The sequence below is a fragment of the Erinaceus europaeus genome, chromosome 2 (genome assembly GCF_950295315.1).
Source record: "Erinaceus europaeus chromosome 2, mEriEur2.1, whole genome shotgun sequence".
Taxonomy (NCBI): Eukaryota; Metazoa; Chordata; class Mammalia; order Eulipotyphla; family Erinaceidae; genus Erinaceus; species Erinaceus europaeus.
In genome coordinates, this window is record NC_080163.1 from 169737565 (window position 1) to 169809653 (window position 72089).

General features: G+C 44.5%; 1 protein-coding gene, 2 non-coding genes and 1 pseudogene across 3 annotated transcripts; all 4 read right to left on the reverse strand.

Moving 5' to 3' along the window:
* Positions 1–27436: 27436 nt before the first annotated feature.
* Positions 27437–27544, reverse strand: LOC132537250 (U6 spliceosomal RNA). Its single transcript, XR_009548711.1, has one exon. It is a non-coding gene; the product is annotated as a U6 spliceosomal RNA (small nuclear RNA).
* A 5763-nt stretch (positions 27545–33307) lies between these two features.
* On the reverse strand, positions 33308–46486 carry LOC132532844 (rho GTPase-activating protein 20-like). Its single transcript, XM_060172217.1, has 2 exons — positions 46315–46486; positions 33308–33461 (listed from the first exon to the last, which is right to left on the reverse strand). The coding sequence occupies exons 1-2, from the start codon at positions 46410–46412 to the stop codon at positions 33308–33310; spliced, it is 252 nt and encodes an 83-aa protein (XP_060028200.1). The 5' UTR covers positions 46413–46486.
* LOC132537190 (U6 spliceosomal RNA) lies at positions 44526–44632 on the reverse strand. Its single transcript, XR_009548653.1, has one exon. It is a non-coding gene; the product is annotated as a U6 spliceosomal RNA (small nuclear RNA).
* A 6520-nt stretch (positions 46487–53006) lies between the features above and the next one.
* On the reverse strand, positions 53007–57647 carry LOC132532846 (apomucin-like; annotated as a pseudogene).
* Positions 57648–72089: the final 14442 nt, after the last annotated feature.

A 72089-nucleotide genomic window follows, 5' to 3' on the forward strand; every position in this document is an offset into this window, starting at 1 on the left:
GGGGTCTCTATCCCCCTCTTCTCAATTTCTTTCCATCTCTAGAAAAAAAAATTAACAAAATAAGCACTAAGTTGCAGAGTGTACCCTGAAGTTCTTAGTGCCTGGCTTCTGGTAATTTAAGTATAGGAATAGGAGAATGTGCTTCCAGAGTTTAGAACTAGCCTGTCCAAATATTACTGACTTCTAGAGAAAGCATTCTGTAACAACACTTTGGAGGATTGAGTTAATGGGATGACAGAAAGGCAGGAAGATAACTGAAGGGAAGGTTAGAATATCCCCAGTAGTCACAAGCAAGGTCCCATAAGTGTAAATCAATCTGAGAAGGTCCAGAAAGAGTTTTGAAGAATAGACTCTGTGGGGTTGTAGGCCTCAAAAATATTGTCATTCTATCTCTTCGAGTAAAACACAATTAAGAAACCCGTGATTTTACTATTTAGCTTTCATGGATGCAGGTCTACTGACCAGTTTAGAGAAACAAATACATGAACAGTACACTGGGTATTTCAAAAGGAGGCACTGGTGATCTGTTTATATATCCTCTGTGCAGCTCCACTGTCAGGCCAGTATCTGAAGAGAGAAAATCATGCAGGCAAAGTGCTGCAAGGAGGTGGCAGGTGCCAGTACTGCTAGTGACAGAGAACCATTAGTTCTAGGAGGTTTGATTTCAGTTTGTTTAAGGACCCCTCATGGCTACCTCTACAGAATATTATTTAATTTAGTATTTGTTTCTTTTATTGTTTTTTTTTTGTTGTTGTTGTTGCTGTTTTGGACAAAGCACTGATCAGCCCTGGCTTGCCCTGGTATTGGGAACTAAACCTGGGGCCTCATGTATCTTGAGACTGAAAGTTTGGAGCTTTAATTCTACTTCCATCTCTCCAGCCCAACACACTTTCTATTCTTTTGAAATTACCTTCTGAATATTTCTTGAATGAATCCTGTTATAGCTGGCTTTTATACCGCAGCATCTGTTAGGATGCTTAAAATATCTAGGTTCAACATTCATAGTGATCTGATAACAGTGCTAAACCCATCCACATTGAGGTGTAAAGATACAACTTACTATCCACAGGCACTACTATATGTATCATTTCATTAAAAAAAAATACACATACAATGCTTTCAACCAAACTTCCCTGGGCAGACAACTCCACCAATGTGTCCCTGCTCCACTAGGGAAAGAGAGAGACAGGCTGGGAGTATGAATCCACCTGTCAATGCCCATGTCCAGCAGAGAAGCAACTGCAGAAGCCAGACCTTCCACCTTCAGCACCCCATAAATATCCTGGGCCCATACTCCCAGAGGGATAAACAATAAAGAAACTACTGAACTAGGGGGTAGGATGGAGATATCTGGTGTTGGGAATTGTGTGTGGAATTGTACCCCTCTTATCCAATGGACTTGACCATCATAATTAAATAATTTTTTAAAAAGTAGAAAAATACACATAACATTGAGATTCACAGCTAAAACATCCTTCTTATCTTACACACCTTCCAATGGCCATAGGCGTCCTGAATTATAGTTCATTTAACAACCTCTGTTGTCCAGTTTTAAGCACTTACTTAAGGAGAAAGACACCCTTTGGCAAATCACCATTCATCTCTCACACAGCAGTGCTGTCCAGAAGACAAGACCTCACACATCCAAGTTCAGTGTCACAAAGGCAAGCCTGGGGCTCTTCTTGCTGAGTTACTGCCAAGGCACAAGGACAACCCCACCCTAACCCCCTTTCAGCTGACCCCTTCACACAGTCCTCAGGATGTCAGTTGTCTCTTCTCACAGCATCCAGTTTCATGCCAGCTGCCTCTGCATCTGCTGCCTGTGACTTCTGAAGGATATTTTTTGCCCAATTGCCCAACTCTACCTCAGTCCTCAACCATGCAGCTCAGTGTTCCTGTCGCCAAAAAGGAACCCGCTGCCAGCAGCTTCTCTCCTCAAAGACTAAGTTTTCTGCTTTTCACAACACCTCAGTCAGTGCCCATCTGCCACGCAGCTGAGCAGCTTCTTCCCCTGGCAGACTGAGGTCCTGCCTTCCTGGGGTCACCTCTGGGAAAAAACCAATCCCCGCTGGATTCCTGCAGTTTCACTGACCTTGCCAGTCACAGAAAGGAATACTTAGGAGACAGCATTTCAAGTGCATGAATGAGCACCACCACATCTGTAAACTGGACACAGCCAGGTGGGCTCTCCAGGGCAGGGAGAAGCCTGTCTGCCTGACTTGTCTGCTGCATCTTCTCTGGGCTTGCTTCTCCCCAGCGCTGAGCTGGCGTGGCTGAGGCTGCACTTCTGTCCCGAGGCCCTGCTGAACACGGTCACTTCCCTGCTGCTAGACAACTATGTCCCCAGACAGCCTTCCACTAGATCCTAAAATGTTCAGGCATAATACCCATGGGAGGAGAGGCAGAGCCCAGCAATTCCCAGGAGGACTGATGGCCACATACTCTGAAGCTCCAGTCGCCATTCCTTGCACAAGGAACATCTCTGAGCCAGTATCGAACCAGGACAGAACTGTCTGTGGGATCAAAAGTTGTTGGTCTGTTGGTCTCTGTGTCCAGAAGCAAGAGTGAACCACTACAGATGACCTACTATGAGATTCCAGCCTGTGGCTTTGAGAAACAGGATTATGACTGGTATTTTAGTTCAAAAACTAGGGTGCAGCCCTCCCAATATGTCCAGGAATTGGAAAAAAAGGGTTCAATCTCTGTGAAGGGCTTTGCCTTTATAAAGCTGGAGGCCTATAGAGGAACTGGTCTGACACCAGGACAACAAGACATGAATCCCACTCAGCTAGCTCTAGAGCCAGGTCTGCAACCTCTCAGGGGACAGTGTCATCAGACATCATTATCAGAGCTGATTATGACTCAGGAAACTCACAGGCCTTCACTCCATTTCTCTCCCTCTCCCTATTATACACACACACACACACACGCCATGCATAAAAATATTAACTTTTCAGAGTCGAGTGATAGCACAGAGGGTTAAGCGCACATGGAGCAAAAGACAAGGACAGGTGTAAGGATCCTGGTCGAGCCTCTGGCTCCCCACCTTCAGGGGAGTTGATTCACAAGTAGTGAAACAGATCTGCAGGTGTCTATCTTTCTCCCCCTCTCTGTCTTCCCCCTCTCCATTTCTCTCTGTCCTATCCAACAAGGACATCAATCACTACAACAATAAAATAACCAGGGCAACAAAAGTTAATAAAAAAATACTTTAAATAATGGACTATTTGACCAGATATTTTTTACCCATTCTCCTCATTATTACCTTTGTGATAACCAAGAGTACATCTTCATTAAAGGAAAAGGTTCCTGTTAAAGAAAAGAGAGGGAGTCGGGCTGTAGCACAGCAGGTTAAGTGCAGGTGGCGCAAAGCACAAGGACCGGCATAAGGATCCCGGTTCGAACCCCGGCTCCCCACCTGCAGGGGAGTTGCTTCACAGGTAGTGAAGCAGGTCTGCAGGTGTCTATCTTTCTCTCCTCCTCTCTGTCTTCCCCTCCTCTCTCCATTTCTCTCTGTCCTATCCAACAACGACAACAACAATAATAATTACAACAATAAAACAACAAGGGCAACAAAAGGGAATAAATAAATAAAATAAATATTAAAAAAAGAAAAGAGAAGAAAGAAATAATGAAAGGCAAGGGGTATAAACTAGTCCTTTCAATTACTTTGACACTCAGATTCCTAATGCACACACACACACAAAAAAAATCAAGGGTGTCTAGAATTTAAATAATACTACCATGTTAAAAAAAAGATAATGTACACTAGATACCTTTATTTCCTAGAAAAACTGAAATAACCCTTTTTAGTGAATCTAATACATTGTCTGTGTAATGACTTGTAATATTACTTGTTTCTAAATGTATAGAGATTGTCCATGTAGTACACACAAAAGTGTGTTATATAGAGGGATATAAGTAGATCTGTAAGTTTTAGTACATCTGTTTTCTTTCATTTATATGATTACTATCTTAGTATATATTGAGGAAAACTGAGAGCCTAAGGGGAAGGAAGAAGAGAGTGGCCAGGAAAAGGAAAGAAAATCCTGGAAGACTGACCTAAAAGTAAGACTCAAACTGTTTACAGCGATGCTGGATCTGTGTTGATGGATGGATTGGAGATGTTTAAGATTTCTCAGGCAAGTGTCTCAGGCAATCCAGGAAGTGATGCAGTCAGTGTCTGGATTAGGCATGGAGTCTATTATGAGAGTGGGAGGTGGTAGGATTGGGATCCCCATTAGAAAGAAACTATTTCATCCCACAGTGTCTCACCATCCATACCTGCCTCAGAGCCAGGTTATGTTGAAAGAAGACAGGGATGTTTTTGGCCAGTATTTTTTTTATTTCTTTTTTTTTTCCTCCAGGGTTATTGCTGGGCTCGGTGCCTGCGTCATGAATCCACCACTCCTGGAGGCCATTTTTCCCCCTTGTTGCCCTTGTTGTTGTAGCCTCCTTGTGGTTATTATTATTGCCCTTGTTTACGCTATTCATTGTTGGATAGGACAGAGAGAAATGGAGAGAGGAGGGGAAGACAGAGTGGGGGAGAGAAAGATAGAAACCTGCAGACCTGCTTCACTGCCTGTGAAGCGTCTCCCCTGCAGGTGGGGAGCCGGGGGCTTGAACTGGGATCCTTACGCTGGTCCTTGTGCTTTGCGCCACATGCGCTTAACCCACTGTGCCACCGCCCGACCCCCTATTTCTATTTATTTATTTAAAAAAGGAGATGTTAATGAAACCATAGGATAGGAGGGGTAAACCTCTAAACAATTCCCACCACCAGATCTCTATATCCAATCCCCTACCCTTAAGGAAGACAGGAATGTGTTTTACCAGGTTTTTTAAAATTTCTTAGGAGCATTTTCTCCATACCATTCTAATACTCTCCCATCAATAATTATATATTGAAAAAAGTGTATCGGCTTGCTATGTACTATGACCAGACTAGGATGACGAATTAAATAAATTTTTCATTATGACTTTTTTTTTTTTTTACCACCAGGGTTATTGCTGGGGCTCTTGCCTGCACGATGACTCCATTGCTCTCCACAGTGACTTTTTCCTTTTCTAATTTGTCACACCAGAGATATAGAGATGGGGACAGAAGGATAAAGGCAGACATCAGCAGCACTGCTCCCCCACTTGGGAGGTGTTCTCCTCTCCCTCCCCCCCACCCAGGATTAGGGTCCAGGGACTTAAAACAAGGTCCTGCCCCCGGCTCCTCTGTGTGCACTACCAGGTGCACCACTGCCAGGCCTTGGTGACTCTTGCAACAAATACTGTCCATTCAAAAGGCAGAAGCCTGACAAAAGTACGTGACAAGACTCAGTGCCCTCTCTGCTTTCTGTCTTTGCTCATAGAGGCGTCCTTGGAGGTAGGACTGTATGTCAAGGGACAGGGCGTTCTTTCTACAGGCATTCTCCCTGCGAAAGATGAATAACACAATATATCTGGATTCCACCTACGAAATCTTAAATCCTGTTAAAAGTAGAGAAGTCAAATCTCATACATCAGCCCATGCACAAATATTTCCATGGTGAGGTACATCATTCTCCTGGACTTAAGACTGGTTGGGCTTTCTTCCTTCTCTCCTTCTATAATGCTCTCAACTAGAAAGTGGGGTTGGTGGCTGCCTGCCTCTCCACCTCCTCTCAGCACACAGAGTGGCCACTTGAGCTCATCATTACACACACTGCTATGTCACAGGTCTATTTGCTGGGGGAGGGTGGGTTATCCCAGGCCCTTGTACAATCTGTCATCAGACACCATCCATCACAGATTCTTGGTGGCAGTGGACCAGAACAGTGACATCATCACCACCATCAATGATATGGAAACTTAGCTGCAAGCACTCCACCATATACCACACGCCCATGGCCCCAACATGGCCAAATCTACTCCTCCTCAGGACCTTGAGCTCACCCCTGAATCTGTGATGGCCTCTGGGGACAGGGACGACCCAAACTGCTACCGGACAGTAGCTACTACCCAGGAGACCCCCTTCTTCCCTGAGAACATAGTGGTGGAGGACATAAGCTGTTTCATTCTGGTTCTAGAGAAGTTGAAGGCCACCAGTACATCCTTAACCTTCTATCATGCCCTGTAGACTGTCTACCTTCAAACTTGGGGGGACATTCATATAAGATGTCCTAGAGTTTAGGATTGCTATCTAAGCCAATACGTGAAAGACTGTTTCCAGTAAGCTATCTGACTATTTCTCACACATAACTGTAAAAAACCAAGGCAGAGGGCAGCCAGTGCTCTTGGACATTTACTGTCTTTTTTTTTAATATTTACTTATTCCCTTTTGTTGCCCTTCTTTTATTGTTGTAGTTACTATCGTTGTTGTTGATGATGTCCTTGTTGTTGGATAGGACAGAAAGAAATGGAGAGAGAAGAAGACAGAGGGGGGAGAGAAAGATAGACACCTGCAGACCTGTTTCACCAATTGTGAAGTGACTCCCCTGTCACTTCACGATGGGAAGCCGGGGGCTTGAACCAGGATTCTTATGCCAGTCCTTGTACTTCCTGCCACGTGTGCTTAACCTGCTGCACTACAGACCAACTCCGGACTCCCAGATATTTACTGTCCTAACCTTTTATAGGTTCCTGGGCATGAAAACATGTGCTCTCATCAGGGTGAGCCACCACCCAGCACCCCTGTGGAGTTCCTCTGTGGTTGGCTGTCAGGAGCCGACCACCCCCTGGAGCTCAATCTTGAAACTTGAGGCCAGAAAATGCTGCCTCCTGCTGGATCCTTTCCCTCTTTCTCATTTGCAGAATCTCCTTTGCAGGCAACTATGTAAAGAAAAATGCATTCTCCAGTCTTGGCCCCAAATGTATGAGACAAAGTTATTACTCAATGGTTATATGAATGACATATTAAGATGTAAAAGAGCACTTACTGGTGTTTCTCTAGGCTGTAGAGTAAAAAGCTGTGCATTTAATCACTTCATTATGGGGCTGGCGGTAGTGCACCCAGATAAGCACACACAGTACATGGTCAAGGTCCTTCCAGGTCCTGCTCATCCCTGTAGCAAGGAGGCATCACAAGTAGAGAAGCATGTCTGTAGGTCTCTCTCTCTCTCTCTCTCTACATATATATATATATATATATATTCCTCCCTCATTTATCTTCTGAATTTCTTTCTGTCCTATCCAAAAAAATAGGGAATTAGTAAAAAAAAAAAAAAAAAAGATAAAAATGGCAACCAGCTGCAGTGGATTCCTGTGCCTGCAATAAGCCCCAGCGGTTATAACCCTGGACACAAGGAAGAGAACTGACCCCAAATGTCCTAAGGAAACTCAAACTATTATTGTGGTAGTTAATGCTGGACACATAAAATGTGTGGTGTAGGGAGTCAGGTGAGAGCACAGTGGGTTCAGCTCATGTGGCACAAAGCGCAAAGACTGGCTAAGGATCCCAGTTCAAGCCCCAGCTCCTCACTGCTGGAGACACTTCACAGGCGGTGAAACAGGTCTGCAGGTGTCTATCTTTCTTCTCCCCTCTTTGTCTTCCTCTCCTCTATACATTCTCTCTGTCCTATCTAACAACAACATCATTAACAACAATAATAATAACTACAACAACAATAATAAACAAGGGCAAAAAAAGAGAAAACAAATAAATATAAAAAAAAAAACAAAAAAGTGTTGTGTAAATTTAGATCCACATGCATCTCTAAAGTATGGAATGGGATAATTCCAAAGTTCTGAAAAGCATAATCCATAGAAAAAAATCATTTTACAAAATATTGTGGACTGCCTTCATCTGACAGATAATATCAATCTACAAGTATGTTGAATTTCTGATTCTTATTCAACATTATGCACTGTTGTAAGTTGATCATTCACAATTAAATTATGTGAATGGATCTATTAGAAGAATCTCCTTTCTAAGTAAGTACTTGAAGAAAAAAACTGAGTGAGTTTTGTTCATTTTGCTTCCCTGTGTAGGTGATGAGTGCCCTCAAGAGGCTGAATTCTAAAACAACAGCTAAAGCCAATCTGCCTGAATCTTTTAGAGGTGAAGTGCCAATGAGTCTCTGACAGACAAGGGAAGTGAATGACATCACGGCCACCTGACTATACTTTACCAGTGTGCCAGCAGCATGAGGGAAATCTTGTATATGTGACCCATTGCCTCCTTAATCTTTTAATTATTCCTTATGTCAAAGACAAACATCTGTCTCACTTTCCCTGGACTGAGTGAGGAAAAGCATTGTTCAACCATCACATCATTAGTAAGAATGTCATATTTTCCTTCAAACAGTTTATATTAAGGGAAGGTAAGAAAGAAAGAAAAGTCTGAGGAACCACTCAGCCTGGTCAAGCACTCAGATGATGCAGCAGGACAGTGAGAACAGGCTTCTCCCCACCTCTCTCTCCGCACAAGCAGACACAGACACAAGCACACTGTCTGGTGCTCAACACCCTGTTTTTTCTGAACAGTGATTCTCTCACTGATGTTAATCTGGATGTTTCTTGTCTGTGATCAGATGGAGTGCATCCTACAGAGCTGTTTAAGACAAGAAGTAATAGAAGGCTGGGATGCACCTAGCTCAGAGCACTAGTTACAACATGCTGGGTTCCAGACACAGGTCCACCCTAAAGAGGAAGAGCTTCACAAGCAGTTGAAGCAGGGCTGCAGATATCTCTCCTCTCTCCCTCCATCTCCTTCACTCTACTTTTTCTATTTCTGTCCAGTGAACTATGAATAAAATAATAAAAAAAGAAAGTGAAAGACTTTCATGTGTGAGGATCTGGGATCCTTTCCAGGTTCAATCCCATTGCCAAAGGCAAGAGCTGAGCAGTGCTCTTATCTTTCTCATTAAGATAAATAAATTAATTAATAAAAGAGAAAACATACCAAGAAGCTAAGGCATCTATTCTAGGCTACATCAAGTCCTCCAGTGGTTCCTTGAATGTGGGTCTTTTACACTAGAGTTGAATGACATCAAAGAATGTCCACAACTCATTTGCCAATGGATTCATTCTTTCAAAAATGGTTTTATGAGGATAACATTGCCTTTGTGTGTGTGTGTGTAAACACACACACACATGCTCCTGGAAATAGTGTGTATCTGACAGCATCCATGTGAATATCCTACAGTGATATTTACTCTGCTTAGAATTAAATAATTAGATGACCACTGCATGAAATAGGGGCTAGGCTTGTAGCATCTCTATTATTTCCAATAAAAGCCTGGAAGTCTATAGTCATCTCAAAAGGAAAAGATTAAAAGACTCAAAGCTGTAGGTGTAACTGGCTTTAGAGGGGCACTCTGTCAGCTTTCAGTTATGATGCTGACCTTTGAGCACTGACATCACAGGCCTGGGTCCCTGGCAACAGTGGAATCTTCAGTCTTGGAGACTGAGCTGAACAGTGCACAAAGTGCTGTGCCCAGCTCTCTCTTTCGTGTCAAGGAGTGAAGAGTTGAGGATGTCTGCGTCTACCAGAAACTCTTCGAGGCTTTCAGCGTGTCTGCGGTGGCTGCCCTGCTTAAGGTAGAGTCTGTTCACATGCCCTGTGTGACCAGCAGAGGAGGAGGAGGGTGGTCCCAGGAGGTGCTCTGTGTGATTCCCACTGACAGAATCTCAGCTTCAGGCTGGTCTCATCAATAGTTACTTGTGCTCATGAGATTCCCTTCTGCTGATGCCAGAGAGCAGGCTTGACCCCTTAGCATCAGAGTCTTGTGGGCTTACTCAGGGCACAGCCAAGGAATAGCTTAGTACTTCCTTGAGTTGAGAAACATTTGAATGTTTGGTTTATTCTCGGCTGATCATGGGATTCCTGCCCCCCTCAACCCCAAAGTGATGACTGACTTAAAGAAGATTAGAGTCAGTTTTTCCAGAATCCTGTTATCTAAGTGTGTATGTTAACCTGAGACCACAATGGAATGACTTCTTCACACTCTTGGATCTATGCAATCTGACCCCTATAGGTCACACACAGATCTGTTAAAAAATTATTTTTATGAGAGAGGAAGAGAGAGAAAATAAAAAGAAGAGAAAAGAAGAAAATAGGAATGAAAGGGGTAGAAGAATGGGTAGGGAAAGAAGCAGCGTCACAAAGGCTAAAACTGCAGATGATACTGTAGTTGATTATGCTCCGACAATGCTGTAGACACTGTGCTGCCTTCAGGCCTTGGCCCTGTGTCCCTGAGTTGGTTCTTTGAAACATTTCTCATCTTCTCTCCTTTGACCTCTTAGTGTCCCCTTACATTTTTTTATCCTTATATTGGGGGTCAGTGTTAATTCACTACAGTGTGATTTATTAACACAGGGTGTCTGCACAATACTCTCACCCCCACTCAGGATCTTTCCCAGCACCAAGCCACCAGGGCCCCAGTACCCTCACTCCCCCTCACTCCCTTTAGTGTCTCCTTTCTACCAGGTCCTGAGACTCTGCTACTTCCTTGTCCCCTGACACTGTCCTTTAAGCTTCCCTCCATTACCACCAGCCCTGAGTGACCTCAACTATCACAGGAGCTCTGTCTAGCTCAAGACTCCTGAATTGGGCTACTGAGCCCTTCTGGGGGACAGAGACTCCTCTGTAATGCTCTGTGAGGGCTGACATCAGAATGAGCCCGTGTCCTGCCTGAGACAAACTGCCCTGCGGGTCTGCTGTGTTGCAGCTCTTCTATGGAGGAGGGCAGTCTGGAAGAGAACATCCTAGTGTTGCCTTATGGCCATATCCAGTTCATGGGCACTGGCAAATTCCAGAAGGGTCGGAGGTGGCAGAAAAGGCAGCTGATCCTATATTCCAACGTGCTGCTCATCTCCAACACAAAGTATGTACCTCCCTCCCAGGAGTTGGTATAATGCACCAAAGACAAAGACTGGGGTGGAGGAATGGGGGGTGTACACATCCTGGAAAAGGATGGCAGAGGACCTAGTGGGGGTTGTATTGTTCTGTGAAAAACACTCAGGATAAACTGAGAAATGTTATGCATGTACAAACTATTGTAGTTACTGTCAACTGTAAAACATTAATTTCCCAATAAAAAATTAAAGAAAGAAACACACCCACCATCTCCTCAGGAGAAACCCAGCTACTCCCAGATCGCTGGGATGCAAGCTAACAGTGCTGTGCTCTATTCCCTCTCCAGGTACAAGAGTCACTTCCGAATCAAGTACTTGGCACCCCTGATGGACATGTGGGTGGAACCCAGCATGAGGAAAGCCGCGAGAGCCCGTACATCACTGGTGTTGGGCTGGGCTGACCGCAGCTTCGTGGTCTCTTTTCAGTAAGACTGCAGCCAGGCCCTGCCTGTCTCCTCATGACTCTTAGGGGGAGCACAGCTCCATCTGGGGGTCTATTAGCCACAGATGCTCTGACCCCCACAAGGACAGCTGTGTGTTCTCCATTGGCTCCCACTGGCTCTGATACAGGCAAACACATGTAGCTGCTAAGTCCCTTGCAGGTGGGGGCCAGGGGCTTGAAGCCGGGTCCTTGTGCATGGTAGCATGTGCAGTTAACCACCAGCACCACCAAAGGGCCCTAAACACAATTTCTCCTCCATTTAGAAGATTTCCTTGCCAACCCAGGAAACTGTCAAAGAGCAGGGCCACTCCACCCAGTGACCAGGACAGGCCACCTGGATCACACAGTCCCACCAATACCAATCAATGATGCTGTTTATACTGCCCAGAACTCATAATATGTTTGTGTGAATGTGCATTTTAACTGTTTTTCTCCCCTTCTCTTGGATTTCAGATCAGTTGAGAAGATGGAGCAATGGTATAACGAGCTTTCTGAGTATGTCCTTATTTCATGTATTTCAAATCTTCAAGTTCTCAGAATGCAGAGTCCAAGCAGTCAATGCCCATCCCTACTGTCCCCCTTCTCTACATGCTGTGATGGGAGCTTACATCAGCCTGCACCATGTATTAAATGGCCCTGACATAAGGGCAGGTTTCTCCATGGGCTGGTTCTCAAAGCAAATGAACCTGCCAGAGCTACAGCCCAGGGAGGTTCTGGCCTGGACTCCAGGCAGGCCTGGAGGATGGGATCTTCAGCCCTGGTCTCAGAGACCTGACACCACAGACATGTTTTCTGGCATCTGTCTCATTCTCCAGAAATACATTTGCATACTGTTATTCTCATTAAGTCTTGCACGTATCTTAAAAAACTTGACATCTTGAAAAAGCATTGAAAAATGCTGAAATGATTAGCCAAAACACAAGTTCATTTGATAATAGTCTAACAGCTCGTTTCTCCTTCTCTCTTTTGGGTCACTGTGGAATCTATTAGCAAAATTTATACCGCCATTCTGGACTACCTGGATATCAACCAAAAGGAGGCAGAACGCACCTGTGTGAGTGTTTCTAAGACTAGAACTTACATTCCAAGTTCCTGCTTTACACAGAAAGTTGTCTAGATATGAGGGAAGAATTCAGCACATACCACCCGAAGGATGTATTTTCCTATTTACACACACTTCTCTATAGACACAATAAAGGGAGCAGACTGGATGCAACCCTCTCTTGCATATACAAAGTGGTTTGCATTGCTCCCTGTGGATTATTTCCTCCTGGAATGCGTGACTCTACTAATTAAAGAAAAAATAACAACCTCACATTTCTTTATGCTACTGGACCAAAAGCAAGCTAGGAAGTACCAGGCAGTGGTGTGCCCAGTAGAGTGCACATTACCGTGCAAGAGGACCTGGGTTCAAGTCCCTGAGACCTACTTGTGGCAGGGGAGCTTCATGAGTGGTGAGGCAGTACTTCAGGTTTCTCTCTCCTTCTCTGCCCCTTTCTCCCCCGTTTCCCCGCTATCAAAGAAAACGAAAAAGAAGAGAATGACAGCCAGGAGCTCTGCGTATCATTTGGTTTCTGGAACTGCAGTACAATAGCTAAGACATTTACTATGGAGAACTAAGACATTCTCTTAACCACATTTTCAGTAGTGACTGAATAATGGTTAATAAGCTTATCCAAGTATACGGGTAGAGTTCCATGCTCACCCCACTCCAAATCCCTGTGTCTCCCATAAGAGATAACTTCATAGTTCTCACAAACCTTGAGATACATTGGAGCTTCCATTTAGGGGCAGGGCCTGGAGCTGATTATGCTTAATGAATTGAGGAGGTGAGGGCTAAAGAACTGAGTCATGTGAATTTGAACAAAGTAATTCTGAGTATCTTCTCAAATTTGTAAATGTACTTTTCATTCAGTTAGAGTCTTTCCATCATGTGACCTCGGATATCTTTTCTTTCCCATCTTAAATCTTTCCCCATTTTCAGATATGGGACACCATATTCTTCCCTTGGAGTTTTTTGTTTCTTTGTTTTACTATGGATAGATACAGAAAGAAACTGAGAGGGGAGGGGAGATAGAGAAGGAAAGAGACAGAGTCACCTACAGCACTGCTTAACTACTCATGAAGCTGTCCCCCTACAGGTGGGGCCAGGGCTAGAACATGAGACCTTGTCCATGGTAATGTGTGCACTTAACTAGGTGTACTGCCTTGCCTGGCCCTGAGGAGGATTCTTTCTTTCTTTCTTTCTTTTTTTTCCAGAGCACTACTCCGCTTTGGCTTCTGGCTTCGGGTGGTCCTGGGGGTTGTACCTGGGATTTTGGAGCCTCGGGCATGACAGTCACTTTGCATAACCATTATGCTAGGAGATCCCACTATGCTATTCTCATAAGATCCCACTTATTAGACCCATGGATGATGTCTGCATGCCCCTTGGACACTGTGTGCTCTATTTACAATTCTTTACTGCATTAGAATGGGATCATTTTTAATTACCTATCACAAACCAATTCCTCCTAAATTTCTCATCTTCATTAACAGCTTAGTATGTCAATAATAAGGCTTTCTGGCAGGGTAGTGGCACCGAATCCTGGATTCTTGCACTTGGTAAGGTGTGTGCCTAACCAGCTGCAATACCACCTAGCCCTCTCTTATTTTTCTTCTTCTGCATCATTTGAACATCTGCATCATGTCAGGGTTGGCCTTCACTCTGTAGCATTGATGCCATTTTCCTGCTTCTTCATACATCAGGCAATGCTTCTCCTCTAGTGGGGGGGTATATATTTTTAAATGCATTTGATCAGATAGCTGACATTTTAAATAACAAAGTACTTACTCAACCAGGAGTTACCTATGTATGTATCCTGAGTCTAGAGAGAAAGAAGGAAAAAAGCAAATACCCTTGTCAACACACTTCTAAACATGCACTGAAAATCCAAGAATCACTAAAATCTACAGTGGCGATTCTAAACCAGGTCACCCCAAAGGGGTCAAGTAGCTTTGATACTGGACACAGGGTGCTCCCCCCCTCTCTGTGGGGGAACAGAGCTGCTGGGAAATGTGTTCTTCCACTGCTCACTCCAAAGGCTTATTGTGACCCTGACTTCTTTCTCTTCTAGGAGTCTGAGGAACCTGATCAGGGGTCTGTGAGTTCCAAGAAGGAAGAAACCACAGAGCCACCTGCAAGTGAGTGTCAGGGCAATCTAAGAAGAGACTGACTGGAGTGAGACATTAACTGCAAAGGCTCAGGGAAAATGGTTTCCAGCTTAGCTTCAATACCTTCTGACAGGGAAAAGTGCAGGCAATAGGCCTCCGTGCATTCAACAGACACTGACCAACTCACGGCTCTGTAACAGACTCTGATGATAGTCCTTCTCTACTTCTCTGTGGCAGACAGGGTTGCTCTGTAGAGCTCTTTCTCATGAGGAATTCATTGCATTCCAGGCACAGGAATGTATAAGAGCATCTTCCTCTTTACTTTGTCAACTCTTTTCTTGGGCACATGCTAGGGCAGGGTCTCCTGTCAGATTCATGGACACAGAGACACAGAGACACAGCCTTCTTTGCACAGAAGGTCCAGGAGAAGGCCCATGTGTCATCTTCTACAGTGAGGTGAGTCTCTTCATGGTCAGCCTGGACCTAGATTCAGATTTCTCTACATGTAGGTGGCAAACATCTGCATGAACATGAAGTGGGCCAAATGCCAGCCACTGAGGGGCTTCCACTAGAAGGAGATGATTCCCGCAGCCTTGCATGTGGAGACCTGCTGGGTGCCTGTATATGCTAGGTGCCAGGTCATATCTCCTTCTGAAACAAGCTCATGACATTGAAAATCAATCCAAAGGAGGGGGTGGGGGCAGTATTGGCAGGGACCCAATAGCCCCACAGAAAACCATGCACATCTCCAAGGAAGACAAGGCTCCATTGCCATGCTCTGGCTACATCCCATGGTCATGATAGGCTCATCATGATCACTTCAGCCTGAACCTATGCTTGGATTTCTCTCCATACAGATGGTGAATATCACCAAAAAAATGGAATGGCTCCACTGTCGGTGACTCAGGACCAGTCTCAGGAACAGGAAATCTCTGGCTTGGCTTCCAGCCACCAGGAGTCCTTCCTTTTGGAGCAACTATTTGAGGACACCCCAGGTTAGTTCCTCCTCAAGCCCAGACCCCAGGACAGGGCCAGCAGAGGAGAGGGAAATTGAACACTTTGCTGCAAGTGCCACCTCTGTGACCATTTCTACCTCCTGAAAACAAGCTCACGACACTGAAAACCAGCCTCACTGGGGAAATGGGATCAGAATATACACCAGAACTAATAGTGACCCAGCATGATAAGTTCTACTTCCAAGTTTCTAGAAACCTCTTAAGTTCTCCAATAAAAAGCCATGGCCAGTTATACACCTTCAAATTCAATCAAAAGTAGGGAGTCCAGGTCTCCTTTCTCAAATCCTTAAAGATTTTCCTGCTGATATGCAGGAAACATCTCCTACACTTATAACTGGGTTTGTTTTCTCCAACTATCCCTCTACAAAGATTGCAGTTAGAAATGGAAGTTCGACCCATTGGCTCTCCATGTCCTTCATCCTCTCACTGCCTGTGCTCTGCTCCCTAGGGCCCCTCCTTTGTCCACTGCTAATCCCACTGCTATGTTCACAGGTCTCCAGACTGGGGGTGACTCTCCCTTTACCTTGGGCATCTCTGTAGACAGAGGCCACCACAAGAGCATCTTGCTGGCTGTGGACCAGAAGGATGACACTGTCACCACCCTCCATGATGTGGAAAGCATCAGGCAGAGCTCCGTGTTCAATCATCTGCACGGGGGCCCCTCATGGCCACCTTTGCTGGACCTCACTGCCTCTGAGATCAGAATTGAATACCTGATGGGTTGTGGGGACAGGGCCACCCACAAGCTGTCACTCTACAACTATGCCCTGAGCCACCCCATCATCCCTGTGAACCTGGCAGTGGAGAACATCATGGACTGTGCCACTCTGCTCCACCAGAAGGAGAAGGCCACCAGCACTCAGTTCTCCTGCATCATGGCCGTGCTGTACACCAGCAACCACACAGAGTGTAAAAAGGAAGACACGGAGGAGTGAGGCCCTCCATCCTGGTCCCCTGTTCCTGCTAGAGGTATGTGCCTCCTTCCTGACTGATGCCAGTGGTACAAAGGTGACCAGGCTCCTGGACACACCTCATCTACACCATGAGTCTGGATGAGCCTAGGCCATGTGAGATTAATTTGAGCAACCAGTCTGTGTGAGACACAAGGTGTTCTGGCTGATTAAAACAGGACAAGAGAATCACATCCCAACAATGGCAGGACTTTACTCATTCTCTTGGTGGCAGCACAGTCTGAGAGGAGGCTGCAGATTTTTGCTGTATAGAGAGGAAAGGTTTCTACTACATGCTGACTAGGTTTTAATATATTTAACTTTTGATGTTAATTCAATTTACCTAATGGCTAGAGACAGTAATTAAGATGGGAGGGAGAGACAGATGGGGAGAGAAGGAGACACACCTACAGCTTTGCTTTCCAGCTTCTGAAGCTTCCCCCCTGCAGGTGGGGATAGGGGCAAGAACCCAGGTCCTTGCTCACTGTGGCATGTATGCTCACCAGGTGGGCACCACTTAGCCCTTTCATGTATTTATCTCCAAGAAGACATTCTCCCTTTGACTTATTTCTTCAGGAATAAAGAGTTAGCTAGTATATGTGAATGTGATTTGACTAAACAGCTCTCTGTTTTTCATTTCAGGCATGACAAGAAGACAACCTCCTAATTCCAAGCCAGGAGAGTGACACCTACAAAAAGGAGCAGTGATGGACCAACTCATGCCTCTCTGAGCAGGATCCAGAGAGCCCCCTAGCAACACCCTGCTCAGCTTAAGGGCTAGGGCTCCTCTCAGCACCTTGCTGGGGGTTCCCCTGGCAAATCTGCAGTCAGTGAGGCCACCTGGGTGTCTGCTGGAATGCCAACAGACAGCTTCCCCTTTCTAGAACTGGCCCTTTCTTTTCCCTGTTACTGTATAATATCCAATTGAGAACAATTATTCTCTTAATCCTTTACAGGATTTTGAGTTAGTCCTTAGTCCTGCCATCTATGTGAAAACTTCCTAGTGGAAGACATGAAGCCCTCTGACTAATAAAGTTCTTTTAAACTTTTTATCTAGTGTGGTCACAGTAAAAAATATCAACATTCTACATCCAGCTCATTTCATTTGAGGCATCTTCCTTGATCCCTTCTTACATCCTGCTTTGAAGGTCTTTTCACAGAAATCTCCCTCTTATTCCTTTCACTGTATGTATGTAGTTATAGAGTCTTTTGCTGTATTTTCTTCTTGTTTGTACTGCCATAATAAATATCACTTCCTCACTCTGTGCCTTATACGACCACTCTCTATGCACAGGGCTCATAGGAAACCTTGGTGGAGTCCTCTGGGCAGCACTGCATTAGCTGAGGTCCCATCGTGTCTTCAGACAGCTAACACCTCAACTGGATCTATTTTCTGTGTGTTGCCTGTTCCCCAAGCTTCCACAGGGTGGCACCTAGATTCTTCAGTGCTGGAAGAAGGGCTCCCATACCATAGCCAGACAGCCACTGAGGTCTCTGCCTGCTTCCCATTTGTCCATGTTCCATGGGCCAGAGCAAGTACATGGCTGAGTCTGAAGTCAGCCCAGGAGGAGACAGTAGCAGAGACTAAAGTTGGCACACTTCAGACTTCTGGATGGCTGTTACTGTGATCAGCACATTTCACTGCAAAGTTCAAGTGACACTCCTAGTGCCATAGGCCCTCAGCTACTAGCCTTTTACTCCTTAGCCCAGCACTTCCCAGACAGTAGCCAAGTGTGGGAACAAATGGTCATGGAATAGCCACTCATTATGCTGACACTGGCCTCTTTGCACCACATGCAGGTCAGAAGGTCACAGGTCAAAACTGGCTTCCTGGGGAAATGAAGGTCACTGTTCAACCTGACTGCCCTTTCTCTTTTTTTGGAAAATTTAGTACTACACTAAGAACTTTAGTAAATATAACACCCGGGAGTCGGGCTATAGCTCAGCGGGTTAAGTGAAGGTGGCACAAAGCACAAGGACTGGCATTAGGACCCTGGTTCGAGCCCTGGCTCCCCACCTGCAGGGGAGTCGCTTCACAGGTGGTGAAGCAGGTCTGCAGGTGTCTATCTTTCTCTCCCCCTCTCTGTCTTCCCCTCCTCTCTCCATTTCTCTCTGTCCTATCCAACAACGATGACATCAATAACTACAACAATAAAACAACACGGGCAACAAAAGGGAATAAATAAATAAATATAAAATTAAATTAAAAATTAAAAAATAATAAAAAAAGAAAATATAACACCCAATGTCCTTTCAAAGAGAAGTGACATTTTTAAACAAGCAAGTCCACATTTTCCAAAATTAAAAGCACAAATTTTCTAAAATTTCAGAGTATGCTTTTGTCAAAATTAAAAAAATGTGTACACTACTACTACACCTGAAAATTATAAAAGTTTAAGATCAGGAGTTGGGCAGTAACACAGCTGCTAAAGCACAGGTGGCACAAAGCAGGAGGACGGGGTAAGGATCCCAGTTAGAGCTGCCAGCTCCCTACCTGCAGGGGAGTCGATTCAGAAGTGGTGAAGCAGGTCTGCAGGTGTCTATCTTTCCCTTCCCGTCTCTGTCTTCCCCTTGTCTCTCCATTTTTCTCTATCCTATCCGACAAGATCAACAACAATAATAACTAAAACAACTAAACAAGGGCAATAACGGGAATAAATAAATTTTTTAAAGTTTTCACTCTCTGAAAGGCAATAAAAAAAGATAGATACAACGAGTTGGGCAGTAGTGCAACGGCTAATGGGCATGTGGCGTGAAATGCAAGGACTGGCATAAGGATCCCGTTTCTAGACCCCAGCTAGCCACCTGTGGGGAGTCATTTCACAGGTGGTGAAGCAAGTCTTCAGGTGTCTATCTTTCTCTCCCCCTCTCTGTCTTCCCCTCATCTCTCCTTTTCTCTATATGCTATCTAACAATGATAACAACAATAATTACAACAACAATAAAAACAGTAAGGGCAACAAAAGGGAAATAAATATATAAATAAAATTTTTTAAATGCACCATAAAAATCTTTTTTAAAGAAAAGATGGAAACAATTATTTCAGTCAGTTCCAAATCACTGAGCACGGGAGTTTTCTTTTATATTTTTCAATAGTGACCCACTTTTTTAAAGCTACTTATAAATACAATCAACATTATAGTCTCTTTTGCACCTCCCTAATAACAAGTGTAATATTTTTATGTATTTATTGACTACCTGTACTTTTTCTGTACCCTATTCATAATATTTGAAAACCTCTAAAGGCCCATGTGTCTTTTTCTTCTTGATGTTTCACTATTGTTGCTAATGCTATGGCTTCTGCTCATTAGCTATAGCCTCTATCATCATTATCAGCTATCTACATTTAATTTAATTTATTTTATTAATATATAATAAATATATCATTTATGTTATTTTTATTATTAGCTACAGGACTCTAACATCATCAGCAGCTGTCTTTATTTTATTTATTCATTTTGAATGTATGTAGAGACAAAGATGAAGAACCGAGGTGTGGAACTGTTCTACTATTTCGAAAACTTTCCTCCATCCACACCTCGCGGGTGGGGACTGGAGCTGTACCCCAGTCACCAACATGGCAACTTAAGTGCTCTACTGGGTGACACACAAACTGCCCACTTTTCTCAATTTTTAAGAACTCAGATGGTCTCCAGGCATGTCACTCCTCTAACTTCCTTATCTTCCACTGTCCCTGCTGGGGAGCCAGCATAATGCTTCTATATGTTAAAGGCTTCCATGCCTGAGGCTCCAAAGTCCCAGGATCAATTTTCAGCTCCACCATAACCCGGAGCTGAGCAGTGCTCTGATCTTTCTCTTTTTGCATCTCTCTCATTAAAAATATAAAAAATTAAGAGTCGGGTGGTAGCACATCGTGTTAAGTGCACGTGACTCAAAGCACAATGAAAGGCATCAGGATCCCAGTTCGAGCCCCAGGCTCCCCACCTGCAGGCGGTTTGCTTTACAGGCTGTGAAGCAGGTCTGTAGGTGTCTATCTTTCTCTCCCCCCTCTGTCTTCCCTTCCTCTCTCCATTTCTCTCTGTTCTTTCCAACAAGGACTACAACAGTAATAACTACAGCAATAAAACAACAAGTGCAATAAAAGGGAATAAATAAATATTAATAAAAATCTTAAAAAATTATATATATATATATTAGGGTCCAGGCAGTGATACATCTGGTTGAGCGCACATGTTACAGCACACAGTGACCCAGGTTGAGGCCTCTGATCTCCAACTGAGGTGGAGAAAGCTTCAAGAGTGGTGAAGCAGGGCTGCAGGTGCCTCTGTCTCTTGCCTTCTCCACCTCCCCCTGCCTTCTAAATTTCTCTCTGCCGTTTCCAATAATAACTGTCTGTTAAAAAACATATATATGTACTTTAATTTCTAATATATAATTGTATGCTAGTCCCAAGACATATGCACAGCTATGTTTATATAGCTATATATTGGTAAATCAAAATATGGAAGCAACCTAAACACAGACAACTAGGTAACCATATTAGAATGGGGCATGGCTGGTGATGCACACAGCTGAGACTGCTCTTATCATACACAGGGACCTGGGTTTGAGCCCCTGCTTCCCACCAGCAGGAAGGATGTTTAATGAGTGGTGAAGTAGGTCTAGAAGTCCCTCTCTCTCTTTTTTCATTTTTACTTAATTCCCCATGCCAGGGTAATTGCTTCAGCTCAGTGCCTATGCTACAAATCCACTGCTCCTGAAGGGTACTTTTTCCTTTTGTTGCCCTTGTTGTGAATCTTTGTTGTGGTTATTATTGATTTTTATTTCTGCCATTGTTGTTGGACAGGACAGAGAGAAATTGAGAGGAGGGGAATACAAAGGGGGGAGAGAAAGATATGATTAGTAAAGTAAATGAATAAATCAATCAACAGATTTTTCCTTTTCCTTTTTTTTGCCTCCAGGGTTATTTATTGCTGGGGCTCAATAAGAATCTACTTTTCCTGGTGGCCTATTTTTTCATTTTATTGGATAATACAGAAATTAAGAGGTGAGAGGGAGGGAGAATGATGTACACACTAGCAGACCTACTTAGACTCTTGTGAAGCGACCCCCCTGAAGGTAGGGAGTGGGGTTTGAAACTTGAACCTTGCATTGGTCCTTGTTCTGAGTACTATGTGTGCCTAACCAGGTACACCGCCAGCCCATTCAATATACGTACTTAAAAATATTTTATTATCTTTATATATTTATTGATGGGATAAAGACAGCCAAAGTTGAGAGGGAAGGGGATGATAGGGAGAGAGACACCTGCAGCACAGCTTCACCACTCATGAAGCTTTCCCCCTACAGCTGGGAGCCAGGGGCTTGAACCTGTGTCCTTTAGCATTGTGACATGTGCTCTCAACTAGGTGCACCACCACCTAGCCTCTCTCTCAAAATATTTTTTTCAAGACAGCATTTCTTTGTGAAAAAAAATAGATAGGAGACTTCACCTCTCTGGCTAACACCATCAAGCGTGGTTAGAGGTGCAGAGGTGCAGGTCTGAGGCTTGTTTTTTTTTCCCTGAGAAAATGTAGCTGAAATCATGGAAAATGGGATGAAAAAGATACTGGGAACAGGTGAGTTTGGGACAGGGGTATTGATGCCTTTACATTGTACAATGCCTGTTTTCTACTTTCATTATTTTAATAAATCATTTCACCTAAAACAAATTACACTGTGATGACAAACAGAAAGAACCAGCAACTATATTGTTCCCCAGATGTACAAATCATTATATTATTGACAACAACAACAATAAAACAACCGTAAACTAGGTGTTTATAAAGTAAGACTCATCCTGCTAAAAGGTATTTTATGCAATTTTCATTCTTGGTGCAAAATCTTCCTTCTTAAGATAGAGACAAAAAACAGAGGGGCAAACAGACAAATAGACAGGGAGAGAGACAGAGAGAGAGAAAGAGAAAGAGAGAGAGACAGTGCCAAAGCTTTTTTCATCGTGGAGGGTCTGGACTTGAGGCTTTGTCATAAAAAAAAATGAAGTACACTCTAAGACAGCCTTTTGCCCTTCCTCTGATGCAAATTCTTATCAAATCATTTTTTTCTTTAGTAGGCATATTAGAAGCATAACATGTAAGCATGGGGGAATAGGAAGCTGGAGATTTACAAAAAAAAAAAAATTTAGCTCTGACCATCAACATCCAGTCAGTATGTGGGAAGTAAGTCAGGGTGGAGTGAGGTTAGAGCCACATTCTAGCTGAGTCAAGGCCACTTCAGCCCAGGCTGTGCTCAGAGTCCCTTTCATCCCCTCCCAATAGTCCCTGTGCATGGGAGTCCCCAGTACAGGTATGGATTGACAGGCCTGGCAGTGCATCTGCTCCCGGGGTTGCCAGGATACTGGACATACCCTGGGGTGGAGAAGGCCTCCTCCCAGGTCCTAAAGGCCCTGCTCAAATGAGAGAACAAAGCACCTACACAGAAGCTCATGCAGAACAGGCTCTTGGCACCCAGCATAGGAGCCACTGTCACCATACACAGGTGGGGACCTCCAGCCGGTGGGCAACACGAGATAATGCAAACAATATTCTTCATAAGAATGCAGCTGTCTCTAGGAAGAGCCAGCTTGTTGGGGACCCTGAAACTATAATGTCTCATCACTTATGTGACCCATTTCTCTCTTACTGGCAGCTATGTATTAAAACTAGTTATGATACAAATTCTTTGTCATCTTTGTAGTTCTGTTTCCAGCTTTCATAGTGTTTTGGACACATCAGGGTAAACTCAGACAGTGGTCACCAGGGCCCTTTAGGCTAAAAATAAGCCTGTCTTATTTGATACCCCTGAATTATGCCTACTTCCTTGGCATAAGGTCAGAATTTGAAAAGTAAACAGAGAATCAGATATAGTCACTAAAATGGAGATAACAAGTCTGATATAGAACAGTTAAAGACGAGGAGAGAGACCATTCTACTGTGTATGCCCTTAAGATATTTATACTTGACATAGCTACATGTATACACAGTCAATATATAAGGAAAAATGCTGCCAGTGCAGAACACATACAGGGCAGACTCTTTTTTTTTTTTTTTGTCTCCAGGGTTATTGCTGGGTTCAGTGCCTACACTATGAATCTACTGCTCCTGAAGGCTATTTTTTCCTTTTGGTGCCCTTGTTGTTAGTGCTGACATTGTTGTTGGCTAGGAAAGAGAGAAATGGAGAGAGGAGGGGAAGACAGAGACAGGGAGAGAAACATAGATACCTGCAGACCTGCTGCACCGCCTGTGAAGTGACCCCCTGCAGGTGGGGAGCTGGGGGCTAGAACCAGGATCTTCACTCAGTCCTTGAGCTTTGTGCCACATGTGCTTCAACAGGGCAGAATCTTGTTGTAAGAGGTACACCATGTGCCTGCCAATCTTCATTATAGAGCTCAGGCTCCAGGCATCTGGTCCTTAAACCCAACACTATTCTACAATACCAGCTACTATTGAGGGCATAGGAATAATTAGAACAATGTGAACAAGAAAACTGGGATACGGTGCAGTGGAATAAGTGCTAGACTCTTGAGAATGAAGTCCTAAATTCAATCCCCAGCACTGCATATACAGAACGATGCTCCAGTTCTCTCTCTTCCTCATATTAACAAATAAGTAAATTTGGGGGACTGGGCTGTGGTGCACCAGGTTACGAACATATATAACCATGTGCAAGGTTCTGGGTTCAAACCCCTGCTCTACACCTACAAGAGGGACACTTCCCAAGCAGTGAACCAGGTCTTTCTTCCTTTTTCTCTCCATCTTTCTCAATTTCTCATTCCTATTCAATCAAATAGAAATTAAAAAAAAGTAAATCTAACAAAACAAAACAATGTGTCTAAATGGTCCTGCTAAATTATTGCTAGCCAATTAAATTTTTATACTTATTTATTTTCCCTTTTATTGCCCTTGTTTTTGACTGTTGGTCTAGTTATTATTGTTGTCGCAATTGATGTCGGCTTTGTTATATAGGACAGAGAGAAACGGAGAAAGGAGGGGAAGACAGAGAGAGGGAGAGAAAGATCGACACCTGCAGTCCTGCTTCACCGCCTATGAAGCAACCCCCTGCAGGTGGGGATCCAGGGGCTTCAACCAGGAACCTTACACTGGTCCTTGTGCTTTGCGCCATGTGCGCTTAACCCGTTGTGCTACCACCAGGCCCTGAAATTTGATTCCTTAATAAATCAAAGATACAGTAAGCAATTCAGTAATATTACCTTAATATCTTGGACTTCATATACTACCCTGTGGTCAGTGACTCTATTCTGGGTGAAATTGTAGGTCTGAATTCTTTCTGACTGGGTTCTTGTTCCAACCTGTGCAGACATAGAAAGGAATTCACATTTTAACATAATTACTATCTTTACTACAATGGAAAAGGCACCTGCAAATTCTTTTCTAAGAATTTCTATTTCTGAAGGTCAGGCACATACATTGACAAAGAGCAAGAATGGAAGGAATTTAATTGTTTAAGACTCTTGTTATGACAGGTTTATTTATGGAGTAAGAGTGTTTCTTTTTATTTTTTTTTCTTCCTGCACTACAAATCCACTGCTCCTGCAGGCCATCACCCCACCCCCCCACCTTTTGTTGTTCTTTTTATCATTGTTGCTGGATAGGACAGAGAAATTGAGGGTGGGGGGGGAGACAAGGAGTGGGAGAGAAAGACAGACAACTGAAGACCTGCTTCACCACTTGTGAAGTGACATTCCTGCAGGTCGGGAGCTCAAAATGGGATCCCAACCCCTATCCTTGAGCTTTGTGCCATGTGCGCTTAGCCAGCTCGCTGCACTACCACCCAGCCCCCAATAGTCCTTCTTCAGTAGTTCCAATTCCAATCAAAGCCAAATTATCAGTGGTCTGGGAGAAGGAGGCAGAGTGGATAAAGTACAGGGTTCTCAGGCATGAGGTCCCAAGTTCAATCCCCAGTGCCACATATACCAGAGTAACGTGCTGATCCTCCCTGCTCCTCTCTCTCTCATTAATGAATAAATAAGATCTTTAGGACAAAACAAAACTATCTCTGAAGATGGGTAGGTTGCACCATGGAAGAAATTAGAGCTTCTAAATTTTAGGTCCTGAGTCCAATCCCAAGCACTGCATATGCTAGAGTGCTGCTTCTGTGCCCCTCAACCCCCTTCTGTAATTCATGAAATTCAAATAATTTAAAAACTCTATTTTACCCTCATCAGTCCGTTCTCCAGAAAGTTTACTAATGTGTTAACTCAAATTTCTTCCTCAAGCTATTTCTATTCAGGATTTGTATCATAACTGTCTAAAGAGAAAATTGGTTTAAAGGTCATTTTTATGAATTTTTTTATGGAAATTAAGATACTTTCAAGTTTTAAAATAAAACATATTATTACAAAATTTTATTACAACTCCTTGTGGGTTCAGAAATAAATAGCTCTGCCAAAACCATACTGCAAAGTGCAAGGACCAGCGGAAGGAACCTGGTTCTGGCCCCAGCTCCCCACCTGCATGAAAGTCACTTCACAAGCAGTGAAGCAGGTCTTCAGGTATCTGTCTTTCTCTCCCCCTCTCTGTCTTCCCCTGCTATCTCCGTTTCTCTCTGTCCTATCCAACAACAACAACATCAATAACTACAACAATGTTAAACAAGGGCAACTAAAAAGGGAAAATAAATTAATTCATTTAAAAACACCATACTGTAATATTTTCTACTGAGAGAGTCTAAGGTCGAGGGTCAGGAAAGGGTTTTTCCCCCACTTCATTTTTCTCTATTTCCTAGATTTTGAATTACATATATATGTAGTTTTATTCAAATGTATAAGTTCTACTAAAGTGTATGTATCATTTAAATAAGCAAAGTATACTCTTGTTCTCTTCAGATTGTATAAATCTTTTGCCTCTTAAGTAAGCAAAGTATCATAATATTTTAAATTATAAAAAAATAAAGGCTGCCACTGTCTGGGAGGTTGTGCAGTGGATAAAGCTTTGGGGTTCTTATGTGTGAGGTCTCAAGATTGATCTCTGGCATCAGATGTGTCAGAGTGATGCTGCGGTTCTCCTTCTTCCTCTCCCCTAATTCTCTCACTAGTAAATAAATCTTTAAAAACTAAAGTAAAACCTGAATGTGGTTGAAAGAGAATTTTGGGGTTGGAAGCGCAAAATAGCCATGTTTTTGAGTTATTTGCAGTAAACCTTGTAGTATTTTTGGAAAAGTGGGATGCATAACAGTAACTGTCACAAGTCACTTTGATTTAGATATCTTAGTTTTCCCTACTTTTGGCCGTTCCACTTTCCCTACCCTTGTTTTAGCCTGCAGTAGTGTAACTGACAGCGCAAATAATATATTTATCCCTTGCCTGCGATGGTCTCAGATTGTAGAGGAGCATCAGTAGGTAGACTTGAAGCTAGGAATTCACATTTCCAAACCACTACTTCTTAGCAAACCCCTTCTGGCACAGACACAGACAGCCTAAACATTCAAGTTATTTCTGATCCTCCACACTCTAAGTGCACACCACAGGCAGGCAATGGGCGGGACTCCGTGCATAGAGGAGCAGTGCTTTGCATGTCTCTTAAAGGATACAGAATGGAGACTGGCAAGGAGGCTTCTCAGCTGTCCCATGCAGGTGCAAGGTTCTGGGTGGGATTGATCCCCAGGCACAATATTTGAGAAAAAATTTTAAAATGACTTTGTATTGCTTAAAAGATTAACAGTTAAGAGAACAATATTACCATGATTTTATTCAAAAAAGCCAATCTGCAGCCCTGGAGGCTGGTACAGTGATTGGAGTTTTGGACTCAAGCATGAGGTCCTGAATTCTACCTCCAGCATCACATGTTCCAGACTGATGCTATAGTGTTTTTCCTCTCTCTCTCTCTCTCTCCTCCCTTTCTCCCTCACTGATTAATAAATCTTTTAAAAGAGCTTCAGCATATGTAGAACCAGAGTTCAGACAGACCTGGGATCCCACACATACAAATCTAGATCTCTTGCCACTGAACCACCTCCCAGGTTGCATTAACTGGCTCTTAAAAAGATTATAATTATTTATATGTGTGTACATATATTTTATAATCTTTTTTTGAAAAAATATGGTATGCCTCATGAATCTGTGTGTAATCCTTGAGCAGGGGCCATGCTAATCTTCTCTGTTATCATGCCAGTTTTAGTATATGTACTACCGAAGCTAGGACTATATTATAATCTTATTTAAAAAGTGTTAAGAGATGGAGACAGTTGGAGTCAGGCAGTGGCACAGTGGGTTAAGCGCACATGGCGCAAAGCTCATGGAACAGAGGCAAGATCGCGGTTCTAGCCCCTGGCTCCCCACCTGTCCGGGAGTCCCTTCACAGGTGGTGAAGCAGGTCTGCAGGTGTCTGTCTTTTTCTCCCCCTTCTGTCTTCCCCTCTTCTCTCCATTTCTCTCTGTCCTATCCAACAACAACATTAATCACCACACAATGTTAAGCAACAAGGGCAACAAAATGGAAAAATAAATAAAAATAAAAAAGAGTGGAAAAGAATAGACAAGAAAAAAAAAAGAAAGGGAGACAATGAGACCTTGGTGACAACAACAACAACAAAAATAAAATAACCTATTTATACTTTAGAGTTGCAGAATGGCTAGGGCAATGGCTCTGTACGAATTAAGTCCTGAATTCAATCCCCAGATTTGCATGTGCCATAGTCATGCTCTGCTTCTCTTTTTTTGTATTAATAAGTAACATTTTTCCTTTTTTTAATTTCCTTTTTTTAAAAAAAAAAAACCACGGTTCCTGCCCGGTTCCTACCCAGCTCCAAGATCGGCTCTTGCCTGGCTCTGTGGGGCTCCTAGTGCAGCTCCCACCTGCCAGCATCCTGGCTGCCCCATTGTGTGAGTAGGAAGACTGCAGTCTCCCAAGGACTGTCCCCACAGACACAAGAACCCCAGGCGACCCCTGCCCACCCCCCACCACACATGGAGCCCTGCCAAGCCCAGGCAACCTGCATGAGGGGGGTTGGGGGTGGGTGTTGGCAGTGCCCTCCAGGACCAGCAGGTTGCAAAGTGCCAGACCCTCAGCCCAGACCCAGTCCACAGCCCGGGCCCAGGGCTCAACAAGGGTTGGAGGCAGCTGGCCTGGGGCACCCCTCTGAAATGCATGTCTCTTCCGAGAGAGACAGAGACAGAGAAAACACTCCAGTTCTAGAAGTGTGAGGAGAGCCCCAACCTGGACCTGCACCCTGTGCCCAGCCTCCTTCACCCTAGTCTGGGAGCTTGGCTTGCCATGTTTCCCCAGACCAAACTCGAAGTTCAGGATTCCTAACAGTCATTCCCCGAGGACCTCATAGAGGGCCACAGAGAGAGCAAGGACAATGGGCGCACATTTCGGGTGGGCGGGCGTGCGGAAAGTTCTCTAGGACTGGTCGCTCCCGAAGCCAGGTCGGTGGGTTCAGGGGTCCCCTCCTGCCCAGGCGATTGGGGTGGGCAGGAGGCGCACTGCCCGGACTCCAGCTGAGCTGGCGGGTCCTCACCCTCAGGGCGCTTGGAGCCACCAGCACTGACACACTAGGTGAGGCCCAGGGACCAAGGACCCCTCTCCCAGCAGGAAGGAAAGGGAAGGCCCACCTCACAGACTCTCCTGCAGGGTCCCTGTACTCATGGAAGCTGAAAGCAGCTCAATCTGAGGGCACGCAGGCACCCTTCCAGGGTGTCCCTGCCAGAGGTGCGGGGTCTGGGGGCTCATGGACACCTCCCCTGGGTTCCCCCCTGCCAGGGATGCGCATGGCCTTGATCCAGGGGAGCGCCCCGCTCAAGGCCACTGGGTCCTGCAGGTTTCTGGGTGCGTGCAGCCACCTCTAAGGGGTGCGCCTGGCCCGGGGTACTGGTTCCTTGGGCGCTGGCCCCTCTGCGGCTGTACCCCGACTTTGCCCCTCCCCCCACCCAGCACCTTCCCAGGTGGGCACAAAACCCAACCTTCAAGGGCACAGGAACCAGGGGCCACTTACTTGGAATTGGAGGAATCTCACTAGATGGGCTCCAGCACTATGGACCTGGCTGCTGGCTGCTGGCTGCTGTCTGGCATAGCACCTTGGGGAGTCCCCAGCAGTACTTCCACATGGGGGACCTCCGCACAGTTCTGGCTGGGCGCTCAAGGCACAGGGCCCAGGCCCCAGCACTGGAGCCTATGGGTGCGACCCAATTACCAAATAATGTGATGATAACATTAACTATTGATTGTCTTTTTGAACCCTAAGACAGCAGGAACCTCACATCTCCACTATAGAGCCTCTACTTCCCCCAGTCCTGGAACCCTTGGATAGGACCCACTTTCCCGTATGCCTCTCCCAATCCATATCAAATAATGTTGCATCTGCCGATCACATCCTAATCAACACAACGATTGCCACCTCAACATGCTTCACTTCAGACTGTGTCCAGAGACTACACGTGTGGAATGACAACCCTTCAGCTTCATTACTTGGGTGAGACCTTTCCTTTCATAGTATACTCTAATTCCATCTCAGGTGGTTCACTTTCTAACAAAGTCCCAAATCCTAGATATACACCAGATTCTGTGAGAGAGAGCATATGTTCACACGTATCCATAAACTACTGCAAAAATATATACCTGAAAGCAGAAGTACACTAGAGTTTGCAGTGAGTATCCCCCTAACACTTCCTCTCCACTACTCCAAGCTTTGGGTCCATGATTGCTTAACAATTTGTTTGGCTTTGTATGTTAACTCTCTTTGCAGTCACCAGGTTCCAGATGTCATCATCATGTCAGCCAGGCTTCCCTGGACTGAAGACCCCACCAATGTGTCCTGAAGCTCCGCTTCCCCAGAGACCCACCCTACTAGGGAAAGAGAGAGGCAGACTGGGAATATAGACTGACCAGTCAATGCCCATGTTCAGTGGGGAAGCAATTACAGAAGCCAGACTTTCTACCTTCTGCAACCCACAATGACCCTGGGTCCATGCTCCCAGAGGGATAGAGAATGGGAAAGCTATCAGGGGAGGGGCTGGGATATGGAGATTGGGTGGTGGGAATTGTGTGGAGTTGTACCTCTCCTACCCTATGGTTTTGTTAATTAATCCTTTCTTAAATAAAAAAGGAAAAAAAAAGTGAAAGACTTGTATACTGAAAATTATGAGTCACTACTCAAGGAAATTGCAAAAGACACAAAGAAGTGGAAAGATATTCCATGCTCATGGGTTGAAAGAATTAACACCATTAAAATGAATATACTACCCACAGCCATATACAATCTTAATGCTATTCCTATCAAGATCCCAAACACATTTTTAGGAGAATAGAACAAATGCTACAAATGTTTATATGGAGCCAGAAAAGACCTAGAATTGCCAAAACAATCTTGAGAAGAAAGAACAGAACCGGAGGCATCACACTCCCTGATCTCAAATTGTATTATAGGGCCCTTGTCATAAAAACTGCTAGGTACTGGAACATGAATAGACACACTGACCGGTGTCTCAATAGAATTGAGAGGCCAGAAGTAAGCCCCCACACCTATGGACAATTAATCTTTGACAAAGGTGCCCAGACTATTAAATGGGGAAAGCAAAGTCTCTTCAACAAATGGTGTTGGAAAAAATGGGTTGAAACATGCAGAAGAATGAAACTGAATCACTATATTTCACCAAATACAAAAGTGAATTCCAAGTGGATCAAGGACTTGGATGTTAGACCAGAAACTATCAGATACTTAGAGGAAAATATTGGCAGAACCCCTTTCTACATAAATTTTAAAGACACCTTCAATGAAATGAATCCAATTAAAAAGAAGACTAAGTCAAGTATAAACTTATGGGACTAGATCAAATTAAAAAGCTTCTGCACAGCTAAAGAAACTACTACCCAAACCAAGAGACCCCTAACAGAATGGGAGAAGATCTTTACATGCCACACCTCAGACAAGAGGCTAATAACCAAAATATGTAAAGAACTTGCAAATCTCAACAAGAAAAAAATAACCCCTTCCAAAAATGGGGGGAGGACATGGACAGATTATTCACCACAGAAGAGATCCAAAAGGTCTAGAAACACATGGAAAAAAAATGTTCCAAGTCTCTGACTGTCAGAGAAATGCAAGTAAAGACAACAATGAGATACCACTTCACTCCTCTAAGAATGTCATACATCTGAAAAGGCAACAGCAGCAAATGCTGGAGAGACTGTAGGGTCAAAGGAACCCTCCTACACTGCTGGTGGGAATGTCAATTGGTCCAGCTATGGAGAACAGTCTGGAGAACTCTCAGAAGGCTAGAAATGGACCTACCCTATGATCCTATAATTCCTCTCATGGGGATATATCCTAAGGAACCCAATACACCCATCCAAAAAGCTCTGTGTACACATATGTTGGCAGCACAATTTGTAATAGCCAAAACCTGGAAGCAACCCAGGTGTCCAACAACAGATGAGTGGCTGAGAAATTTATGATATATATATATATATATATATATATATATATATATCAGTTATAAAAAATGGTGACTTTACCATTTTCAGCCAATCTTGCAATCTTGGATTGACCTTGAAAAAATTCATGTTAAGTGAAATAAGTCAGAAACAAAAGGATGAATATGGGATGATCTCACTGTCAGGCAGAAGTTGAAAAGCAAGATCAGAAAGGAAAACACAGGTAGCACCAGAACTGGGATTGGCATATTGCACCAAAATAAAAGACTCTGGGTTCGGTGGGTGGAGAGAATCCAAGAAGGATGACAGAGGACCTAGTGGGGGTTGTATTGTTATATGGAACACTGGGAAATGTTATGCATGTACAAACTATTGTATTTACTACTGAATGTAGAACATTAATTCCCCAATAAAGAAATTAAAAAAAAACACTTACGCATGCCCCATCCTCCCTCTGTACAAGGAGGGTGTCCTGGGGAGTCATTCCAGGCTGGTCCCTGTCGTTAGCAAGAAAGATGCAGCTAATCAAATCCAACAGGGACCCAAAAGAAAGGAGAAAAGATGAGCTGTTAGTCTGTTTTTCCCCCAAGTCAGTATTTGTTGCTACTATGTTTAATATCCTGTGCTACTTTTCAAAGTGGATGAACATTCTTATGAAGTCAAGTCTAAATCTCAGGAAAGTAAGGAGTTTTAGTTCAGGCAAGTGAGAGGAGCCCTGGAAAGTATGACATGGTCTGTGAGGCTGGAACTCCAGATCTGCAACTTCTCTCAACTTCTGACCGAGAACCCATGGCCCAGGGCTCTGGGGAAGGAGGGAAGGAAACTTGTTTTGAGAATCATGCAAAGGGGAAACCTGGGCCTATTGATTCACTCAACAACAGTGTGTGTGTGTGGGTGCAGGATTAAGGGTGATGGTTTATGGTCTAGTTGTTCTCACATGGGTAAAATTTCCCATCTCACCATGATAAGTGTCTGCAGTTTATGGAATTTCAATTCACCTTTGAAAATAGCTGTTGTCTCCAATCACAAGTTGTAAGGAAGGGAAAATAAAGAGTGCTGACCACAAGTCCCTCAGAAATCCATAATGGAGTATGATACATATGTGAAGGAGGGACCAACACCTGCCTGAGTGGCAGGTGGCTCTAAACCAGAACTCACCACCATGGGGCAGGGCAGGAGAGAGGGCCACACTGCTGTACAGATATCTGCATTATTTCATTACACTTGTACTGGCAAAAATACCTCTCCAGACAGGAATGCCACTCTTGCTTTTGCTGAACATACCTGCAGTGCAAGATCAACTCCACACAATACTGATGTCCATATTTTCTTTCTTTGTCTGCTGGCCCTCTCGTGCATGATTACACTGTCCCAGATGACCCATGCTTTCTTTTGTTTTTCCCTTTTAATGTTCAGAAGAGAATGAGAGAGAAAAACAAAGACTTCATGCTTGAGCAATTGGCTTTACAAACAACCAGATAAAAATGTTTTAGATGTAAAAGTCATGACCACATGGAAAACCAAGATGGAGGTCTTACGAGAAAGTGACCACGAAGCTTTTCCTGGACCAGCCTACAATGAGTGACCTCCGGTCTCTGCTGGTGGCTCTCCTGGACCTCTCCAGGTAGGCAGACACCCACAGGCTACGCAGGGGCACCGAGTGCTTGATCGTGAAGTTGCTTTCAAACCTGGAGAGACAGCAAGAAGACTTCACTCACTCTGCCCTGTACTCTCAGCCGAGCCCATGAAGACCTGCTCCTGCAGCTCTGTCCTCATCTGGCAGCTCAGCAAGAGTGGGGAGAAGGGCCTGAGCACTGTGTGTGCTGACTGATCCTGGAGACATCTCACCAAAGGCAGGAAGCAGCCAGCCCTCAGAGCTGAGGCTCCAGTGTGGCCGCACTCTGTACTTCAGTGTTTACAAATGCCACTCAGTGAACAATGAGTATCCTTTCCTGTTGCTGAAATTCTGACACTTATATTTTTTTACATTTAATTGTATATACTATATAAATAAAACTCATAAATTAATAGAAGTGATGCACTTTTTACTTCAGACCTGCTAGTTTATTTTAGGCCTTCATACAAAAGAACACAATTGGAAAAAAAATTCAATTCCTTTTCATAAAGGAAAGAAAAAAGATTATTTCCAGTTTTTTTCAAGTATTGATTTAGGATGAGAGGAATAGATCACCAGGTAGCCTAATTTAAAAATCCATTTGGTGACTGATGAGAGAGACAGAGAGAGAGAATAATACATGACACAAGCATATGCAGTGCCACAGACCAGACCTAATATTTATGCTGCTCAGTTGTTTCTACCCAGTGCCAGAAACTTCTCCAGTCACAGTCACTCTCCTTCTCTCTCCCCCCCTGGTATGTACATTTTTTTTTTTGCACTGCTGGGGCCTTGCACATGCATAACGTAACCACTACAGCCAACCAGCCCAGGAGGTGGCACCAGGAGGCAGCATTCAGTGCTGCTTTGGCCCACATGGCCTGCACTGTCCCCACCCCCAGGTCATACGTGGAGATGGAGCATCTATATACTTTGAGCTAGAGATGAGCAAGACGTGTGAGTATAGGTGCAGCTGTCGCGCCTGCCTCCTGTGACCCCTTTTGACCATGGCTGTGGTGGCCAGCAGCAGCCTGCCACAGGGCTCCTCCCAAGCATACTCTCCTTCAGAAGTGGCTGAGTCCTCAGAAGACCCCCTGGAACACATCAACCACAGCCAGTAAGGGCTCAAATAGACAGCAGGTTTGTATGCTTGACATCCTCAGTGACACGACAGGCTAGTCATTTATTTTAATCTGCCAAACAGAAACCCAGACTTCCAGTCAGGAGTCCCTGGGTTATAGAGAGCCCCTGTGAGAGATGAGGTCGCTCAGGGACTGATGGAGAAGGGAGCAGTTTGAAGTCAGGACACTGGGCCTCGCCATCTTAGACGGGAGGGCGAGAGGAAGCAGCTAGGCCACTCAGAGCTGCGAGGAAGAAAACAAGCAAATAGACAAAGGGAGAGAGAAATAAAAAATCTCCAACACAATAAGAAGGTTCTCTGGGAACTAGCAGAGGTTACATTAAATGGCATGTAGAGCTGTGGAGAGGTGAGGGCAATGTGGCTGCAGGTGAGTCTAAAAATTTAGGTAACAGGAATCTGGAAAACTGACTCCAATCTTGTCTAAAGCAATTATTACACTTTGGGGAAAAATTATCAGAATCAGCAAATAACACTAAAAGATCCAAATATCTCTAACTGCAAGGAAGTGGCTAGATAATACTGAACTATGGGTGAACTTCAATAGGACTGTCCAGTCTTAACAGCTATGACAACTCAATTCAATAGAACATGAAAGTTCTTGACAAACACGGCAGATTATTTTACTCATTTCATTATTTATACAGAAAACCCTCCCCTGGACCCTGAGAAGTGTCTGCCTAAGAAGGTCTAACCTGCTTTCTCATATTCCGCAGGACTGAGTGCCAAGAACAGGACTCTCTCTTCATGAAACCAGAGCTGAAGACCAGCAGAGTCTGTTCCCATGTTTCAGAGGGAATGAAGCAGAGCACTTCCCATCACTGCCCTGCTCCTCTGACAACCACACCCAGCACAGGGAGAGCCTACCTCAAGCAGGAGAGCCAGCCAAGACACCCTGAAAGCCTGGAGGACTTTTGGGTAGAAGCAGACATCCTTCACTCTTACTCCTTGACTTTGAAGTAAAGTAAGAGTACAATACCCCGAGTACTGCCAACTTCGTCCTCAAGTCTGAAGATTCTGCAGTAGCCTTGGCCACTGGAGCTGTGATGTCACAGTCTAAGGCTCTTGACATCACTGACACACTGCAGAACAGCCTCCTGGGACCAGCAGTGCCCCCAGCTATTGATCTTTAAAAACCAGTATTTCGCTTGTGAGATGACAGCAGCCTCACATGCAGGTGTAAGAAAGGACTTTTAGTTCTACTGACCCAGTGGTAGTACTTGCCTAGATTATAGTATCATGGTCAGGATGTTCACAAGGACAGAGTCAGACATATATATTTATCTGCTCATGATACCTTTAAACTCACCTAAGCTTTTTTTTCCACCTCTATCACTACTTTCAAATTTCAAAAATGTTTTACTGAATTCCTCCTTCATCTCTTTTTTAAGGGGGGATTAATGGCTTACAATAAATGCAGTTGTTAGTACCTGTATAACATTCCTAATTTTTCTGTATCCTTCTGTCTCTGTCTTCCTCTTTCCTCCTTTCTTCTTTTTCCCCTCATTTAGGAGTACAGTTTCTCACTGCTCCCATTACCAAACATGTGTGTCCCCACCTCACCCCCTGGTAACCACTATAGTTCTCCCACATTCTTAGATAAAGCTGCACATCTTTTTTTTTCACATTTGTGTGTTTAATTCTCTACATTCTGAATGTGAGTGAAACCATTCTGAAGCTGTACCTTACCTCCTTACTCATCCACTAAGTATAATCCATTTTATCCCAATGGACACAATATCATCTTTTTTATTTTCCAAGTGATACTTCATTGAGTATATGTCCCATAACTTTTTTATCCAGTGATCTGTCATAGGGCATTTGGGCTATTTCTAAATGGGGGCTATATAGTTCCTAAACTGGAGAACTGTGAGCTGTGGTTTTCCTAGTTGTTAAGGAAGCTTGATGGACACCTGTCTTTTATTTACCACTAGACACACAACCACCTCAACATTCTGCCTCTGTCAAGCATCATTAACAGTTTTGGATGAGACCTTGGTTTGCAAGACTGTATGTTTCAGACATGTCCATGCAGCTTCCAGGGGAAGTTTCCAACACTGTCCAGGTTCTGGACCCCAAGGTGCTAATGACCGTCCACCACAAGTGGCTACTAGTGAATTCTTATCTGCACCTACAGATTGGCCTACCTATTTAAGTTATTTTCCTGAAGAAATGAAAGTGTCTTATAGTGAGAACAAAAAAAAAAAAGGCCCAATTCTCATGCAACCAACTTTTGAATGGGGAAGACAGAAATTCAACAGAAGAGACCACCAATCACAGTGTGATTCTAGACTCCTGGAAATATCACCCAGATAAAAACAAAGAGGGAAGTGAGGGAGTAAAGGTGGAACATGAAACCTGACTGACACTGTGGAGAGGACAAACAAGGAAGGCTCCTTGGAAGAGCTCATTTGAAAGGAGACTTATTTGAATTTAATTTCTTTTTTTTTTTCAGAGCTCTGCTCAGATCTGGCTTATGGTGGTAGGAAGGTTTGAACCTGGGACCCTGGAGCCTCTGACATAAATGCCATTTGCAAAACCATTATGCTCTCTCCCTGGCTCTTGATTTATTTTAATCACTGCAGGGAATAATCCTGGCCCTGCCATCTGTACAGTGCTACTGAGTGGCCCTAATGCCCAACTGTATAATATTTAAAATAAATTTTCAGAGAGAGAGAGAGAGAGTGCAGTTGGAGAAAGAGAGACAGAGTCATCACAGCACCTGTCACCACCCATGAAGGGACTGAGGCCATGGATGGTGCTGATGCTCCAATGCAGGGACTCAAACATGGGAGGCATGCACTCTAACAGATGAGCTATCTCCAGTCACCAAAATGTAGTAAACACACTTTGAATTCATCTAAAATGCCACTGTGAATAACTGCAGGAGAAATATAAACTTGGGGGAGGGTTGCCAATTCTCACTGGCATTTTTAGCTAAAATTAGTATAAGACCTGTTCCCAGACATCAACATTGCTAAAATATTTTATTTATTTATTCCCTTTTGTTGCCCTTGTTTTGTTTGTTTCTTTGTTTCAGCTATTATTGTTGTTCTTACTGATGTGGTCATTGTTGGATAGGACAAGAGAAATGGAGAGAGGAGGGGAAGACAGAGAGTGGGAGAGAAACAGAAACCTGCAGACGGGCTTCACTGCTTGTGAAGGGACTCCACTGCAAGAGGGGAGTCGGGTTTGAACCGGGATCCCTACTCCGGTCCTTGTGCTTTGCACCACCAGCACATGACCACCAGTGCTACACATGGGTTCAAGCCAGCCGGCCTGGGGCACTTCTCTGAAATGCATGTCTCTTCCGAGGGAAACAGAGGCAGAGAAAACACTCCAGTTCTAGAAATGCCAGGAGACCACCAACCTGGACCCACACCCCGCGCTCCAGCCTTCACCCTAGTCTGGGAGCTTGGCTCGCCATGTTGCCCCAGGCCAAACTCAAAGTTCAGGATTCCAAACCACCTTCCCAGAGGACCTCATCGTGGGCCACACAGAGAGGAAGGACAGCTGGCGCACATTTCGGGTGGGCGGGCGCCCAGAAAGTTCTCTGGGCTTGGCCGCTCCTGAAGCCACAGCAGACTGGTGGGTTCCGGGGTCCCCTCCTGCCCTGGCGGTTGGGGTGGGCAGGAGGCACACTGTCCGGAATCCTCCTGCATGGGCGGGTCCTCACCCTCGGGGCGCTGGGAGCTGCTGGCAAGGACACACTGGGGAAGCCCAGGGACCCAAGGACCCCTCTCCTGGCAGGAAGGAAAGGGAAGGCCAGCTGCCCAGACTCTCTGGCGGGGTCCCTGCGCTCCTGCTCCCAGAAGCCAAAAGCAGCGGGATCTGGGGGCGCGCAGCCACCCTTCTAGGGTGTCCCTGCCTGGGGACAGGGTCCAGGGACTCTGGCCCCTCAGCGGCTGCACCCCGACTTCGCCCCTCCCCCCACCCAGTACCTTCCCAGGCAGGGGCAATACCCAAGCCATTGAGGGCACAGAGCCCCTGGGGCCACTTACTTGGTATTGGAGAAATCTCAGTAGATGGGCTCCAGCACGATGGACCTGGCCGAGGCTGTCCAGCACAGCACTGTCCTGAGTCCTCAGCAGTACTTACACGCGGGGGGCCTCCGCACAGTCGTGGCCAGGTGCTCAGGGCACGGGGTCGAGCCCCAGTGCTGGGACCTATGGGTGCGACGCAATGCAATGCAGCATGGGGACGAGGAGGCATTAGGGCGCAGGCCGCTGGGCTCCATGGCGCTGCGCTGGACGCAGCTGGGACAAAGGGAAGAAGAGAAGAAGGGAAGACCAGGAGAGAAAGACACTTGCAGACCTGCTTCACTGACTGTGAAGCCAGACCCCTGCAGGTGGGGAGCTGGGGGCTGGAACCAGGATCCTTATGCTGTGCCACTTGCGCTAAACCTGCTGCACTACCTCTGAACTCCCTTTTTAAAATTTTTTATTTATAAAAAGGAAACACTGAGTAAAGCACAGGGGTACAACTCCACACAATTCCCACCACCAGACTCTGTATCCCATCCCCTCCCCTGATACCTTTCTTATACTTTAACCCTGGGAGTATGACCCAAGGTTATTGTGGGATGCAGAAGACGGAAGGTCTGGCCTCTGCAATTGCTTCCTCGCTGAACATGGCCGTTGACTGGTTGATCCATACTCCCAGCTTGTCTCTCTCTTTCCCTAGTGGGAAAGGGCTCTTGGGAAGCAGAGCTCCAGGACACACTGGTGGGGTTGTCTGTCCTGGGAAGTCTGGTCAGCATCATGCTAGCACCTGGAACCTGGTGGTTGAAAAGAGTTAACACTCAAAGCCAAACAAATCATTGACCAATCATGGACCTAAGCTGGAATAGTGCAGATGATGAGCTAAGTGGATTCTTAAGAAATTCTTTAATAATTTTAAAATAGGCACAGGTGGTGGTGATCTCAGTTGAGCATGCACATAACCATGACTAAGGAACCAGGTTCAAGGCCCCAGTGCCTACCTGCTAGGGGGTGGGGGAAAGCTTGACAAGCAAGCAGAGCTGCACGTGTCTTTCTCTCTCTCTCCATTATCTCCCTTCCTTGTATGAACTGCCTTGTTCTATCAAATAAAAATATAATTTTAAATATAAATTCCTTAAAATTAAAGGAAGTCAGGCAGCAGCACAGTGGGTTAAGTACACTGGCTCTCAAACTGCAGGGGGTTTGCTTCACAGGCAGTGAAGCAGGTCTGCAGGTGTCTATCTTTCTCTCCCCCTCTCTGTCTTCCCCTCCTCTCTCCATTTCTCGCTGTCCTATCCAACTACAAGGACATCAATAACAACAATAATAACTACAACAATAAAATAACAAGGGCAACAAAAGGGAAAATAAATATTTTAAAAATTAAAAATAATAATTTAAAAATATTTTTATTATCTTTATTTATTGGATAGTAACAGCAGAAATCAAAAGGGAAAGGGGAAGTAGAGAGGGAGAAGAGAGAGAGAGAGAGAGACCTGCAGCACTGCTTCACCATTCACAAAGCTTTTCCTCTGCAGGTGTGGTGGGGACTCAAATCCAAAATAAATTTTAAGAATCTAACTCAACTCATTTTGTGTTGATGGTGTTAGGGTTTAGAGACAGACTTAAGTTTGAATAGAATCTAGAGACAGGATGTAAAGTTCAAAATCTCAGAGCCAGAAAAAGAAATAGGGCTTTGCCCAGACCCACCCCTGCTACCTGCACGATGAGACTGCCTGAGAGGAGGACAAAGCAGTAGGAATATAATATCCCTTTGGAATATAATATCCCACTGGAATATATAACCCTTTGGAATAGAACTAAAATAGGCCTACTAGCTATCTTCAAAACAGAGACCTCAAATCTTCATCTGCAATATTCCAGCCTTTAGGTTCATGATTGGTCAACAATTTGGCTCTATATGTTAACTCTTCTTTCAGCCATCAGGTTTCAGATGCTACCAAGATGCCTACTGGACTTCCCTGGACAGACGACTCCACCAATGTGTCCTGGAGCCCACTTCCCCAGAGCTCTGCCCCACTAGAGAAAGAGAAAGACAGGCTGAGAGTATGGATCCACCAGTAAACATCTATATTCAGCATGTAAGCAGTTACGGAATCCAGACCTTCTACATTCTGCACACCATAATGTCCCTGAGTCCATACTCCCAGAGGGATAAAGAATAGGAAAGCTATTGGGAGGGGATGCCATGTGGAGTTCTGGTGGTGGGAACTGTACCCCTCTTATCCTATGGCCTTGTCAATGTTTCCTTTTTATAAATAAGACTTTAAAAGAGAATAGCATACATAGAGAGTTGTATACAAAAAAAAATAAGTGGGAGCTTCTTTAAAAGACAAAAAAACAGGGGGGCAGTTGGTGGTGCACCTGGTTAAGTGCATACATCATAGTGCACAAGGACCTGGGTTTAAGCCCCTGGCCCCAAACAAGCAGAGGGAAAACTTCACGAGTGGTGAAATGTAGCTACATGTGTCTCCATCTCTTTCCCTTTCTATATGCTCCTCCCTTCTCAATTTCTCCATTTCTGTCTAATCAATCAGTCAATCCAGACATAGATAATTTAAAAAAAAAGAGGCATCACATGCAGAGAAACTCCCCTCTCCCTCTGAGCTGAGGGGGGACATTTGCAGAGCTTCTTCTTGCCTAAACAAAGTGCTGGGTGAAGATTTTGCCTCTTATTTTGTATTTCCTCTCACCTATAAAAGAATGCAAATGGGAGGGTAGAGTAGGTGGGGTGCACTGGGTTTAGTGCACATAGTATGAAGTACAAGGACCCATGCAAGTCTTAGCCAAAAATAAATAAATAAATAAATGGCTGTCAGGACCAGTGGATTCATAGTGCTGGCCCTGAAACCTGGCAATAAGCTCAAAAGCAAAAAAAGAAAGAAAGGAAAAATAGACAAAGAAAAGCCAAGAGAAAAGGGGGGGAGATTCAGGCACTGGTATACTTGGTTAAACACATAACAATGCACAAGGACCTGGGTTCAAGCCCCTGATCCTCACTGCAGGAGGAAAGCTTCAAAAGTGACTAAGCAGGGCTGCAGGTGTCTCTATGTCTCTCCATCCCTCTCGCTCCCCCTTCCATCTCGAGTTCTGGCTGTCTTTATCCAATAAATAGATAGTTTAAAAAGAAAAGGATATTAAAGAAAGGAAAAAGTTAAGCTACTGAAAACAAGGCTTTCCAGAAGCAGTTTGTTTCCACTCATGTGCTCCCTAACAGGGGACCTCAAAAAAGACCTTTCTTATTTCAAATGCCAATTTGATGTAGACTTCTATCATGTAAATTAATTTTCTATTATTATCTTTATTTTTATCACAATCTACTATACCAGGGTTTCAAGGAAAGTTATTTTATGGTAAGCAGGCAGCCAGTCACCACCACACTCTGAATTGTTGTTGTTGTTATTATTGGATAGACACAGAGAAATTGAGAAGGGAGGGGGAGATAGAGAGGCAGAGAGACAGAGACACCTGCAGACTGCTTCACCACTCACAAAGCTTTCCCCCTGAAGGTGGGGACTGGGAGCTTGAACCGGGTCCCTATGCACTATAATGTGAGCATTCAACCAGGCACTCCACCACCTGGCCACCACGGTCTAAATTTAAGATAACGAATAATAAGGGTAACATGGCACAGAATAACTGGCTCATCAGATGAGAACAAAAGGCAAGATCCACAAATTATCTTCTTCCTTGTGTGCCCTTTCAAGCTCCACAGAGTGCTTCATAATTTTTTGTTTGTTTGCTTTTTCTTTCCTACTTTTTATTTAATAGGACAGAGAGAAATGAAGAGAGGAGGGAGAGACAGAGAGGGAGAGAGACAGAGAGGTACCTGCAGACCTGCTTCACTGCTTGTGAAGCTTCCCCCCTGCAAGTGGGGAGCAGGGCCACAGAGCAGGGGCTCAAACCCAGGTCCTTGCACATAGTACTATGCACTTCACTGGGTGAACCAGCACCTGACCCCTATTATTAATTTTTGTTTGAAAATCAAAGTTGTATTTATTTCTGGGTATCAAACCATAAGATGACTAATAAACTGACATTTATTTATCTGAACTTTTTTTTCATATAAATGACTTGAGGTAAAACATTTTCTTTTTTAGTAGATGCACTTCTATATTTATTAGTGAGAGTAAGAAGCAGGTCATCACTCTGGCATACATGGCATCTAGGATCAAGTCTCCTGCCAGCAAGTTCTATGCAGTGCTGCAAGCCACCTCATACTGTTTCCATAGCTTCTAAACATCACCATAGGTTTATGTTAAAAGAAAAAAGCAGAGAGTCTAGCTGTTACACTGTGGGTTAAACACAGGCAGCGCAAAGCACAAGGAGTGGCATAAGGATCCAAGTTGGAGCCCGTGGTTCCCCACCTGCAGGGGGGGTGCTTCACAGGCAGTGAAGCAGGTTCTGCAGGTGTCTCTCTTTCTCTCCCCGCTCTGTCTTTCCCTCCTCTCTCCATTTCTCTCTGTCCTATCCAACAACAATGACATCAATCATCAATAACAACAAATAAGTATTAAAAAAAAGGGCAACAAAGGGGAAAATAATTATAAAAAACCAAACTCATCTATTCTCCAGTCAGATCACCTTTGGAAACTAAAAACTAGGAAGGGTAGATGATAATTTCAGTGTGATAAATAAGTTGTCAATTTAAAATCCTAGGGGTTATATTTTTAATTTTTTTAAATATTTATTTATGTATTCCCTTTTGCTGCCCTTGTTGTTTTGTTGTTGTTATTATTATTGTTGTTGTTACTGATGTCATAGTTGTTGGATAGGACAGAGAGAAAGGGAGAGAGGAGGGGAATACAGAGAGGGGGAGAGAAAGATAGACACCTACAGATCTGCTTCACTGCCTGTGAAGTGACTCCTCTGCAGGTGGGGAGCTGGGGGCACAAACCAGGATCCTTAAGCTGGTCCTTGCATTTTGCTCCGCTTCCGCTTAACTCACTGCGCTACTGCCCGACTCCCCATTCTTAATATTTTTTTTTCAGTTTAAATTTTTTTTTTGCCTCCAGGCTGGGTGCTGGCACTACATATCCACTGCTCCTGGTGGCTATGTTTTCCATTTTACTTTTTTATTTTTTATTATTATTGATTTTCCCATTTGTTTTCCTTGATTAACTGTTATCATAGTTATTATTGTTTTTGTTGATGATGTCGTCATTGTTGGATAGGACAGAGAGAAATGGAGAGAGGAGAGAAGACAGAGAGGAGGAGAGAAAGAGAGACACCTGCAGACCTGCTTCACTGCCTGTGAAGCGACTCCCCTGTAGGTGGGGAGCTGGAGGCTGGGACAGGAATCCTTCTGCCAGTCCTTGCACTTTGGGCCACGTGTGCTTAACCCACTGCGCTACCGCCCGACACCCACTCTTTTTTTTTTATATACTATTATTTTTCATTTAATTTATTTGTTGATTACTAGAATACTGTTTAGTTCTGGCTGATATTGCTGCTGGGGACTGAACCTGGAACTGTGAAGCCTCCCCGCCAGTCTCCATTCTCAGCTGTCCCATGCAGGTGCAAGGTTCTGGGTGGGATTGATCCCCAGGCACAATATTTGAGAATAATTTTTAAAAAGTCTTTGTATTACTTAAAAGATGTACAGTTAAGAGAACAATATTACCATGATTTTTTTCAAAAAAGCCAATCTGCAGCCCTGGAGGCTGGCACAATGGTTGGAGTTTTGGACTCAAGCATGAGGTCCTGAATTCTACCACCAGCATCACATGTTACAGACTGATGCTACAGTGTTTTCTCTCTCTCTCTATCTCTCTCTCTCTCTCTCTCTCTCTTTCTCCTCCCTTTCTCCCTCACTAATTAATAAATCTTTTAAAAGAGCTCCAGCATATGTAGAAACAGGGTTCAGACAGACCTAGGATCCCACACATGCAAATCCAGACCTCTTACCACTGAACCACCTCTCAGCTTGCATTAACTGGATCTTTAAAAGATTTTAATTATTTATAATGTGTACATATATTTTATAAACTTTTTTTGAAAAAATATGTTACACTTCATGAATTTGTGTGTAATCCTTGAGCAGGGGCCATGCTAATCTTCTCTGTATCATGCCAATTTCAGTATATGTACTATCAAAGCTAGGACTATATTATAATCTTATTTAAAAAGTGTTAAGAGATGGAGACAGTTGGAGTCGGGTGGTGGCACAGCGGGTTAAGCGCACATGGCGCAAAGCTCAAGGACCGGAGGAAAGATGGCGGTTCCTGGTTAGAGCTCCTGGCTCCCCACCTGCAGGGGAGTCCCTTTACAGGTGGTGAAGCAGGTCTGCAGGTGTCTGTCTTTCTCTCCCCCTCTCTGTCTTCCCCTCCTCTCTCCATTTCTCTCTGTCCTATCCAACAACGACATTAATAACCACAACAATGTTAAGCAACAAGGGAAACCAAAAGGAAAAATAAATAAAAATTTAAAAAGAGTGGAAAAGAATAGAAAAGAAAAAAAAGAAAGGGAGACAATGAGATCTTGGTGAAAACAACAACAAAAAAATAAAATAACCTATTTATACTCTAGAATTGCAAAATGGCTAGGGCAGTGGATCTGTAGGCATTAAGTCCTGAATTCAATCCCCAGCATTGCTTGTGCCATAGTCATGCTCTGCTTCTCTTTTTGGTATTAATAAGTCACATTTTTTTCCTTTTTTAAAATTTCCTATTTTTTTTTAAACCACAGTTCCTGTCCGGTTCCTACCCAGCTCCAAGATTGGCTCCTGCCTGGCTCTGCCCAGCTCCTATTGCAGCTCCCACCTGCCAGTGCGCTGGCCGCCCTGTTGTGCGCAGGCAGACTGCAGTCCCCCCAGGACTGTCCTCGCAGACACAAGAGCCCCAGGCGCCCCCCGCCCACCCCCCATGGCACAAAGAGCCCAGCCAGGCCCAGGCCTCCTGAAAGGGGTAGGGGGTGGGGGGGCGCTGGGAGTGGCCTCCCTGGACCAGCAGTTTGCAAAGTGCCAGACCCTCATCCCAGACCCAACCCACAGCCTGGCAAATGGCTCAACAGGGGTTGGAGCCAGCCAGCATGGGGCACAGCTCAGAAATGCATGTCTCTTCGAGATAGACAGAGGCAGAGAAAACACTCCAGTTCTAGAAGTGTGAGGAGACCCCCCAACCTGGATCCACACCCCGCGCCCAGGCCTTCACCTTAGTCTGGGAGCGGCGGGCGCGCGGAAAGTTCTCTGGGCCTGGCCACTCCCGAAGCCAAGGCAGGCCGGTGGGTTCCACCGGGGTCCCCTCCTGCCCGGGCGGTTGGGGTGGGCGGGAGGCGCACTGCCTGGCCTCGAGCTGCCCCGGCGGGTCCTCAGGGCGCTCGGAGGCCACAGTCATGGACATGCTGGGCGAGGCCCTGGGACCCCAGGACCCCTCTCCTGGCTGGAAGGAAAGGGAAGGCCGGCTGCCCAGACTCTACGGCGGGGTCCTTGTGCTTGCGCTCCTGGAAGCCGAAAACAGCGGGATGTTGGGCGCGCAGCCACCCTTCCAGGGTGTCCCTGCCCGGGGTGTGGGGTCTGGGGGCTCGCGCACACCTCCCCCGGGTGCACCCCTGCCGGGGGTGCGCATGGCCCTTATCCAGGGACTGGCCCGCTCAAGGCCGCTGGGTCCTGGGGGTTGGGGGGGCGCACAGTCACCTCTTCGGGGTGTGCCTGGCCCTGGGTACGGTGTCCAGCGGCGCTGGCCCCTCTGAGGCTGTACCCCGACTTCGCCCGTCCCCCCACCCAGCACCTTCCTGGGCAGGCGCGACACCCGAGCCTTCCAGGACAGGTGGCACCGGGGACCACTTACTTGGAATTGGAGGAATCACAGTAGATGGGCCGAGCACGATGGACCTCGCCGCTGCTGTCCAGCACAGCACCGTCGTGACTCCCCAGCAGTACTTCCATGCAGGGAGCCTCCGCACAGTCGTGGCCTGGCGCCCAAGTCGCAGACCCGGGCCCCAACGCTGGGGCCTATGGGTGCGACGCAACGCAGCGCAATGCGCGTAGGGGTGACGTGACGTCACGTGACACAACGCGCGTGGGGGTGAGGTGACACGAAGCGGCGCTAAGCAATGCGGCGTGGTGGCGACGGGGCCTCAGGGCACAGGCCGCAGGGCTCCATGGCGCTGAGCTGGACGCAGCTGGGACAAAGAGAAGAAGAGAAGAAGGGAAGACGGGGAGAGAAAGATAGACACCTGCAGACCTGCTTCACCTACTGTGAGGCCAGGCCCCTGCAGGTGGGGAGCTGGGGGCTCGAACCAGGATCCTTAGGCTGTGCGACCTGCGCTAAACCCGCTGCGCTACCTCCGAACTCCCTTTTTTTTAATGTTTTATTTATAAAAAGGAAACATTGAGTAAACCATAGGATAAGAGGGGTACAACTTCCAACAACGACGACAACAATAATAACTACAACAATAAAACAACAAGGTCAACAAAAGGGAATAAATAAAATAAAATATTTTTTTAAAAAAGAGGGGTACAACTCCACATAATTCCCACCACCAGAACTCTGTATCCCATCCCCTCCCTTGATAGCTTTCTTGTTTTTTAACCCTAGGAGTATGGACCCAAGGTCATTGTGGGATGCAGAAGATGGAAGGTCTGGCTTCTGCAATTGCTTCCCCACTGAACATGGGCGGTGACTGGTTGATCCATACTCCCAGCCTGTCTCTCCCTTGTCCTAGTGGGCAAGGGCTCTGGGGAAGCAGAGCTCCAGGACACATTGGTGGTGTTGTCTGTCCAGGGAAGTCTGGTCAGCATCATGCTAGCATCTGGAACCTGGTGGTTGAAAAGAGTTAACATACAAAGCCGAACAAATTGTTGACCAATCATGGACCTAAGCTGGAATAGTACAGATAAAGTGTTGAGGGGATTCTTAAGAAATTCTTTAATAATTTTAAAATAGGCACAGGTGGTGGTGACCTCAGTTGAGCATGCACATAACCATGACTAAGGACCCAGGTTCAAGGCCCCAGCGCCTACCTGCTAGGGGGTGGGGGTGGGGTTAAGCTTGACAAGCAAGCAGAGCTGCACGTGTCTTTCTCTCTCTCCATTATCTCCCTTCCTTGTATGAATTGCCTTGTTCTATCAAATCAAAATTTAATTGTAAATACAAATTCCTTAAAAATAATCTAAGCGAAGTCAGGAGGTAGCACAGTGGGTTAAGTACACTGGCTCTCAAACTGCAGAGGGTTTGCTTCACAGGCAGTGAAGCAGGTCTGCAAATGGGAGGTTGGGGTAGGTGGGGGTGCACTGGGTTTAGTGCACATAGTATAAAAGCACAAAGACCCATGCAAGGATCTTGGTTGGAGGCCCTGGCTCCTCCCTGCAGAGGGACACTTCACAAGCAGAGAAACAGGTCTCTATCCCTCTCTATATACCCCCTCCCCTCTCAGTTTCTCTCTGTCTTAGCCAAAATAAATAAATAAATGAATCAATAAATATATGGCTGCCAGCACCAGTGGATTCATAGTGCTGGCCCTGAAACCTGGTGATAGGCCCAAAAGCAAAAAACAAAAAAAGAAAGAAAGGAAAAATAAACAACAAAGAAAGAAAATCCAAGAGAAAAAAGGGGGGAGTCAGGCAGTGGTATACTTGGTTAAACACACAACAATGCACAGGGACCTGGATTCAAGCCCCTCATCCTCACTGCAGGAGGAAAGCTTCAAAAGTGACTAAGTGGGGCTGCACGTGTCTCTGTCTCTCCCTCCCTCTCTCTCCCCCTTCCATCTCATCTCAAGTTCTGGCCGTCTCTATCTAATAAATAAAGATAGTTTAAAAAGAAAAGAAAATTAAAGAAAGGAAAAAGTTAAGCTACTAAAAACGGGCTTTCCAGAAGCAGTTTGTTTCTACTCATGTGCTCTGTAACAGGGGACCTCATAAAAGAACTTTCTTATTTCAAATGCCAATTTGATGTAGACTTCTGTCATGTAAATTAATTTTTCTATTATTATCTTTATTTATTTGATGGATAGAAACAGCCATAAATTCAGAGGGAAGGTAGGTGATAGGGAGAGAGACAGAGACACCTGCAACATGGCTTCACCACTCAAAAAGTTTTCCCCTTGCAGATGGGGGCCAGGGGCTTGAACTTGGATCCTTGTGCACTGTAACATGTGTGCTCAACCAGGTGTACCACAATCAGGACCCCAGGACTATTTAAAATAGTATCTTGCCAAAAAGCAGTTAGCAGTCACACTCCAGGGAGACTGTTCTAGCATCAGGAGACACTTGTAAACACCCCCCCACACACACACACACAGACAGGCTCCAGGGGGCAGAGGAAGCCAGTCTGACCTGGGAGTGAAGTGGGCAGGGCATACATGTGGCCCTGGGTCCTTCCACCTCAGTGGGCCCCCTCCCCTCGTCTTTCAACCTTTTCAGTTCAGATGACAGATTTACAAGCAAGATAAAGGTACCAAGCCAAGAAGGAAAGGAAGATAATAGAATATTAACAGGGGTTGGGTTGTAGCGCAGTGGGTTAAGCACAGGTGGTGCAAAGCACAAGGATCAGCCTAAGGATCCCGGTTCGAGCCCCCAGCTCCCCACCAGCAGGGGAGTCGCTTCACAATCGGTGAAGCAGGTCTGCAGGTGTCTGCTGTTTTCTCCCCCTCTCTAACTTTCCCTCCTCTCTCCATTTCTCTCTATCCTATCCAACAATGATGACATCAACAACAATAATAACTACAACAATAAAACAACAAGGGCAACAAAAGGGAGTAAATAAAAAAAACTTGTAAAAAATAGAATATTAACTTTGGGTTGTAACTATGTGTCACAATTCTGATTCTAGAATTAACAGGAATTCACCACAGAATGACACCCACAGGAGACAGAGGGCATGCTGTATATATAAACACCCTTTCACCAGAGTAGGATTAGGATTAGAGCTTTCAGTGAACAGACTTTACATATCTCTATATATCAAATAAATCATTTTTACTCAGTTCAAGAGCCAGAGCCCAGGGCTGGTGGAGGGTGTGTGCCCTGTTTCATAGGGTCCTCAGGTATAGCCCCTGCACCACAGGGGAGCACCAGGCAACCGGGTCAATTCAGTTCCTGTGCTGTCCCTCTCGGTCTCTATCTAGAGGAAAATAGTTAGAAAGGTGGCACAGGAGCCATGAAGTCACCCATGTGTGAGGCTCTGGTGTTGCATTAAATGAACCATTACCACAGTTCTCACATTAACTTTGCCGAGTCGCCTGTACAATGGTATTATATCAAGTTTTTGAATCAGTAGAATTGAGGGCAATGTGTTGTAAAAGGCATCCAATGAAAAATCTGTGTCAAGTCAAAAGATAAGGAGTTGAATTAAGGCATTTATTCTTTGCAAAAGGGCATGCAGGCAACAGTTGCCTTCAGGCAGCAGCGATCCTCCTCTCACCCTTCTCCCATATTTTAAAAAATTTTTTATATATGTATTTATTTTCCGTTCTGTTGCCCTTGTTTTTCATCGTTGTTGTAGTTATTATTGTTGTTATTATTGTTGTCATTGTTGTTGGATAGGACAGAGAGAAATGGAGAGAGAGAGAAGGAGTAGACAGATAGGGGGAGAGAAAGATAGACACCTGTAGACCCGCTTCACCACTTATGAAGCAAACCCCCTGCAGGTGGGAGCCAGGGTCTTAAACCGGAATCCTTAATCCTGCCCTTGAGCTTCAAGCCATGTGTGCTTAACCTGTGGCACTACCACCCAGCCCTCTAGTTCTGTATTGCTTAGGGATCCTTATGCCAGTCCTTGACTTCTCCCATCTTTCATATCTGATGCAGAACTATCTCCTCCACCTTTGGACTGGGCCTCAGAACTCACATTAATCTCCCTGTTGTCTAAACAAGAAAAGGAAGAGAATCTGAGGGTCTCTACTGGAAGGTTAGTAAGGACTGCAAGTAAATATTATCTGACCTAAACAATACAAAACTAGAGGGCTGGGTGGCAGTTCCGCAGGTTAAGTGCACATGCTCCAAGCTCAAGGGCTGGATTAAGGATCCTGGTTCAAGACCCTGGCTCCCACCTGCACAGGTCTGCAGGTGTCTATCTTTCTCTCTTCCTCTGTTGTTGAGGCGGTCTGATGTCGGGCTGCACCGCGGAGAAGAGAGCGGACGTCCAGAGCAAAGGGGTACACAGATCTTTATTATAGGATGGGGGGGAGGTTTGGTTCAGACCACGTGGAGCCAGCCAGCAATGGCAGACCACGGGGGAAGAGCAGGGAGACCTCAGAGAGGGAGAGCCGAGAGCCCAGAGAGAGAGAGGGGAGGGGTGAGGGGGCTTTTTATTGGGCGACAACCAGGGGTGCCGTGTAGGGCCAGGATTGGTTGAAAGGGGGCAATATAGGATTTAGCGGGGCATAGAAAAACCTGGGGGCGGAGCCAGGATTGGTTGAAAGGGGGCACTCTAGGATTTAGTGGAGCATAGAAAAACCTGGGGGCGGAGATTGCATCAGAGTAAGTCCTCAGCAACATTCCTCTGTCTTCTTCTCCTCTCTCAATATCTCTGTCCTATCCAACAACCATGATAGCAGTAACAATAGTAATAACAACCACAATGATAAACAACAAGGGTGACAAAAGGAAAAATAGCCTCCTGGAGCAGTGATTCATAGTGCAGGCACTGAGCCTCTAAAGGCAAAAAAAAAAAAAAAAAAAGGAATACAGAACTAGTGAGCATAAGTGGTTACAGATAACAATTTACATAAAAACACTTTCTGTACTGAACAATTGTTCTGTTAATGCTCCTTTGAAGAGACCACCCACCCAGTAATAAATAAAAATATTTGTTAAGTAAAAAGGAAAATGCAGCTATGTTAGAACTAGCAAGCATAAGTAGACCAGCACATGAATGAAATTGTACAATGCTACCGTGAAATAAAGAAAAAATAACATTGAAACACAAGCCACCCTCATGAGATAATCCTCAAGGCATCCATACAGGACCCCTGCCCTTTCAAGTCTTCCTAGTTCCTTTCTCCACTTTCTGTCTGGGCCACACTGGCTCCTGCTAACCTTGCTGACCTCTCCGGTGATGGCCACCATCCCTCCCCAGACCACTGAGCCACCGGGTACAGGGTTCAGTCAGTAAAATGTGAATTTTACTCATCTTAATTCCTTTGGCACATCATTTTTAGGATTTTGATGACTATTTTGATGTTCTGTGATATTTATGTAAAAAGCTTTATGAAGGGGGCTACGCTGTGACACACCTGGTTATGTGCACACATTCAAGCCCCCCGGTCCCCACCAGCAGGGGGGAATCTTCATGAGTGGTAGAGCAGGGCTGCTGTGGGTTGATGTGTGCTTGAGCATAGATGGTTGACCCTCTGGTTGCTCATCTATCAGTCTTCCCTTGGCATGCCAGCCTTGTGTTTGAGTGAGATGTGGCAAGAGTATGCAGGGGAATTCCAACCTTCCTATCACCTTTGCCACAACAAACACCCCTCCCTCATTTATGGTGGGCTTCACCTTCCTTATATTTATATTCCCCTGTTCCTGCATCACCATCCAGACCCTCTTATTCCCTTGCTCTATTTTCTCTTATAAGGAGAGAATGACCTCATTGGCCAGCTGGCTACTTCCCCTGCACAGCTACCCCTTTATAAACTTGTAACTGTGCCAATAAAGGTGTTCTGTTCCCTGCAATGAGACCCTAAAGAGGTTTGTGTATCATCTGCTGCCACCATATGCTGAAAGACCCCTTTAGCAAGCTCACTCCTGCCTCATTCCCCCCTGAGGAATCCCAACATCTGGTGCCCATAATCTGGTGCCCAACATGGGGCACCCTGACAGGCTGTAGGTGTCTCTCTGTCTCTCTCCCTCTCTATCTCCCCACCTCAATTTCTGTCTGTTCAATAATTAACTAATTAATTTGAAAAAGTTATTAACTTGGGGAAAAAGAGAGAGAGAGCAGGATGCAGCCTTGCAGACATGATACTGAAAGGACTGAGTGGAGAGAAAGTGTCACAGGAGGCTGGAGTGCAGTCAGTGCTACCAAAACAGCAGGTACATGTTTCTTTTTCTTTATTTATTTTTATTTATTTAATTAATGTGGTTATTTTGCCTCCAGAGTTATCACTGGGGCTCAGTGCCCGCACTACGAATCCACTTCTCCTGATAGCCATTTTTACCATTTTTTTTTAATTTGACAGGATAGAGAAAAAAGGAGAGTGAGGAAAAGATAGATAGAGAGAGAGAGCAATAGAGAGATAGATAGATAGAGAGACCTGCTTCATCACTCACAATCTCTCCCCCTGCAGGTGGGGAACAGAGGCTCCAACCTCAGTCCTTGCAAACTGTAACATGTGTGCTCAACCAGGTGTACCCCACTTGGTCCCTGATCAATTCATATTACTATAAAAAAAGTGCTTGTGAATTTTGCTTGCAAATTGATATTTATTTGTCAGATCCAGCCAATAAGAGAACAAAATACATGACAGAGAGGATTCATTTTGAGTGACAGGTAGGCATTTGATTTTCCTCACTGGTGAGTGACTGCCCCTGTCCCTGTCATTCAGCTGTCAAATCCACGATGTCAGGCTGTGTCAGCTCTTTGTGGCAGCCTGGCTGGCAGCCCTGACAGTGGTCTATGCAGGAGCAGGACGTGAGGTGCCTGTATCGATAGGGGGCCAAGCTGCTGTCCGCACACTCCAGCCTTAGTTCTCAGTACTCGTAGTTCTCTGGCTGACAGCACAGGCAGGAGTTCTCTAACTGAAAGATCTCGTAGTTGTATCTAAAACAAAAGAAAGGGCAGGGATAAACACTTCTGAAGCATCTTCTGAAATGATACAGGGACATCCTCCTCAAATTCATCTGTTTATTAGATAGGGACACCCAGAAATTGAGAATGAGTGGAGAGACAGAGAGACACCTGCAGCCCTGCTTCACCACTCTTTCCCCCTGCATGTGGGAACTTGGGACTGGAACCCGGGTCCTGGTGCACTGTAATGTGTGCACTCAACCAGTTGCGCCCCTGCCTACCCCCTCCATGTAATGTTTGAAAGCTCAGTTCCCTTCACAGTAATGCACAGAACTCACCGGTAAGTCTGTTTGCATTTCCCCAAGCATCTAGCCATGGCCACCTTCTTCTTGTGGCCATTGTATTTCACTATCACATTCAGGAGTGAGGACCTGCAGCTGGGCTTACCTGCAACACAGAGGAGGCACAAGGCAGGGATGGGCTGCAGCCCTAACAGGCCATGGCTGTACCTGCTCAACCCTGAGAGCCATCACAGCCACTGCTGTGTTCTGGAGGAACAGTGTCCGCACTCAGTCACACGGCTTGACCAGCACCCTAAAAACTGCTCTCTTGCTCATGGTACAGGGAAGGGGAGAGAGGAAGGACCAAAGCAACAGGGGAGAAGAAGGAAGGAGGAAGAGGGGAGAGCAGATTGGAGGGAAAGTGTGTCCTTGACTTGCATGTTCTTTTCTTTTTTAAATCTTGTATTTATTTATTTATTTATTATTGGATACAGACAGAGCATGATTGGGAAGGGAGTGGGAGGTAGAGAGACAGACAGAAAGGCACCTGCAGCCCTGCTTCACCACTCATGAAGCTTTCCCTCTGCAGGTGGGGACCAGAACTTGAACCCATGTTCTAGTACACTGTAATGTATGCACTTAACCAGGTGCACCACCACCTGGACCCCCTGACTTCACTGTGTCATTGCGGGTTACCCTAGGATCTAGGAAGCCAAGTCTGAACATGACCTGCTGTTGTTAAGAAAACCAACTAAATTTCCTCCATAAAACTTAAAAAAAAACATTTCTTTACTGATTTACTAGGGACAGAGACAGAGGAATTGAGAGGCATGGGGAGATAGTAAGTGAAAGAGAGAGACATCTGCAGACCTGTTTCACCTCTAATGAAGCCCTTCCCTGCAGATGCAGACCAGGAGCTTGAACCAGGTCCTTGCATAGTGTGCATTCAATCAGATGTGCCACCATCCAACCCCGTCACAATAGTCTTTTTTTTAAAAAAATATATTTATTCATTTCCTTTTTGTTGCCCTTGTTGTTGTTGTTTTTAACTGTTGTTGCTGAAGTCTTTTATGAATCTATCCTCTCCATAAAAAATCCTGGATTTTGATATCAAGAATGATGCTATCAATGTGAGTGGGTAGCTATTACTTATTGTTTATAACTCAATTACTCATACTTTAGGCTGTCTATCATGTTAACATCACAGCAGACTTTCTAGTCTATGCTGTTTTTCTATGCAGTACTGGGGAAAAATTCAGGTCCTTGGCTATGTAGTACCCTGCTGTGTGATCAATGAGGTCCAGAATTCTCACTTTTTATTTATTTTATTGCTGGATAGAGACAGAGAGAAATTGACAGCAGCAGGGAGATCAAGAGGGAGAGAGATACCTGTAGACCTGCTTCACTACTCATGAAGCTTCCCCCCTGCAGCTGGGGAGCAGGGGCTTGAACCCAGATCCTTACACCTGGCCATGTGTGCAATCAATCAGGTGCACCAGTGCCTGGCCCCAATTTCTCACTATTTTCGTAGAGTAAGAAAAAGAAGGAAAGACAAAGAGAAAGATGGAAGGAGAAACCACTGCTCCACTCCACCACCCACTGAGCCCACCCTCCACCCCCAGAACTGGGACTGGCACCCAGTATAGTCTGGCAGGTGAGCTAACTCCTGGCCCCCGATATGCCATAAATAAATAAGTAAATAAATAAAAATAAAAAACTACTTGGTTTCATCAATCCTTAATATTTCCTCTGTATGTAAAGTCTAATTTTACTTACATATATAACAACATTTTTTGGAATCATACACTCTATATTCCTGTAAAAGTAAGAAGAAAAGAAAATTGAAAAAACTGAATCTTTCTATAAATAACTGAAAATCTCTAATTTATTGAAACAGTAATGGAAAGGGGTGGCTAGCAGATATGCTTGGCTGGTCTCATGATCCATACACACTGTGGGGGGAGTGAGGTGGCCTCGTGAAAGCTCATTTCATGCCAAGACTTATTGTTCAGTAGGAGGAGAAGAGGAATATAACATTTAAACCAACAATTTAAATGAAAGTTATCTTTTACTTATCATAACTAAAAATAAATACTTTAACCATGGCACTATTATTCAACATTGTATTGTATTCTTAAACGTATCAGCATCTCAATGTAAAAAATAAACAAATAGGGGCTAGGTGATGGCCCATCTGGTTGAGTGCACATTACAATGCACAAGGACCCAGGATCAAGTCCCCGGTCCCCACCTGCAGGGGCAAAGCTTTGATAGTGGTGAAGCAGTGTTGCAGGTGTCTCTCTGTCTCTGTCTTCCTCTCTATCACCTCTTCCCCACTCAATTTCTGGCTGTCTCTATCCAATAAAAAATAAAAATATATAATGAAAATTTAAAAAATAAATAAGCAAACAAACAAAAGTTGAGGGTGGGGGTAGACAGGATAATGCTTATGTTAAGAGATTTTCATACCTGATTTTTCCAAGTATCAGGTTCACTCCTTTGCAGCACCATCAGCCAGAGCTGAGTGGTGCTCCAGTAAAGAAATAAATAAAATAAATGTTGAGAACATAATTGGATTTCTGCAATAAGATTACGTTACTAGTTTCAGAAAGGAAAACAATTTAAATGTAAACCATCTTTAATAATTTAGATGTGAACATTCATGAACACAAAACCCTTGCCAAATTGGGGGGCCTGAGAATTAAAGACACAAAAATCTGAAGCATGCACATATGTGTGTTCCTTGAAAAGTTGTGGTTCTTTTTAACTTCACAGGGAGGTCCACAGATGGCTACAGGATAGCTATTGACACCTGGCTACAATTCCTCATGTCCCCATGGCAGGTGTCTGAGGAACAGGCGCACCCCAACGTATGTCCTTTTTCTAACAGAAAATGATTAGCTGAGGCCAGGTGGTGGTGTGCCTGGTAAATAAGCACACACTTTTCCATGTGCAAGGTCCCAGGTTCTAGCCTCCGGTCCCCACCAGCACTGGTGGTGGGGAGATGCTTCACAAGTGGTAAAGCAGGGCTGCAGGTATCTCTCTCCCTCTCTATCTCCTCCTTCCCTCTTGAATACTGGCGGTCTCTATCCAATAAATAAAGATAATAAAAAATTTTTCAAAAGAAAGAAAATGATTGGCCTTAGTCCAAGAGTCATTGAATAACAAAGTTATTTTCTGTTCTTAAAAATAACAACCTGCTTTCTATAACTTAGTTCCTATGAATAGCAGGAGATTAAGTTTTCACGAGTTTGCAAATATACCTCTGGTATGAAATTTTGGTGGTGGTGTGTATGCGGGGGTACCCAACATAGTGGTTCCACAAAGAGATTCTCATGCCTGGAGCTCCAGTGTCCCAGGTTCAATCCCCTGCACCACCAGAAGCCAGAGGTGAGCAGTGTTCAGGGGGAAACAACATGAAAATTATGCTTGGCGTTATAAGGAGATTGGAGGCCTCTCTATATATTCCCCTTCTTTCTCTCTTTTCCTCTCTTTCTTTCTTTCTTTCTTTCTTTCTTTCTTTCTTTCTCCTTTTCCTTCCTTCCTTCCTTATTTCCTTTCTTTTTCAGAGCACTGCTCAGCTCTGGATTTATGGTGGTGCAGTATACTGAACCTGGGACTTCAAAACCTCAGGCATGACAGTCTTCTTGCATAACCATTATGGTATCTACACGCACCTAAAGATGCATATATCTTCTTATAATATATTAATACTGCAGGACTACTCAACTGCAGCTTATGGGGCATGAACTTGGGACCCAGGAGCCTCAGGCAGGAAGGTCACCTGCATAACCATTATACTGTCAGACAGACACACAGCTCACCTCTTAGCACCAGGTCTGCTTGGGGCAGTCCTGGACCACAGCCAAAAGGCCTGTGTGTTGACAGGAGTAGGAGACACAGGGCTTGCTGGGGTCACTGAAGGAGGCTCCCACCTGCAGGAAGAGGAGAGGAGAACATCACCTGCAAAGTTGTCTCCTGGAACTTCACAATAAAACACAACATTCACCTTCACAATGTTACTCTACTATACCAGGGTTTCAAGGAAAGTTATTTTATGGTAAGCAGGCAGCCATCATTAAACATCATTTAAGCTGAGCTGCAGTAAACTGGTGCTCCTTTCCAGAGCATAGAGGTTAGAAATTCTAACATCACTGTTTTCATCGACATGTTTACATAAAACATGCACATGATGGTTGTTATGTTGGATCCCTCCATCCTTTCTGCAGCTACTCTGATCACAATTTATAGTGCCAGGAAACACTTTGAGAAGCTGGAGAGCACAGCTTCTGATGTGCTGAATATTGCCAGATCTTTTTCTGAAAATGAATTGCTTTTCCTTTTCATACACTTTTTTTTTTCCCTCCTCCAGGGTTATTGCTGGGCTCGGTGCCTGCACCATGAATCCACCGCTCCTGGAGGCCATTTTTCCCCCTTTTGTTGCCCTTGTTGTAGCTTCGTTGTGGTTATTATTATTATTGCCCTTGTTGACGCAATTCGTTGTTGGATAGGACAGAGAGAAATGGAGAGAGGAGGGGAAGCCAGAGAAGGGGAGAGAAAGATAGACACCTGCAGACCTGCTTCACTGCCTGTGAAGCGACTCCCCTGCAGGTGGGGAGCCAGGGGCTCGAACCGGGATCCTTACGCCGGTCCCTGCACTTTGCACCACATGCGCTTAACCCACTGCGCCACTGCCCAACCCCCTTCATACACTTTTTTTTTTAAGTTTTTTATTTAAAAGAGCACTCTGTCTGGCATACAAGTTTATATATCATTAGTGTAGTTGGAGAGATGACATAAAACCATGTTTTAAAATTATTAAATCAGGTATGGGTGGTGGTACACCCAGCAGAGCAGGCACAAGGACCCACAGGGTTCAAACTCCTGTCCCACCTACAGATGGGAAGCTTCATGAATGGTGGGGCAGTGTTAGTTTTCTTTTTCTCCCTCTATGTCTCTGTCTTTATAAGGGAAGAGGGGGTTAAAAAAGAGACTGTATACGGTCATTATACTGGAAAAAATTAAACATGACACGTAAGGCAGCTCAATTATCTAGCTCAATGTATGCTTACTTTGCCAGTGCTAATAACCCAGGTTCAACCAGACCTGGTGCTGTGCTGTTTTCTGTCTCCGTCTATCTGAAAAAACTGTTTCATGGAGTGAAGCCTTAATGACAAAGAAATGGAAAGAATAAGTATAAAAGCTAAATCATAGATTTCAGAAAAAGCATAGGTATGGAAGGGTATGGAAGGAACAGAAGACTTCAAGATGGAGGCTTTACATGCCTGAGGTTGAGGTTCAAGCCCATGTCCCACAAGAAGCCAGAGGTAGGCAACTCTGGTAAAAACAAAACAAAACAACCTTTTAGAGATCATCAGATTATTGTTGACTGTTGGTCAATTATCTAAAAAAAAATGCATTCAAAAGCTACTGTGAAGGAGAGCAGGCTCTGGGGCAGGGAGGAAACTTGAGACAAACAGAAAGCAAAATGAATAAAATGTGGCTTTGTCCGGAGGGGGATGAGTGTTTGCTGGAGTGGCAAACCTAGGATCTGCAGTGCTCTGGGCTTGGGGTCGCGAGGTGACACTCAGGCCCAAGAGGGAAGCTGGGTGTGGCAGCACCTTGTGAGAGGCTGGCTTAGTAAGTGGTGTCGTATGCTTTACATTGGTTTGTTCTAGCCCTCCCCCCCCCCAAGAGAATTGGATGAGTCCTGTTAATTTCGCGGGCCTGCTTGGCCCTGCCCAAAGGAACCCAGAGAGAGGGTTCCTGAGTCCGAGAGTGACAGAGTTGGAGAGTTCCTGAGTTCGAGAGTTTCAGAGTTACAGAGTAAGAGAGAGTTCCACAGTGGAAGAGTTTCAGGGGGTTCCCCAGTACGAGAGTTCCAGAGTTCCAGAGTTGGAAAGTTCCTGAGTTCCAGAGTAAGAGAGAGTGCTTGCGCCGCCGCAAAGAGACAGCAGAGTTCTGTTTGGTGATTAGTTTGTCTTAGTTTATGAATCGTTGTTCCTGAATAAAGAAATACAGCTTCCCTGCCCAGCCTTTGTCTCCGCATCTGTTACCCGCCTGTGAAGCTAGACCCGGCCGGCCAGAGCCGTCCGAAATTTTAACAACAAAGTGGTATTCTGGGGGTGATGGGGAAATCCCCCCCAGGTGGCAGGGGTGGCAGTGGCTATGCAGGGAGGTCTTGGATGCAGAAAGCTGGAAAGGGGGTTCCTTGGCTCCCTGATTCCATCCATGCTGCTGATTGGCTGATAGACAGGTGCCCCTGCAGCAGAGCTCCAGTCACTTTTGTGTCTCCTCACAACTTGCTGTCAACCCTGTGCTTCACATACAAAGCCAGGATGCCCAAAAGCCCTTCAGAGGAGCCAATGTGTGGCACACATGTGGCAGTAGGCATGGTATGGAACACCAGGTCAAGCCCCTGACTCTCACTTGCAGGGAGAAAGGTTAACCAGCACTGAGGCAGTGTTACAGCTATCTCAAATTCCTGTCTGCCCTTCCATTCCTCTCAAATTCTCTCTTCCTCTAACCAATATATAAATATAATATATAAATAAATAAGACTATAAATATAAAGGAATATATTTCCTTCAATAATAAAATCTGAACAAGGAGATCAGAATCACAAAAACACCATAAATGGGAGAGTGAAATGGATGGAGACACTATTATAAAAAATGTTTCAGAATAGTAAGCTTTACTTACATGTGATATATATTTATTTGTGAGGCTGTATACCAGAACCTGGGGAGATCACCCATGGAGTCACCTGAGTCCCAGGTCTCAGCAGGATTTCATCATCCCCTGTTGATGAAGGAGTTGGGGTGTAGAATCATAGTCACCTAGGGGGTGGAGTTTCTAGTATGGAGACTGCAGGGGATAGCAGGGGATCCCATGTAGCAGGAGAACAAACAGATCCATGGCATCTCAGGTCCCAGGGTCACCTTTCTCCTACGAAGAGGAACTTTGCATCCCCTACCACACACCCCTCAACTGCCCTCTTCTCTACCTCCTTGCCACCCTGTAGCCCTCCTGCCCTGCTACCTGACCTCCAGGAGGCATACTTGCAATTTTGCCCACCTGTAGACCCTCAAGTACACTCTTTCATCCTGCCCCACCTCTCTCTCTCTGTCTGCCCCTCCCTCTATCCTTCTCTCCCTCCCTGACAATCTAGACTGATCAGAGGTCTGATCACTGGCCCTACATATACTAGAGCAGTCCATGTAAAATTTTCTCTCTCCCCACCACACACATGTGCTGAGGAAGTGAATACTTCCACCCCTTTAAAATGGGGAAGGGAGGTAGTTTTTCCAAAAAAAGAACCACAAAGGGTATTCAAAGCAACATTTAGCAGGAGGTGCCCAATCCGTAGTCTCCACTACAGAAATGCTTTCTCTAAATTAGAAAGAACTAAGTAGACTGGTTACAAGGTAGAGTGTCTATGCAGAAAAACCTTCATACCTGCTGCAACAGAGGTTGAGGTTCAAGGCTTAGTCCCACCAGAAGCCAGAGGTTGGTAACTGGTGTAAAAAACAATCTTTTGTGGATCATCCGTCTTACTGTTGTCCAACACATTCTTCTCATATTCCAGTCAATATGTCAAAGATCAGCTGGTACATCCAAGAGCTATTGTTGGGTATCAAGCAATAAGATATATTTTGGAGCTGGGATATACTACACACTTGGTGTGAATGTCTCTCATCCATGCTTCCATAGACCCAGTTTCTATTCCTGGAATGATTTGATGGCAGAGATCACCTGTGTTTTGATGAAAGCACTCCAGGATGATTACTCATAATAATCATGAAATATATATATATACACACATTCTGATTTGCAAATATATTTCCTTTCTTGTTTGAAATAGAGTACTACACAATACTGGCTGACTGCGGTGCTATGGATTGACCCTGAGAACTCACAGCCACAAGCACAAAATTCCTTGGCACAATCATGATGCCCTCTCTGGCATTGATAAATGTCATTTACTTTGGATATGAATACCAATATTTTACTATATTGCATATAATTATATATGTAGGGCAATGTGAAAGCATGGTAGAGCATAGGGGAACTCCCCATCCTAAAGATGGAGAACTGAAAAGACACCCCACCTGTCAGCCTCTCCCTTTCAGGGATGGAACATGGAGGCATGAAAAGCATTCCTGACCAGATTCCTCTTGTCAGTCTCCCAGGCATCACAAAGGCCTGCACCTCTAACACTTAACTCATTCTCTTGCTACAAACCAGATGGTTGCCTGCTTGAAAGTTCACTATCAGTTCACCATCTTTGATCACACACAAACCATACTCCATCACCCTGCCTTGTCAGTAACATAATAGTAAGACCCACACACTATTTCCTCATGCTTTGATCACTGTTCCTTACATCAATATTCTGCTCTTCTCTGTTTACTTCACCCTGCAGGTTTAACTATCATGTTTTTCTTAATACCTTTAGTTAATTACCACTCTTGCCTCATAGTAACTAATCACTCTGACCTTTCCACTACCCCTATCAAATCTCATCATTCCTTAGGTTCCCCCGCCATAAGGGTACTGACCTTTTGGAAACCCATCATCATTGACATATGTGAAAAATGTTCTTTCTTCCACTCTGCTATATAAACCCTGCCTTTTTCTTGATAAAGTGGATTGTTCAGACCTGAATTTTCCCCTGGCCATTCCCTCTGTTTGTGCAGTCTCTTGAGCTTGGAGGGAAGCCAGTGACTTACCTCCACATTTGCGAGGCCACCCACATGAGCGCCAGCAATATACACTATTATATATTATCAGATATCTATTAAATATTATCTATGTACTATATTACCTATTATACACTGTATTTTGGGTAACTGTATGTATATTATTATGTAATTTATATTATTATGTAATATGTAGTACCTTATATGTTAGGATATTATCAAATTAACATCAACTTTTAAATTGTAGTTTACACATTATAAACATATACTTATTAAGCACTTTTTACAGTTTTACCTGATACACTTTCCACTGTAATATATAATACACAAAATATGTTAAAATACATTTTATAAGGAGTTGGGCAGTAGCACCGCAGGTTAAGCACACGTGGCACAAAGAACAAGGAATAGCCTAAGGATATCGGTTTGAGCCCCCAGCTCCCCATCTGCAGGGGAGTAGCTTCACAGATGGTGAAGTACGTCTGCAGGTGTTTATCTTTCTCTCCCCATCTGTCTTCCCCTCTTCTCTCCATTTCTCTTTGTCCTATCCAAAAATGACAACATCAGTAACAAAAATAAGTACAACAACAATGAAAAACAACAAGGGCAACAAAAGGTATATATTTTATATATTTATATTAAAATAAAACATCATCTAGTATACTGCATAAGATACTATATATTGGCATTTTGCTATATCCACTATTTAAAATCCACAGTTCTAGTGATTTAGTTTTGGTCTGATTCCCCTGGCTAGCTCCCAAATATTAGAAAATTATATAAATGCCACTAAATTTAAACCCAAAAATCTGACCTAGGGCCCGTATATATTCATATTTAGCAGAGGAGCCTGTATAACCTCTGCATCTCTGTCAGTGTGAGCTCTCAGTTGATGGATACAGCTAGGAACAGTCTCGACTGCACCCATTTTAGGACTAGTCTTCCTTGACTGCCATAGTAGGTTGATCCAGCCTCCCTTCAGAAAATGGGGCAGTTTCTACTATTGCTGTTCTACACTGAGGGCAAGATACTGTAGAGGCTAACAAGAGGGCTTATGACAATGTTCCTGATGAAAATGACTAGTGGTGGTGGAGAGGTGGGGCCTATTAGAGGTCTAGGCCCATCATTATCTATGTGGCTATTCAAGGATTCCCTAACTAGATCCCCAGATGATGGATATTCCTGGTAGGGACCAAAAATGCCATCAATAAAGTGTGCCAGTCTCTTCCCCTATCCAGCTTTTGTAGTCCTTACTTTATCTGACAAGATTAGATATAAAGTGGTTGAGGGAAGTGAAGTATGGGGTGGGAGAGAAGGTATTTAGGCCTAAGCAGTAAATATTTGATTAGGTACTTTATGGTGTCTTTAGGCATTTATACTAGCTTGCTGCACATATTGAGTCTAAATCTAATCACAGCAGACTATTGAGTACTTTAACTTTGATGTATATATTTTCCCTTAACTGATGTGCACATGTAGCCTATCACTTAGGCCCTAGTCTATATCTAGGTTCTGTAACTTTGTTAGAGAATGTGCCATTTGAAAAAGAACTGTAACATAATCTTAACTCACTTAAGTCAAAAACCATTTAAAATTCAAATAACATGGGAGTCAAATAACATGGCAATTGCACAGAAAGTTAAGCACAGGTATGACGATCCAGGACTGAAGTAAGGATCCCAGTTCCAGCCCCTGGATCCCCACCTGCAGGGGAGTTGCTTCATTGGTGGTGAAGCAGGCCTGCAGTTGTCTGTCATTCTCTACCCCTCTCTGTCTTCCTCTCCTCTCCAGATATATTCCATTTCTCTCCATATATATTCTGTTGGCTCTGTTCTTCTAGGATAGCCTGACTAGTGCCATGGAGAAACAGGGCAAATACAACTTGAGCTAGGGGACCAAGGTCATTGTCAGCAGTGATGTCATATTGATAATATGTACTTTCGAATGACCTGTTAAAAATAGCATTTTTTTTCTGTGCTCCACTTTCCAGGAACATACAACCTTGGTCCAATTAGGAGAAAAGCATCATATGCATCCCAAAAGAAAGAAAATACAAAATACTCAGCCAGCACTCTTCAAAGGTGTCAAGGTCCTGAGATGCAAGGGGAGGCAAGAGGTTGCTCAAAGTGAAGCAGGTTAAGGAGACAGGCCAGAGAAGAGTAATGAAGCATGCTAGAGCAGATCCTGCGAGGATCCTGTATGGCAATGAAGTTTGCTCCCCTGATCAGCAAGTTAAAGCAACAACAATCATCTAAAGTCAACAAAATGCAACTGGGATTTCTTCAGAATCTTACTAAGTAACAGGTAGGTGAAGACACATGTGGTCAAAGAGTAGCAAAAGGGTGAAGGAGAATTTCTCAGGACATAAGAAGCCATGCTTAGTGACAGCTGACACCATTTTAGGCATTACACAGCATAGCACACTGTTAGTGGCAGGAAGGTAGACCTTGAGGCTTACCTTAGGAACTCAGGGAAAACAGTAGATTGGGCTCCCCACAAGGATTCACCAGTATTTATGGAAAAATTAAGGTGACAACTGAAGCCCTGTGGTTGGCTCAGGCTTCCATAAGCAGCTAGGCAAATAAATCCTGGCCCACTTCCAAATGCATACCAAATGCATAGCAAGAGATTCACTCCCCAAACAACTAATTGAAGTGAAAACAACAAAATTTGCTGAAAGCTTACCAATTTACAACTCTTTTTTTAAAAGACAACTCATTTATCCATATATTGATTAGAGGATCAATCCAACAAAAAGATAATCATTCTCACTATATGTGCTCCCAATATGCGTGTACCCAAATATACTAAAAGTGTTCTAAGTTCAGAGTAAGGGTCTCTTCAAGAACTATGTTATTATCTTCAATATACAGATAAATAAATTAACATATGAATATATTATTGTTAGGTTTTTTGCAGTTATTAAAAAACTCTTTTATTTGATATGGATTGGGAAAGGCATACAGGAAAGTGGGCCCTATCCAATGGTTCCAGGACTGGGGGAAGTAGAGGCTCTATAGTGGAGATGTGAGGTTCCTACTGTCTTAGGGTTCAAAAAGACAATCGATAGTTAATGTTATCATCACATTATTTGGTAATTGGGTTAACTTTGAAAGGTCCTTTTGTTAAGGTTTGCTGTACAGTACTCAGTATCTTATATATAGCTATGCTATTGGTTGCTTCTGATCTACTTGGTCTAGGCTTTTGAGAGAGTCTGCATATCAATCACACTGCATATATTGAGAAAAGATTCAGTTTGTGTTTTGAAAAACTTCGAGACATACAATTAATATTCCCACTCTCGTATTAACTAGTGATGTATATGAGTACATTTTACTAGGAGTGTACATAAACACCATTCCCACCACCAAAAGACTGTGACCCATCCTATCTACCCATACAACCTAACCAAATGATAGCCACCTCAACATTCTTCACTTCAGACTGTGTCCAGAGACTACACGTGTGGAATGACAACCCTTCAGCTTCATTACTCCGGTGAGACCTTTCCTTTTATAGTATACTCTAATTCCATCTCAGGTGGTTCACTTTCTAACAAAGTCCCAAAACCTACATATACACCAGTTTCTGTGAGAGAGAGCATATGTTCACACGTATCCATAAACTACTGCAAAATATATACCTGAAAGCAGAAGTACACTAGAGTATGTACTGAGTATCCCCCTAACACTTCGTCTCCACTATTCCAAGTTTTGGGTCCATGATTGCTCAACAATTTGTTTGGCTTCGCATGTTAACTCTCTTTTCAGTCACCAGGTTCCAGATGTCAGCAGGCTTCCCTGGACTGAAGACCCCACCAATGTGTCCTGGAGCTCCGCTTCCCCAGAGACCCACCCTACTAGGGAAAGAGAGAGGCAGACTGGGAGTATGGACCGACCAGTTAAGGCCCATGTTCAGCGGGGAAGCAATTACAGAAGCCAGACCTTCTACCTTCTGCAACCCACAATGACCCTGAGTCTATGCTCCCACAGGGATAGAGAATGGGAAAGCTATCAGGGGAGGGGGTGGGATATGGAGAAAGGGTGATGGTAATTGTGTGGAACTGTACCCCTCCTACCCTATGGTTTTGTTAATTAATACTTTCTTAAATAAAAAAAATCATATTAAAAAAAAACTCTTTTATTTACATGTCAACTGATGGGCCAAGACCTCAAATAAATCCCTCTCTCCATTGTTACCAGTCATCTCTCTCAGAAACAACAAAATAGACCCCTTTCTGGGGCCCTCATAGGACCTTGCCCTCAACTTGGATCAACAATGGTAGAGAATGTTCCATCCTCCGAAGGGAGGATGGGCAACATATTCTATGCTACACCTGAGGAAGATGGGTCGATATTGGGGGAGCTTGGAATGTTCCTACTCATGACCACAGAATGTAAGCTCAGATCTACAGGGATGTAGAGGTCACATAGGCTCCTAAGCTGAATATGGGCCCCAGACCAAATCAAATCAATGGGGTTCACAGTCAACAATATTTATATCCCTTCCCTATATTAGGGAACTACTCTCTTCACTGATCCAGCTTTCTGTCCCTTTTCCAGCCATGACATCACCTACCCAGACAGTAACTTGGATCCACATGCATATCAGATTTCAGGCTCAGAGGAAAAAAAATATACTTACAGGCCCTTTGAAATATAACTAAAATATGTCTATTAGCTATCTATAAAATAGAGGACCCCCATCCCCAACACTTCATTGCACTATTCCAGCCTTTAGGTACATGATTGTTCAACAATTTGTTTGGTTTTGTATGTTAACACTCTTTTCAGCCACCAGGTTCCAGATGCCAGTATGATGGCAACCAGACTTCCCTGGACAGAGGACCCCACCAATGTGTCCTGGAGCTCTGCTTCCCAGAGCTCTAATCCACTAGGGAAAGAGAGAGGCAGGCTGGGTGTATGCATTGACCAGTGAATGCCCATGTTCAGCTGAGAAGCAATTACAAAAGCCAGACTTTCCACCTTCTGCTTCCCACAATGACCTTGGGTTCATACTCCCAGAGGGATAAAGAATAGGAAAGGTATCAGGAAAGGAGATGGGATACAGAGATCTGGTGGTGGGCATTGTGTGGTGTTGTACCCTTCCTATAATTTTGCTAATGTTGCCTTTTAAAAAATAAAATAAATAAAATTAAAATGGTGAAGAAATAAAAAAACCTCAAAAATGGCTCTGGCAATGATTTTTTTTTGCCTCCAGGTTTACTGCTGTTGCTCAGTGCCTGCACTACAAATCCCAAATGTGGATGTGCCCTAGCGAGAAAGGAATAAGAGCCCCAGAGGTAATTTGAGCTACTCACCCATTCACCATGGAATTAAAACAATACATGGCATGGCCAGGCTGCCACACACTAAGTGCATACACTGAAGTGCCTCAGGATACCACGGATTGAGCCACCTATCCTTCCCTGCAGGGGGAAAGCTTCACAAGTACTGAAGCAGGGCTATGGGGGTCTCTATCCCCCTCTTCTCAATTTCTCTCCATCTCTAGAAAAGAAAATTAACAAAATAAGCACTAAGTTGCAGAGTGTACCCTGCAGTTCTTAGTGCCTGGCTTTTGGTAATTTAAGTATAGGAATAGGAGAATGTGATTCCAGAGTTTAGAACAAGCCTGTCCAAATATAACTGACTTCTAGAGAAACCATTCTGCAACACTTTGGAGGATTTAGTTAATGCGATGAGAGAAAGGCAGGAAGATAACTGAAAGGAAGGTTAGAATATCCCCAGTAGTCACAAGGAGGGTCCCATAAGTGTAAATCAATCTGAGAAGGTCCAGAAAGAGCTTTGAAGAATAGACTCTGTGGGGTTGTAGGCCTCAAAAATATTGTCATTCTATCTCTTCGAGTAAAACACAATTAAGAAACCCGTGATTTTACTATTTAGCTTTCATGGATGCAGGTCTACTGACCAGTTTAGAGAAACATATACATGAACAGTACACTGGGTATTTTAAAAGGAGGCACTGGTGATCTGTTTATATATCCTCTGTGCAGCTCCACTTGCAGGCCAGTAACTGAAGAAAGAAAATCATGCAGGCAAAGAGCTGCAAGGAGGTGGCAGGTGCCAGCATTGCTAGTGACAAAGAACCATTAGTTCTAGGAGGTTTGATTTCAGTTTGTTTAAGGACCCCTCATGGCTACCTCTACAGAATATTATTTTTTTTTCTTTTCTTGCTTTTTTGTTGTTGTTGTTGTTGCTGTTTTGGACAGAGCACTGATTAGCCCTGGTATTGGGAACTAAACCTGGGGCCTCATGTATCTTGAGATTGAAAGTTTGGAGCTTTAATTCTACTTCCATCTCTCCAGCCCAACACACTCTCTATTCTTTTGAAATTACCTTCTGAATATTTCTTGAATGAATTATGTTATGGCTGGCTTTTATACCGCGGCATCTGTTTAGATGCTTAAAATATCTAGGTTCAACATTCATAGTGATCTGATAACAGTGCTAAACCCATCCACATGTAGGTGTAAAGATACAACTTACTATCCACAGGCACTACTATATGTATCATTTCATTTAAAAAAATACACATACCATGCTGTCAACCAAACTTCCCTGGGCAAACAACTCCACCAATGTGTCCTGGAGCCCCACCTCCCCAGATGCCTGCTCCACTAGGGAAAGAGAGAGACAGGCTGGGAGTATGGATCCACCTGTCAATGCCCATGTCCAGTAGAGAAGCAACTGCAGAAGCCAGACCATCCACCTTCTGCACCCCATAAAGATCCTGGGCCCATACACCCAGGAGGGATAAAAAATAAAGAAGCTTCCGAACTAGGGGGTAGGATGGAGATATCTGGTGTTGGAAATTGTGTGTGGAATTGTACCCCTCTTATCCAATGGACTTGACCTTCATAATTAAATTTTTTTAAAGTAGAAAAATACACATAACATTGAGATTCACAGCTAAAACATCCTTCTTATCTTACACACATTCCAATGGCCATAGGCTTCCTGAATTACAGTTCATTTAAAATACTCTATTTTCCTATTTTAAGCAATTACTTAAGGAGAAAGACATCCTCTGGCAAAGCACCACTTATCTCTCACACGTGCAGTGCTGGTCCAGAAGACAAGACCTCACACATCCAAGTTCAGTGTCACAAAGGCAAGCCAGGTGCTCTTCTTGCTGAGTTACTGCCAAGGCACAAGGACAACCCCACCCTAACCCCCTTTCAGCTGACCCCTTCACACTGTCCTCAGGATGTCAGTTGTCTTTTCTCACAACATCCAGTTTCATGCCAGCTGCCTCTGCATCTGCGGCCTGTGACTTCTGAAGGATAGTTTTTGCCCAACTGCCCAACTCCACCTCAGTCCTCAACCATGCAGCTCAGTGTTCCTGTCACCAAAAAGGAACCCGCTGCCAGCAGCTTCTCTCCTCAAGGACTAAGCTTTCTGCTTTTCACAACACCTCAGTCAGTGCCCATCTGCCACACAGCTGGGCAACTTCTTCCCCTGGCAGACTGAGGACCTGCCTTCCTGGGGTCACCTCTGGGAAAAAACCAGTCCCCACAGGGGTCCTGCAGTTTCACTGACCTTGACAGTTACAGGAAGGAATACTTAGGAGACAGCATTTCAAGTGCATGAATGAGCACCACCACATCTGTAAACTGGACACAGCCAGGTGGGCTCTCCAGGGCAGGGAGAAGCCTGTCTGCCTTCCTTGTCTGCTGCATCTTCTCTGGGCTTGCTTCTCCCCACTGCTGAGCTGGCCTGGCTGAGGCTCCACTTCTGTCCCGAGGCCCTGCTGGACACGGTCACTTCCCTGTTGCTAGACAACTATGTCCCCAGACAGCCTCCCACTGGATCCTAAAAGGTCCAGGCATAATACCCATGGGAGGAGAGGCAGAGCCCAGCAATGCCCAGGAGGACTGATGGCCACATACTCTGAAGCTCCAGTCGCCATTCCTTGCACAAGGAACATCTCTGAGCCAGAATCAAACCAGGACAGAACTGTCTGTGGGATCAAAAGTTGTTGGCCTGTTGGTCTCTTTGTCCAGAAGCAAGAGTGAGCCACCACAGATGACCTACTATGAGATTCCGGCCTCTGGCTTTGGGAAACAGGATTATGGCTGGTATTTTAATTCAAAAACTAGGGTGCAGCCCTCTCAATATGTCCAGGAATTGGAAAAAAAAGGGTTCAATCTCTGTGAAGGGCTTTGCCTTTATAAATCTGGAGGCCTATAGAGGAACTGGTCTGACACCAGGACAGCAAGACATGAATCCCACTCAGCTAACTCTAGAGCCAGGTCTGCAACCTCTCTGGGGACAGTGTCATCAGGCATCATTATCAGAGCTGATTATGACTCAGGAAACTCACAGGCCTTCACTCCATTTCTCTCCCTCTCCCTATTACACACACACACACACACACACACACACACACACACACACACACACGCCATGCATAAAAATATTAACTTTTCAGAGTCAAGTGATAGCACAGAGGGTTAAGCGCATGTGGAGCAAAAGACAAGAACAGGAGTAAGGATCCTGGTCGAACCTCTGTCTCCCCACCTTCAGGGGAGTTGATTCACAAGTAGTGAAACAGATCTGCAGGTCTTTCTCCCCCTCTCTGTCCCCCCCATTTCTCTCAGTCCTATCCAACAAGGACATCAATCACTCCAACAATAAAATAACCAGGGCAAAATAAGTTAATAAATACTTTTAAAAATGGACTATTTTGACCAGATAGTATTTATCCATTTTCCTCATTATTGCCTTTGTGGTAACCAAGAGTACATCTTCCTATAAGGAAAATGTTCCTTTTAAAGAAAAGAAAGAAATAATGAAAGGCAAGGGGTATAAACTAGTACTTTCAATTACTTTGACACTCAGATTCCTAATGCACACACACACACACACACACACACACACACACAAATAAAGGGTGTCTAGAATTTAAATAATACTACCATGTAAAAAAAAAGATAATGTACACTAGATACCTTTACTTCCTAGAAAAACTGAAATAACCCTTTTTAGTGAATCTAATACATTGTCTGTGTAATGACTTGTAATATTACTTGTTTCTAAATGTATAGAGATTGTCCATGTAGTACACACAAAAGTGTGTTATATAGAGGGATATAAGTAGATCTGTAAGTCTTAGTACATCTGTTTTCATTCATTTATATGATTACTATCTTAGTATATATTGAGGAAAACTGAGAGCCTAAGAGAAGGAAGAAGAGAGTGGCAAGAAAAAGGAAAGAAAATCCTGGAAGAGTGACCTAAAAGTAAGACTCAAACTGTTTACAGTGATGCTGGATCTGTGTTGATGGATGGATTGGTGATGTTTAAGATTTCTCAGGCCAAGTGTCTCAGGCAATCCAGGAAGTGATGCAGTAAGTGTCTTGATTAGGCATGGAATCAATTTTGAGAGTGGGAGGTGGTAGGATTGGGATTCCCACTAGAAAGCAACTATTTCATCCCATAGTGTCGAACCATCCATACCTGCCTCAGAGCCAGGTTACGTTGAAAGAAGACAGGAATGTTTTTGACCAGTATTTTATTTATTTATTTATTTATTTATTTATTATTTATTCCTCCAGGGTTATTGCTGGGCTCGGTGCCTGCACCTTGAATCCACCACTCCTGGAGGCCATTTCCCCCCCTTTTGTTGCCCTTGCTGTTGTAGCCTCATTGTGTTTATTATTATTGCCCTTGTTGACACTATTCATTGTTGGATAGGACAGAGAGAAATGGAGAGAGGACGGGAAGACAGAGTGGGGGAGAGAAAGATAGACACCTGCAGACCTGCTTCACTGCCTGTGAAGTGACTCCCCTGCAGGTGGGGAGCCGGGGGCTCGAACCGCGATCCTTACGCCAGTCCTTGTGCTTTGCCCCACATGCGCTTAACCCACTGTGCCACCGCCCGACCTCCT

Bases quoted from the DNA above. Each gene is read 5' to 3' on its own strand.
- LOC132532844 (XM_060172217.1), bottom strand. From the start codon at position 46,412: ATGGAAGTACTGCTGGGGAGTCACGACGGTGCTGTGCTGGACAGCAGC. The intron at 33,462-46,314 runs GTAAGTGGTCCC...CTGTCTCTCCAG, and splicing joins TGTGATTCCTCCAATTCCAA to GTTTGAAAGCAACTTCACGA.